This window comes from Parasteatoda tepidariorum, chromosome 4 (assembly GCF_982258835.1).
Source record: "Parasteatoda tepidariorum strain Cologne lab strain chromosome 4, Ptep-v5.0, whole genome shotgun sequence".
Taxonomy (NCBI): Eukaryota; Metazoa; Arthropoda; class Arachnida; order Araneae; family Theridiidae; genus Parasteatoda; species Parasteatoda tepidariorum.
Genome location: NC_141758.1, coordinates 11,544,803 through 11,616,891, shown reverse-complemented (window position 1 = coordinate 11,616,891; position 72,089 = coordinate 11,544,803). Strand labels below are relative to the sequence as shown.

At 29.0% G+C, this 72,089-nt stretch overlaps 3 protein-coding genes across 5 annotated transcripts; 2 read left to right on the top strand and 1 right to left on the bottom strand.

Annotated features, from left to right (window-relative positions):
* Nucleotides 1-13,045: 13,045 nt before the first annotated feature.
* Rab23 (RAS oncogene family member Rab23) lies at nt 13,046-31,186 on the top strand. 2 transcript variants are annotated; one of them, XM_087160670.1, is made up of 10 exons: nt 13,100-13,324; nt 13,515-13,736; nt 16,499-16,590; nt 21,623-21,744; nt 24,953-25,038; nt 26,113-26,189; nt 28,952-29,031; nt 30,059-30,141; nt 30,221-30,307; nt 30,895-31,186. In XM_087160670.1, exons 3-10 carry the CDS (start codon nt 16,549-16,551, stop codon nt 31,035-31,037), a joined length of 720 nt encoding a protein of 239 aa, XP_087016796.1. In that variant the 5' UTR covers nt 13,100-13,324; nt 13,515-13,736; nt 16,499-16,548; the 3' UTR covers nt 31,038-31,186. The 2 variants fall into 2 exon arrangements, with proteins under 2 accessions (XP_042905662.1, XP_087016796.1); XM_043049728.3 differs by having other exon boundaries at nt 13,046-13,736.
* Nucleotides 31,187-39,340: 8,154 nt separating this feature from the next.
* On the bottom strand, nt 39,341-45,841 carry LOC107451787 (BAG family molecular chaperone regulator 2). Of its 2 annotated transcripts, none has more exons than XM_016067995.4 (3): nt 45,569-45,841; nt 44,739-44,933; nt 39,341-40,297 (listed from the first exon to the last, which is right to left on the bottom strand). In XM_016067995.4, exons 2-3 carry the CDS (start codon nt 44,896-44,898, stop codon nt 39,948-39,950), a joined length of 510 nt encoding a protein of 169 aa, XP_015923481.1. In that variant the 5' UTR covers nt 44,899-44,933; nt 45,569-45,841; the 3' UTR covers nt 39,341-39,947. The 2 variants fall into 2 exon arrangements, with proteins under 2 accessions (XP_015923481.1, XP_015923480.1); XM_016067994.4 differs by having other exon boundaries at nt 45,576-45,732.
* Nucleotides 45,842-65,765: 19,924 nt separating this feature from the next.
* LOC147810694 (THAP domain-containing protein 2-like) lies at nt 65,766-67,319 on the top strand. Its single transcript, XM_087160669.1, has 2 exons — nt 65,766-66,209; nt 66,975-67,319. The coding sequence occupies exons 1-2, from the start codon at nt 66,057-66,059 to the stop codon at nt 67,071-67,073; spliced, it is 252 nt and encodes an 83-aa protein (XP_087016795.1). The 5' UTR covers nt 65,766-66,056; the 3' UTR covers nt 67,074-67,319.
* The last annotated feature ends 4,770 nt before the right edge of the window (nt 67,320-72,089 follow it).

Genomic DNA, 72,089 nt, shown 5'->3' with positions numbered 1-72,089 from the left:
TATGTTATATCGCTGGGCTTTGCTTTAAAAGCCAGACATCATAAAGTATGTGAATGTATAATCAAGTATTTTGGAAATGAAGAAAAACTGTGTATTATATTAGGGTATTAAATCTCTGGAAGCAGGTTAAGGTATTATTTCAACCTGGAGCAGGTAATGTTTGTTTTCCCTAAATCCCTTTCATTAATTATTTATTCCCTGTTTTCAAGTTCTCTTTTTCCCTCTCTGACGTACGAGCGAACCACCAATAGGTAGTAGCTATAGCTGTGACGAAATAATGTCGTCATCGAACCTGTGCAGCGTGGACGGTGTGGCGCGCGATCGACGAAGGGAGAGTTTTTTTTTTCCGCTCTCTTAGCTTCCCGAGGTGATGGTCGCGACTGGCGCCTGCAGGGTCCGAATCAAGTTAACGCGGCTGGACGGACGCGTCCCTATCTCCCGATGGACATTACGATAAGTTTTACTATTTCTTTTCATATTGCTTCGTTTAACGCTAAATTTAAATAAACTAATTTATTTTTTTTATTTATTTATTAAATCCGTAGGATCCTATCAAATAAGTAATTCTAATAATTAAACTTAACTTCGTGGTAGCTGTGCCACGTGCTCGCGCTAATTTAACTTAATATGAAATGAAAACTTAATATTTTTTTTTATCTCTCCCTGCTCCAGAGAATCTCTTTTTTATTGTATTAAAATGATTAGTAATGATTTTCATTGTCATGTTTAAATTAGAATGTTAAACCACATGAGTAATGTTATACTTAATTGTTTGAGCTGAACATGATTAATATGATTTTCAATAAATATTGTAATTTTATATAAACTTAACTCTCATTTATTAGCAGTTATTAATTGATTCACTTTAGGCAGTTATTGTGATTTTAGTAGCTTTTAGTTATATATTTGAATATTTTCCTGACAGGCTCGAACCTGATTTTAGATTAGCTTAAGTAATTTATTTGGAGGAAAAATGCTTGAATTACTTCGATTGCATAAAAATAATAAAATGTTAAATCAAGATAAATAATTTTATAAAGAAATCTAAGCCTAGATGCAATTAGATTTAAGTATTAGTGAAGCACGTGTCGATCCACACGTGTTGATTTAGACTTGAACTAGAATAGTAAATTGTTAATTCTAATTTTTTCTTAATTAATTTCATAATTAAATTAATGAAACGGTTCGATAGTGATGAGTAATTATCAAGGAATATTAATCATTTTTCTCCACTAACTAGTTATTCAAATTCACAACGCAATGCAAATTAATGAAAGACACATTTTTAGGTACTGTTATATGTCTCCATAAAGCAAATATAACACTGACAATTTTAGTAAAAAACCTATATGGGTTTAACACACTTTTCGTTCGTGAAAAAAACCCTTATTTCTTCGTTTCTTTGAAAGTTAACATGCCAACGGTGCAAAAAAATTTATTTCTCAGGTAAAAATCTACTTCTTATTTTAATTTGTGATTCAATACTTTTGTTTTGTACAACTTGATAAAAATCTGATAGAAATATTTAATGTTCCTTCAAACATAAAAGAGTCCTATATAAAATTTTTATAAAGTTCATGTAAGTTGGAAGCCCCTCTAAACATATTATATGCAAAGATCTTTAGAAGCCGAAAAGAAACAGGGATTTAGCCATCTCTCCTTGCTTCTTATGGCCTATTTAGTGTTATAAATTTTTAGTGCAGTAATAATAAAGCTAAGCTTTTACCAGACATGCCAACTGCTCCGGACACGCCGAAACAATTAAAAAAACGGTAAATAACTGCGAAGTAAATTTTGAAAATATTGGACTATTTTTGTTTGCTTTTTAAATGGTTTAATATGACTTAAGTTCCATAAAATGGTGAATTATATAAACCTACGAATTATTTAGAAATAGTGGTGGATACAAATCTACTAAATTGAATTAATTAAATCAAAAATCGCAATTAATAAACTACCACTTTAAAATATATATTTGCTGTTTGGAGCAAGTTTGGACTGCTGCCTTATTTATTGTTTAAAAAAAGTGAACAAAAACATAAATTTATTTTTATTTTTTCTAGTGGTGCTCTATAATTCTGTCATTCTACAATAAAAATTTTAAGCATTTTATACATTAATAAATTTTTGCTTTCTTTGAAAATTTTTGTTTAATGCAAGAAAAAAAGAGAGAGAGTAATAAAATAGTATAAGTTTATTTTCCTCTTCGCGATAACCAGCTAAAAATGAAACGGTCTTTCTTCCAGTTTCTCATCTTACTTTCAGCCCTTACTTCAGGGCTACGGCTGTATTTAAACCCATTACATACCTGCCAACTTTTACGCATTTGGCGTAAAATTTTATTTCTATATTTAAAGTGGTAGTAAAATGTATGCTTTCTATATATTACTTGCATTTATAAACTAAGTTTATAATCTTTTAAGTCACCACTATTTAAAAAAAATTAATATATATATTAATGTGAAATACTGCAGAGAAGCCAACAGCTCCGGACACGCCAAAATAATTAAAAAAATGGTAAATAACAAACAAAGTAAATTTTGCAATTAATTGACTATTTTTGCTAGCTTTTTCAAAGGTACAGCATGATATTAGCAATAAAGTGGTGAATAATATAAGCCTACGAATTATTTAGAAATAGTGGTGGATAAAAATCTACTAAATTGAATTCATTAAACCAAGAATCACAATTGATAAACTGCCACTTTAAAATATATATTTGCTGTCCGGAGCAAGTTGGCATCTCTGATACTGCAGAGTTATTCCGAAGAAGCCGCCGGAAATTAAAGCGTATGTTTCTGCCTGAAATTTTATTTGCATTCCATATTCATAGCTGCCAACTCTTCCGGGTTTTCCCGGAAGATTTTATTTTCATGTTTAAAGTGCTAGCGAAATTCATGTTATTTCACTAAACTTTTTGAATTATAATAATAATTTTAAATCAGTTTGGCCACCACTACATATAAATAATTACAACAAATATATAAAAGCATATTATTCCACTAGGAAAATCAATTCTCGGAAAGAGTGAATGTTGGCAGGTATGTATATTACTGCCACAACTTTCACCTTTCAGTTGCGCTTCGGCGATTTATTATTTATTTCCACTCAGATGAATTAGTTGGAGCCCCTGGCGGGGCTGATGCTAAGATAACCAACACATATGAGTATATTACTGCCACTGGGGAAAATGATCCTCGAAAGGCTAAAAAGTTGGCAGGTATGCCATTACATCTTCTCTCCAGAACGTTTGGTGGGTGACAATACTGTAATATATAAGACAACAATTTTATTAATTTTTACTCTTAGATAATAAAAATTTCTCAAATTTTGCTAAATTTTTATTAGATATATTCATTTTTAAATATTTAATGTGGAGGTGAATTTAAGCTAACTAATACATCGCATGCTGACAACTTTTCCAAAAAATGTATTTCAGCTGTTACAGTTTAAAATTTGAAGGAAAGGATAAGTAAGATTTCATAGATGCTGGAGTATCTATGAAATCTTACTTATCCTTCTTAGCTACAACTTCAATTTGAAAAAAAAATTAATTACCCCTAGTGAAATTAGTTCTAATTACATATAAATTTAATCATGGTAATTTTCTTGTTAATGAAATCTTTTATGATCTTGTCGCTTCTCATCTTGAATTTTGCCAACTCTTCTCATATTTTGTAAATAGTTATTCTTCTTGTAAATATTGTTCCCCTACTTGTAAATATGTATTGTATTTTTCTATACATTCCATTATTTGTTTCTTATTACCATGGCAAAGTGCTATTCTTTTTTCTCTACCTTAACATGCGTCATTTAATTGTTGCATTTCATGTAATCAGTCTATAGTTTCTGCTTAAGTTCTCATTATAGGATGAATGGGAAAAGGGCCATTATTGGCCTCAGAAGCCCAGCTAGACTAAACAGAACAGAACAGAATTGTAGTAATCAAGAATGGATAATTTCTTTGAGAGGAGAGAGGTAGCATCCCTCTCTCCTCTCAAAGAAATTATCCATTCTTGATTACTACAATTCTGTTCTGTTCTGTTTAGTCTAGCTCTATTTTGCTGCTACCTCTTAAACTTTTGTAAGGACTGCACAAATTTCAAAAACGTATATATATTTGACCCGCTTGCAGTGGATTAAAATACATCTTAACCCTTTTGAAGGCCGTGGTAAGTATACTTACCACCACGTTTTACCACTTTTAATTTAGGTTTCCATTTTTCAATAACTTCAGCTTTCTTGAAGCGAGTTTGAATAAAATTGGTAACCATTTGTCACTTTTAAAAAACGTATAAAAGTTATTAAATACATAATTCCTTTTGAAGTTTGTAGCATTTAAGGAATTTATTTTATAAATAAAGAAAAATAAAAGTCAGTAAGTTCCTAATAAGTCATGTTAAATACATTTACCACCAAAAAAATGGCATTTTTATAAACTAAATGAGTTTTTTTATTTTTTTTATCAGTTACTGTTCTTAAAACAATTCCAATTCCAAAAATACTTTAATTTACCTTTACTAGAAACAAAAGGCCCATTAAAGGGTTAATTTCTTACTTTTGCTGCAGCTTTAGTGTTTCAAGGACCGTACTAACCTTGCAGAAAAGTCACAGTGGTTTACATTTTTATTTTTACTGGTTCGTAATATTGTTAAAATAAGCAGTCCTAAACTGGGCACACAAATCTACATACATTTGACGTTTCAATTCCTTATAGTTAATTTCTTCTTTATAGTTTTTTTTCTCAAAAAAATTCGTTAGGAAAACAATAAATGAACTCATAAATTAAATTGATTCTTGGCGGTCCTAAATATTAGCAATCCTGAGCGACCACCCAGTATGCCACCCTCTGATCACGACCTTGATTTTTTTCAACATGGGAATTTCATGGTTTACCATAAGTGGCTGTGTTGTAAACTGTCATCGCGAAGTATTAACGACACATGACTTAAATTCTTATAAAGACCATCCTCGTGCCGCAAAGAGGATAAGGTTCATCACTCACTGAGTTAACTGGACATAATTAGGCTGACCTGACACACATTGGAACCTCGAAATACCTGTTCCCTTCCTGCTTCAAGAATCTTTGTGAAGATGAAAAGAGCGGGTCTAGGGATGTTCTGCTTCGAAGATTAAACTTTCTACTTCTTCTTTCACCTTTCGAATAAAAAAAGAAGAAGAAAATATTCAGCCATTAATAGGTAATCGCATCAACGATTTTCCATGCACTTCACCGTTGATGGCAATGAAAGAGATAAACTGGTGGGTTTGATTATCGTCCTGGCGGAACGATATTTGAAAGAATTAACTCTTAAATCGTTTCAGCTTTTCACTAGAAATTTTGGATTTGCGTTACTTCGTAAATTAATCATTAAAAATTTTAATTACATATTTTATGCGACTTTAGTTTTCTCATGGTTGCGCAAAAGCAACGCTTTAAAATATTGTAAAAAATCACCTTTATAATAGAAGTGATAACGCATTTGTGCTTAAACTATGTTAATACGTTCTAATATTGACAATCACTTTAATTCTTTAAAACGAAAAAAAGTTCTGACCTCATAAAGGTTTTTCAAAATATGGTTAATTGAATTGTAAAGCAAAATTTACTTTTTTCTTAATATTCTGGAGGAATATTCAAAGCGGAGGAGCCGTGCTGGAAAGATAGCGCTTGCCTCCCAAGAGACCTGAGAATAACCACTAGCCGCGTGGCGAGTTGATGAAATTAAAATAGGGACTTAAATTAAATAAATAACATGCCACTTTTTCTCATCGTTTTTTCCCATAGAAATTTTTTATTACGCAACGAAATTACTTACACGATGAAATTGAGCCTGCATGTTTAACTAAATTTTTTTATGTTTATGCATTATTTTTATTGTTAAGTAAACTTTTTATGTCCGTAAATTATTTCTAATTATAATTAAGTTGTACGAATTTACAGCCACTGTCAACTAACTGAAAATTTAAAATTTCCGGTCTACCCCTCAATGAGGCTACCCGGGGTCAAATTCCAGCGATAGACGGTAGATACGAATTCCCCACTCGACTCACACCGATCACTGTGCTAATGTAAAATATTCTCGGTGGTAGATGTATCATGGGTTAGAGTCCCTAAGCTGACCGAGAGAGGGTCTCCTAGTTTTCCTCCCCATGTAACCCTAATACGGGTTAGTTCCATCAAAAAGTCTTCCACGAAGGCAAATTACTAACAATACTTGATCCTTCAGTTCCCTTGTGTTCTGAGTAGGGTTCGAAATTGCATGGCTATGGAGTTAAACATTGGTAGTCATAAACTCAAAACTGGGTCAGCTGTTCAACAGCAGTTATAATATGTAATAAAATATTAAAGCGGGGAAAGGAGACTTATACAGGGCTCTCAAAAATCCGCCACATTTTTTGCATTGGTAGTGAAATTTATATCGTAAAATACATCTTTTTTTTTTTAAAATAAAATTGGTCATTTTATTTTCTTGATCACCACTAAGATTCTGAATTTATTGCATACATGGAAGTCTGATGCATGTTAGATGAATATTTGGGGCGTCCTTGGCGAGCGGTATCTCCCGCCAAATGCTCTGTTAAGCGTAGAGGTATTCTTTGTGATGTCCTTCTCTATATTGTGCTATCTGTTCTTCTACTTGACAAAGGTTTATAAGCCTTAATTGAGCACACAAACCTGCAAATGTATGTTGTATATCAATAGATGAATAATTTCCTTTGACCAGGCTATAAAATGCAATACAGTGAACTTCAACTTTGAAAACTACAAAAAAGATATAAAATTCAGATCAATATCTGCTCACTTTACATCCGACGCCTCATTTCACAATCATCAAAATAAATAAAAACAAATTAATCACAAATCCACCATGGCACCAGATTCAACAACAATACTGACAACTCGATCAAGCGTTTCCCCACGTTGACCATCAATCTACATTGAAAGCCACGCATAGTTTAAAGCAAGCCTGCTTCCTTTAATTTTCCTTATTTTCATTTACCCAAGCAAGGTGCTTGAATCCTGTTAGCAGCTACCACATAGACCACTGATCACAAAGAACAAATTCAATATGGAAAAATACAAAATGGATGGGATAGGGGCCACCGCGCGGCCCAGGTTCCAAGCTCTCATATCAAGTCAAGTAGTAGAAACCACCACTAAAAACTGATTAAAAATTGGGAAAAAATCAAAACCTATTACAACTAATATTATAAGGGCAGAAAGACTTCAGAAATTATTTTGTTCTTATACCTTGATATCACAAAACAATAAAAATAATGCGTCTATATCAGGGGTTTCCAACTTAAATGTGGCCGGGGGCCGCAATTAAAAACACCAGTCGGGCCCCAATTTTCTCAAAATTTTATATAGGACCCTTTTATGTTTGAAGGAACATTAAATATTACTGTCAGACTTTTATCAAGTTGTACAAAATAAAAGTATTGAATTACAAATTAAAATAAGAAGTAGATTTTTATCTGAGAAAAAATTTTTTTTTCACCGTTGATATGTTAAATTTCGCAGGTTTTTTTTTTTTTTTTTTTTTTATTAACGAAAGAAAAGTATTTTAAACCGATATAGATATATTTTTACGAAAATTGTCCGCAAAAAAAGGACAACTAGTATATTTTAGTTCGCGGGCCACAAAAAAAGGCTTCGCGGGCAGGATGTGCCCCGCGGGCAGCCAGTCGTGTCTATAAATAGGCAAGAGCATGTCTATAAATAGGCGGTAATACACTAATAATCATATCAAAACTCTAGGATGTTGATAGTTTTCTTAGCTACAATCATACTAGAAAGTATCCTTCATACCCATTTCACTAATTTTTAAATTTGGACGGGCAGCTATTTGTGCAGCCATCTGCTGATAACTTCCAGTAACTACAGACAGGGCCTGATTATCACCTAGGCCCAATAGGCACGGGCCTAGGGCCCACACTTTCTGGAGGGCCTCAAAAATTAGTCAAAAGTCCACAATATTACTTAAAAAATATGTATATATATACTGACTGGCTGCCCGCGCAGTCCCGATCCTTTTTGGGATAAACTGAAAGAAACAGTTTATCCCAAAAAGGGCATTTTTTATTTCAAATTTTCTTTATATTGTGATAAACCAAACTCGTGTAAACATTGCACTAATCAAATTCAAAAGTACAGCTAAATTTTATTCGGTGCAATTTTTACTCCAACGGCTTGCAATGCAAATGCAACGAGAATGCATATTCGCAAAGTCTTTTATAAATGATTATTGTCAACAAGAACTGAAAGCTGATTTGTAACAAATATGTTAAGCTGTAGATGGAAGGCTACAATCTTTAAAATAATTTAGCTAATCAGTGACTTATAGCAAAAATCACTGATTTCAATTGTTTGTGGTCACCAAACTATTTTTATTTTCATACAACACTGTTTTGTTGTTTTATATTTTGCTTTAATATTTAGATGTGTAAACTTTATCTTAGAAAAATAATCTTCAATTGTCTGCTTTCAAAATGTTTAGAATGTTTCTCTTGAATCATGCAGTTCAATAGATTCTTTTTATTGTTAGGTCTACTCTTCAGAAATTTAATTTCAAAGTATTTTGTTAGGGGCCCGGAAAATTTTGTGGACCTTGGGCCTGAATTTGCCTTGATCGGTCCCTGACTACAGAAAAAGCATTGAAGGGCTTTGTTTATATAACTGCGGGTAACTGTTATGTAAACAGGCAAAGGTTTGCGTGGGCTCAAGAAGAGAGCCCAATCCTTGGAAACCATTTTCTCATGTGCTTTCGTAAATTTCAACATTTTTCATTGAGTCAAATTGTAATTATATACAAAGAATTTATGTATTCGGTTATTTAATAAACACCGTAGTTTAAGTTTGTGGCCAATTCTTTTCAGTAGGTCAAATATTAAAGATCTCACCCACCTTTCCAGCAAAAAAAAAAAAAAAAAAAAAAAAAAAATTCTTAGATATTAAAAAAATTAATTTTAAAAAATAATCTAAATGAATTTAATCTTATAAATCTATCTTAAAAATATTTCCACACAGTATTAATCGAATAATAATGGTTCTATAAAGGATTGAAATGACGCTCGTCGTTTCGAATAGACGTTATAAGTACGTTAAATACTTATAAAATAGGGAGATTTCGCATTTTTACGTTATCTTCCGTAGACTCCCATCCGTAACATTGAAGCAATTGCGCATGTTTACTGGTGTTTATTTTAAATGCTACGTATCTTTAGGTTATGTTGGCGTGATTTTCTCTATAAGGACATAGGAACAAGCCCGCTATTTATAGCTATTAAATATTGTTTTGTGTTTAAGCCTACCTTCGAACTAAAAACTTGAACGTGGAAAAGCGAATTCGAAGAAATGTCTTGATGAAATTTAAAACTGAATCGCGTGATCTTACAACCATTGGTCCCCAACCATCTCGCGGCAACCAATGCACTGTTCTGGAACTACGAACAATGATTGAGATAATGGCAATTAACGGTACGACAATGAGATAACATGCACAAAGTCATAAGATATTTCTCAGACGATTCAAATTAAATGATAATAATCACTAAAGTTTTACATTTTCTTTTCGCAGGCCCGCCTATAAAGAATTTGTCGCCAACAATGGGAAAACAAGAGTAGAATTTTAAATGAATTGTCTACATTAAAAGGAAAAAGATATTATTATAATGAATGACAACATTTTCTCAGCTTTCTTGTCTCTAAATTTTAAATTAATTGTCTTTTCGATAAGACTTTATGATTTCGTCTGGAACATATATATACAACAAATTTAAACTTCCTTTTAAGACAATTGAATTTAATTGATAGTCACGCTCCACTTCCAGAATAAGTCAAATTCAATTCTCTTCGTGGTGGCCACTACGTGGGTAAAAAAAAATTGCAGGAAATAAAAACTTTTACATTTTAACAATATGCAAAATTTTATCATTTTATAGAAGACATAGTCTAAATACAACATGAAGAGGAAAATTGTGAAATTTTAATCAATATATCAATCTCTTTCGATTTTGTTCTCAGATTTTCGAACTGGTAACGAATTCTTTGCTTGATATATTTTATTTTTTATCTCGGTTTAGTAATGTTGTTCTTCAGTAATTTTAAACCACCACTTCACATGAGTAATTTAAGAGTAAGTATATAAAAATTCCAACGATATTCTTTTAATATATTTAGTACTAGCTAAATAGCCATTCTTTATACGGGGTGAGGTATTAATCAATAAATCAGTTCTGAATAACAATACAAAATAATGCATAAAACTGTACATATGAATGAAACTTTTATTATATACAGTAAGATCTCGATTATCCGAGTTAATTGGGACCGCTAGCCGCTAGTACTCGGATATCGGAAATCTCGGTTAATAGGAACCATGTATAAAATCCTTCCATGCTTGCGAATTTAACTACTTTTAAAGTAAAAAACAACCGAACGTTTTTTAAAGGATAAAAATAAACATATATGAACTTATGTTTCACAGCTAAAAAGACTTAAAAAGGAAATCAACTCTAGTAATAAATTTTAAAAAGTGAAATGGATTTTTTTTTTAACTATACTTAGTTAAATATCGAAAGACGCACTTTCAAAAATAACACAAATCTCAAGAAAATATTGTATTTTTAAAATTTACATGTTTAAACTTACAAGTCACATGACCATTGTTAACAAAGCATTCGTGGATTTTGTCTTCTCAGGGTGTAATATTTCATGGAAGTTGAGTGCTTTTGTGGGGAATAAGTGCTTGTAACAGGGACAACGAACTAATATGTGTATAATTTCTTCCAAGCTCATTTTGGAGAGGAGAAAAAAAATTTAGACTTCGTTATTGCCTCGGTTAACAGGAACCTCGATTAATCGAAGCTCGGTTAATCGAGGTTCTACTGTATTTTGTAAAATTCAAGTGCTAGACTGCTCGAGTAGTGCGTGAGGAAGTGATACAGTAAATAAAGAAGCATTGGGGTGAGTTATTTTTTTATTTATTGATTTAAAAAAAATAATAATAATTTATCTTTTCTTTTGACAGAGAAGAAAATAATTTTTATACCACTTGCTGCTGCTAACTACTGCATACTTACGGTTTATTTCGGTCCCAGATAGCAAAATAAGGTTTATTTTCACTCAGCAAAAACCTTTTAATGTAAACCTGAAAAGGTTTTTTTGTGTGGTTTACGTGTAAACCTTTTAACTTTAAAACGAGTCCTGTGGCAATCTGCTTTATTCTACGCAAATTACCCTCATCCAAAACATTGGAAAATAACCTTCTGTATAAAAACCTTAAATCGTTGTTGTCTTAGGGTTAAAATAACCTTAAATCTAGGTAATTGTAAGGTTTCTTTTCGCCAAGTCTTGCATGTTCAGCAAAAATCCACCTTCTCATGAAATTTTAATGTACCCATCGCTAGTGTAACGTCAGCTAAAACGCCATTATGGACCTAAATGACCATTTTACCTAAAGGACAAAACTTTTTAAAAAAAGCTTTAAAAACAGTTTTTAATCCTTTTAGGAAGAAAGGTTTAAAGCTGCAATATTTTTGCTCTATTGACAAAAGTTATTAAAAGTTATAAAGATAATTTTGATCAAGCTGGTCGCCAAAGGCGGTGAGTATATATTTAAAACGAAAATATTTCTTGCATTCGCTTTCAAGTGAACTGAAAGAAATGTGCTAGAAGAAGTTGCTAATTATAATCTCTTTTAATAGATAGTTGATTTTTATTTGTATTAGCAGCACGTGGCATTCCTAGACTACTGTTGCGAAAACCGCAATACTTAGTTGTTGTTGTAGTTGTAGTTCATTTACGTCGCACTAGAGCTACATAGTGGGCTATTGGCGACGGTCTTTGAAACATCCCTGAGGATGATCCGAAGACATGCCATCACAATTTTGATCCTCTGCAGAGGGGAGGGCACCCTCGCTTCGGTAACCCGACGACCCGCACGCGAAGTTGAGCACTTTACGGTAGGAGAGTGATCGAAGTGGTCACCCACCCGCACACTGACCACAGCAAGTGATGCTTGACTTCGGTGATTTGCTGGGAACCGTGTCTTAACGACCAGTCCACTGCGGGACGTAATACTTAGTAGTGTTGAGTAAAATGTAAAAAATAAATCATCCCAGCCAACAGCTTGCAGTATCTTTGTGGGAAAAAAAGTGGTTGATGATGCTTCAGACGAAATTAATGTTTTTTTAGATTTGATGACTTCTTTCATTTTTAAATTTAATTTTTTAATTGATTTTCTTTAATGGTCTTTTAATTTTTTTTAATGGTCATAGTGAAAACTTTTCGGATATTAAGAATTTTAAACTCAGACTATGTTGTGTCTTGTATCGTTGCTTCTTAATTGGCGAATTCCACGTTCGAGTTAATAAATGATATAAATACATTAAATCTCAATTAAATAAAATGAAATCAAAATTTCTGAATTTAATTAAGCCTTAGGTCGCTTAAAAACTAAGAGGAATTTCTGAACAATTAAAATAATATTATTAACTCAATTAGAAGGAAGGTTAGAAACGTTATATTTAAAAGAAAATTATATCCTATGTTTCAGAAAAGGTTATATCTTATTAGATATAATTTCTCCTCCATAGCAACTTGTTTTTAATTATTTTTTATCATTGTATTTCGAAGCATAGTCTTTTTATCAAAAGGTTTGTTTGTTATTTTTCTTTCATAAGATTATTAATTACCGTTACTGTTATTTCTTTGTTGTAATGTAATCCATACAACTTTGTTCATTCTTTTTATTTTCTTACGTCGGACAATTATTCGATAAACAATGAGGACAGGCGAGGTTTTAAATTGAGAAGAATTAACAAGTGCGACAAGACAGATTGTACCGTAAAATTTACAACGAAAAGAAATATTGTCCCACTTCTCTTAACTTCCTTTCTAAACGTTTACATATATTTTTTACCCCCCGTCGGACAAAACAACCAAATCATTATTTGAAGTTTATTTCCCATGTCTTTTCGCTCTTTCTGGCGACGCGAAAAGTTTCAAGGTTAAAATTGTTGCGCCAACTTCCACGTTACGCATTTGGCGGCTCTTTCTTTGGCTGAATATCTGCCAAGTGCATATGCATTTCTTGCCGAGGGCGGCAAAAAATTGCTGCCGTCTAAGCCAAGCATGACGAAAAGCCACCGACCTTTCTAGCAGCATAATACGAAAAGTTTCTATCCCACCTTCGCCCTTGGAACGTTTAATCTTTATTTAATCTGTTTTAAAAATTTAGTTTTGCGATGTTACAAGATGTAATCCTATCCAAATCATACTTTGCTATCTTCAGATAAGTTCACTGACATTTAAGAAGTTTGTTGGATGTTTTGTTTTCTGTGCTAGCGGCATCCGAATCTAAATTTTGTCTGTGTATTTATTTTTATGTGCTACATTTGATCAGGATTTTGTATTCTTGTTTTTTAGATTTGTATAGTGCTAATAAATACTCTATTAGATGAGTATAGAAGTTTCTAGTTAATTATACTTCTCTCGTTCTTTGTAGAAAGATCAATAATTGTGATTTTGAAGTGTTAAAAGTCTTTCAAGAATTTTCTCATGAGTTTTTGACAAAGAAAATTGCACCTGTGGATATATTTACCTGTTAGGCAATAGAACCAGTGGATACTTATTTGAAAAGTTTTTTTAACGTGTGGATCTACCGGAAATAATTTAATTGTGCGTTTTCCTTTGTGAATTCATCAATATTTAGCGAAAACAATTGAAGGTAAGTATATTGAAATGGTAGTATAAATTTAACTCACATATATGTTTTTGCTTTATTTTATGAAAAGTTTCTGTAAATTATCTATGGTACTAAGTAACTTAGTGTCGAAATTATTTACGGATTTTACGTATCGCCAAATTTTTGCTTTTTTTTGGATTTATGAGTTTTAACTTTGATGATTTTGATGGCATGCATAAATTGAATGTGTGCTTCATGTACTATAATGTTGTATTTATTCTGTGACAAAATAAATAAATAAAAATACTATCGATAACTCCGCCTAAAATTGTATCTCAACAGTAACTATCCCTCTAAAAAAATTATCATCAGATCTGAAGTAAAAGAAAAAAAAGTTAAAAAGGAAGAATGATGCTGTCAATCATCCTGTATTTATTTTTAGTTAAACAACAATTTGCAATACTTAATAAAAAAAAATTAGGTTTGTCATAATCTAAATTATTTGACTTGATTATTTTCTTATTTATAAAAAACAACGTTTATATAGGTTTATAATATTTTGCCTGAATTAACGAAAAAATGTTAACACAGGTGGGCATTGGAAAAAAAATAATAAGGTTTATAATATTTTAATTTTTAGACTGAAGCAAATTTTGTTGAATGATATATATTTCGTTACTGAATGATATAGAAAAATTTTGATATTTTTTTTACTGCCATTGATTGATATCAGTTTCATTTAAAATGAATGTTTTCAATACATTAAATTATTATTAATGTATATATAATTTGTATATCCTTAAGGTTCAGATTTTTTTAAAGTCTTAATTGATTGATAATGAAGGTTTTATTCTGAGAATTAGGATATTATTTGTAATTTTTCATTGGGTTTTTTAATTATTGATTGATAGTTGTTCCAGTTATAAATAATAAGGAAAGAAAACAAGACTAAATGCAGATATAGATTTTATGAAACTTGAAATGTAATTTTTGTTTATTGATTAAAGAGTACATATGATACTTTTTAAGAATAATATAAGTTTAGTGAACTTGTCTTAAACTTTAAGCTTATTTTACTAAAAAAAAAAGGTGATTTAAATGTTGTGTATAATTGAATGTTTAAATAAAAAATAGATACTAAAAAACATCTGTGCATCCAAAATTTGTCTGGTTCACCTATACCAGTGGTCGGCAAACTTATTAGCCCAAGAGCCAAATATGAACTTTACAACAATGTAATAACAAAGTGGGAGCCAAATTTGCTTGCAATGCAAAGCATCGGCAGAAAGCTTCCAACATTTGGACAAATAGAAGTTATCGAAAAATCGATGAAAAATTTTGTACCGGAACCACAAACATACATAGCATGTGTAATAAAATCGTATAAAAATACCTGTAAGATGACCAGCAGGATTGAAAAATACAACTTTTTAATAAGACAGGACAACGGCAGACACGGTGGATAAGACATAACTGTTCACACTGCAAGTCTGTGATGCCAATTTGTACCCCCACTATTTAAAAAAAAGGCGCGCATGCTTGTGGTACCTTTGTATCACACCGGAGTACGCCGAAAACATACGAACAATTTCAACCGGTAACATGGTTTACTTTTACAAAAACTAATAAAATTAAACTCTATGTTCGTTACGTGTTTTCACAACAATATGAAATTCTAATTACCTATCTATCTATTAACTTAAGCAAAAAATTATGCATGTTCTCGATTTATAGAAGAATTTTAACTTATCAAAATAAGATGTAATTTTTTTCTTACCAAGTTTTTTTTAAATGAAAATATTATTGCGCCTTCCGTGGATATTTGTGCCAGAGCCGCAATTAAGGAGCCAAAGAGCCACATGCGGCTCTGGAGCCGCACTTTGCTGACCACTGACCTATACTAAAAAAAATTTCTGTTTTCGTACCCATGCCAGAATAATTGCTAATTTTTGGCAATTTAAAAAGGGACTAACTCGAAAGATAGTACATAACTCAAAGCGTTGCCACCCAAGTTAACCACAATGTATATTTTAAAACAAATAAAATTTGTTAGTAAGGTAAAAAACCCATTATCGTCTATGAGATTGTAGTTGAGACAAATTGATACCAATCTAGAAATATCTCTTTACATATTACTATGGTTTTTTAAAATGCTTATTGATATTCGAATAAACATGGTTGTCAAGTTGTAGAGATGTTGAGGAAAATTTACTAAGTGCTTGCAATATTTATGTTTTAATGTGTAAATGTTGGTGATACAATACTAACTCATAAATAATGTATTCATGTTTTTATTTTACACATGTTGCCAGATCAATAATTTGAGTTTACATATATGATATTTGTTAAATCTTACCATGTGACTATACAAGCTGGCTAGGGAAGATTTCTGTATCATTGCGTGTACTAAAAAAGTTGACAAAAGTTTGTGATGTCAACTAGAAGAAACATCTTTGAGTGGGACCAACTTGAGTTGAACTATATAACTTGTATCCACCCCCAGACAAAACATTAAAAATTTTTTTCGAATAATTGCAAGTGCCAAAACTCTTAATTTTTTAAATGAATGCTATTCATTTTTTTTTATAAAAGTCTTAAAACTTCTAAGCAATGTCATAAAAAATGAAAAAAAAATGTTTTTTTTTTTCATCATTACTCTTTTAACTTAATTGATTGACTATTTTAATGAATGATTTAAAAAAAAAAATATTGATTTAAATTGTTGGTCTTACATTTTTGTATGTAGATGTTAACTGTCTTCTAGATACTATTTTAATGCTTTCTAATTTTTCATTCTTCTTTAGAGGTATGACTTGTAATTATTCAGCCGTTGTTCTCTTTTGATCATTAGTACATGACTGTCATGAGAGAAGAAGATTTTGAAGTTGCTATTAAAGTAAGATGGATTTGTATTTAATCATATTTTTATAATTTGAATTTGTTTTCAGTTGAATAGTTTGTTGGTGAGCATTTTATTCTGCTCATAGCTTGTAATGATTGTTTAAGTAATTGTATACAGCTGGAAATCAGTGTTTTAGAAAATGGACTCAGTGCAAAGTGTTATGTTTAGAGAATGGATATGTCAATTTTATAAAATAAATTTTCAGAGCTGTGTCCAAAACACACAATCAAGCTGTGTCCGTTTTGTAAAACGCTCATTTCTACCTGTGGTGAGTTTTTTAAATACATATTTAAAGCTAAGGAAAAGTGCAAGCTGCACCAAAAAATATAGAAAGTGGTGACTATTTTAATTGTGAAAACTAAAATTTTAAATAAGCAGTTTAATTTTAAAAATTCAGACATTGAGATATAAAACTGGCAATATATACCTAACTATTATAAATGTGTTTTGGTAGTTATTTAATTCTAAGAGAAATAAAATTGAGTAGTTTTATTACCACTCTCTACATATTTAGGTGCGGCTTTCACCACTGGCTATGTTAAGTTCACAGACAAGTTGTTTTAATAGAAAAAGAGTGTTTTTCATTAGATATAGGTGATTTTTCTCAAAACATTCACTTTTGCTTACGATGATTAGGAAAAATTCATCTCATAATTAAATTAATATTGATAATTTTGAAATTAAAATCATACATTTTAAAATACAAACCGATGACCAGCTATGAAATAAAAATTTAGTGACAGTTTTAATTTGTAATTCAATTGAAAAATGTAATTACTGCCCCTTCATTTAAAAAACACACAAGGAAATATTTAATTTTTTTCTATGGATCAATAATAAGTTAACATTCTTATATAATATCTAATAGAAATTTTAATTAATTTTTTTCAAAAAAATAGATTATATCTAAACTTTTACTAAATATTAAAGAATTTTTACTTTTTCTTTTTAGTCATAAATTTGCTCTTAAGTTTTAAAATTTAGTGTTCATATTGTTAAAAACAGTATTTTTACTGTCAAACAATGTTCTTTTATTGTTGAAATTCTGGCATAAAAAAAACTAAATATGTAATAACATACCTAAGTAAATCAAACACATTATAAGTTTTTCAAATGGTAAAGTAATTATTTTTCCCTTTAAGTGCATGTAACACTTTCATAATATAATAAGTTATTAGGGGGGCCAGAAAGTGAAGTTGTTTCGTTGCATTTGATATTTGTTATCAAGATTTTATTTTTAATCAATAATGTATTCACCCTCGTTAGCATTAACCTTTCGATGCCGGATCGAAAATGAATTGAAAAAAAAAAAACAAATTGGTTTTTAAGACTAACGAATATTTAATGCACTGAAACGACATTACTTTCCGCTCCACCTAATACTTAAAAAGTTCAGAAATGTGTGACAGCAATGTCCCGACACACATTTCTCCCCAATACCTATCATTTTTTTTACCCATTATATTTTATTTTTACCTATATTTTATTATACCTATATTTTGATTTTGGCTAGGGTAAACTAACCAGTAAAGGAACACTTAAGCTTCGCTTGCCTTTTAAAAAGTCATATTAATTTCAAAATTCGTAATTTTAGTTAAATGACAGTGTCAATATATTTGTTACTAATTGCAAATTATGTAAAAAATATTGTAGAGAACTTACATAATATTGTTTTAAAGTTTTGGAGGTTCAAATAACAAGTAGTAAGAAGACCCAGTGAAGGAACAGTTCTTACCAGTGAATGAACACCCAGTAAAGAAACACTTAATTTTGGTTATTTTTTAATGCTCTTTATGAATTTATAAGCCGTACAAATATTTATAAACAAGCCTATTCTTGAAATTATAACATATAAATACTTGGAAAAATGATAACTTTTTTTTGTAATCATGAATTGAAAATTAAAGTGTCAACACATACTGTTCATTCATTGGGAAATCTATGCCCCCAGCAGTCGTTTTTCGTGTTTATAACATACTTTTGATGCGGAACATCACTAAAAGTACAAGAAAATTAAAGTTTATCTTTTATTTTCATTAACTTAGAAAAAAACCACGTAAAGGAACACTTGTTCCTTCACTGGTTTTTCATCATTTGGTGATCAAGTGAATAAACAACCCCTTATCTCAGTACATTATTATGCTATGATGCTTAAAAAAATAAAACTTAACTTCAATAACTATATTTTGAATTCTCTTTTTCACAGTGAGAAAAATAAAACTATTACATGCAATTAATTCCACTTCAAACATATAAATACAAACACTCACCTTATGTTTTTTTCAAAGAAACAAGGTGTTGCAGAGATAATAACAAATTCAAATTTTTTTCCAGAGAAGTCTATTTGACCAGGTAATCCAAAACATTGCTAGATGACTTCCTATTGCTTGGCAGTAAGCTACCATCTACCTAGCTTTAGATTGTTACCAATCAATCTAAAGAAAAACTTTCAAATTCTTGCTTTTAATCAATATATATGAAATGTTCCTTCACTGGTTGGTTTACCCTATATATATATATATATATATATATATATATATATATATATATATATACAATTCAAGTACAAAGTATGTCTAATGCATAATTTTCTATTTTAAGCAAAACATACCATTCAATAATGAAAATAAATATTTTAATGATAAATATTACTTAAGGACTCTAAAGTTAGATTTAGAAAATAACCCATACTTATCTACGATATATTTTGATTTTCATTACACTGTTCTTTTTTATGACTGTGATGTCATATAGAAATTGTATAAATAGTAAATATAATCTGAAAGTATCTGATGTGCTTACTTGATGCTAGTTATAAATAAAAACTATGATTGCTTTTTTGATAAATATTGGTACTGTAAACTTTTGATTAAGTTATTGCTTAAATGAAGTAAATTATCCATATTCTTAAATTTAAAGCTGTTGCTGGTATCTATGATTTGATATGACAAATGCTACTAGTATTCTGTTCTGATAGGTCAGAGTCTGTTTTATGATATTTTGTCACCAAATTCTATCTTGTGATTCCATAAAATTTTGTCTCCTAATAATTTGTCTGTGTAAGACTCTTTTGAGATATTTTTAGCAAAATTTCCATAGTTTTTCTTTTTATATATTTATGTTGATGATATTCTTGGTATACTAGGGCTAAATATTGTGGAAATATGCCTATATAACGGAATAAACATTTTTTAAATACTATGAAATGCTTGAATACAGGTAATTCTACCCAACCTTATTGGGCGTTATTTACATAATTCTTTTGTATCAGATGTTGTCTTACCTTTCAATTCTAATCTAAATGTGGACTTTATACGTTACACTTGCAAGTTTTAAAGAAAGGTGAAATTTTGAAGATTAGTTAATTCTATAAGGCAACTAAATTTCAGTTAAAAGATTACACTGCAAACAACTACGATATAAAAATTTAAGTGACCATTTAGTTGATCCGATGATTTTAAGTTAGTAAATAATAACTTAATGATAATTGGAAGTCTTGAGGAGGAGTGGTTATTTTGTCAGAAATAAAACTTTTTTTTTCCTCTCAATAAAATGGTAAAAACCGAACTGACTGAATTGAATTCCCAAACAAAATGTCTAGTTAAAAATTTATTAATGATGATTATAAAACATGTAAATACATAATTGGCAGTTTCGATTTTCGTTATATTAATATAAGTTTAAAATATTAGAGCTAATTAAAATCAGATGATGTGTAAATTAAGTATTGATCCATCTAGATTGTTTGAGTCTATAATAACCGTTTTTCTAATAGATAATAAACATTATCTATTATACAGCTTTCCTATTCTCTCTCTAGGAAGCGATGGAAGAGGAATTAAAATATTTGTTAATTCTTTATAATTGTTGAGCATAGTTTAAATGTTAAATTTTATTGTATTTTTTCTTTGAATTCCTTTGTGAATAAAAATTATAAAAGCTGTTTAGATAAATTAAATAAAAACACAACCTGCTTGATGAATTCATAAATTATTTTTATTCACTTCTCTATATAAATTACAGTGGTTATAAATTGCAACTAATGTTTCAAAATATTGTTTACTGTGTAATGTATAATTGAGAAAAAGTTTGTGATTATTCTGTAATAGAAAATTTTGTTGAAGTTTAGTAAATTTTTTTTAATAATCATTAAAATTTTCAGGTTGAAAATTAAAATTTTGGAATTTTTTAATTTTATTTTTGAATAACGTATAAATGTGAAGCTTTTATACTTTATCTCTTTAAAACTACTGCATTATGCTAAGTGCTCCGGTCTGAAAAGATTTTAATTTATTGAAATTTGAATATGAATGTTAGTTTATTTCTACATTTAATTAAACATCAGAAAATTGTAAATCATGTTTATTATATTAAATGTTTTGTTTTTGAAAAAGAAATATAAATGTACATTCTTGGTTAAATTTATTTTTGTGTGACAAAAATTTGCGTAAAATTCTGCTTTTGAAAATTCTGCTTTTTCTCTTTTTGATTATTTTTTGATAATCTGTGGAAAAATATCTAAATTAACTCCATGGATTTCTTTTCGGACATAGTTATTGATCTTGCATCATTTATTGTTGTAATTGATTACGAGAATATAATTATGCAACTTCAGTCAGTCCTTTGTCAGTTTTTAAAATATGTTTAGTCTCCTGTTGAATAAGCAAAGGATTTGCACCTAACTTATAGCATAGTCTGAGGAAGGCATTAGCTCACATTGGGCTGTCTGGCCAACTATGATGATGATGATATAGTGTAGTCTGAAAAATAAATAATAATGTCTGTGCAGAATAAAATACTTGGATTTGTATGTATTCTGCAAAATTTAATCTTTATCTAACTTTGACAAATACTAATTTATTGCTGCAAATTGTTTTTGTTGTAGATAATTAAATTTTTTTTTATATAATTACAATGAATTTCAGTCTATATAGCAAACTGATTTTCCTAAACTGCAACATTTTTTGTTTTGTTTCTGAACTGCCCTCTTTTTTAGTTATAAAAAAAATGAATTAATTTGTTTTAGGTTGTGGTAGTTGGCAATGGGGCTGTTGGAAAATCAAGTATGATCCAGAGGTATTGCAAAGGGATTTTCACCCATGCTTACAAGAAAACAATTGGTGTTGATTTCCTAGAAAGACAAATTGAGTAAGTAACAGTCTTCTATTATACCTTTGTAATTAATTGTATTACAATTATTTGTTATATTACTACAAACATGCTATACACATATACAACGACTGACAAAAGTTCTAAAATTTTAGGTGTCAGGTTTAGAATTTTTTTTACCTATTTAAATTTTCTGTAAAATTAATAAGTATTTTTCCATCAACACTCTTGACTATATTTTAGGGTTTTGGGTCATATCTGTGTATTTTATGTTGTCATGAATAGAGGAGTTAATGTTTAAATTAAAAAATCAAATTAAGCTGAAGATTAATGAAAATAAATTGTTAGTGTGGGTCATATTTGTCCCTTCGCAATAAAGGAGTTAAATATTGATTTAAAAATCAAATCAAATTCATCATAAATTTTAATGAAATCTTTGACAATTTAACGGAGTTTTGTTAAATGTACTAACTTTAAATAACTTTAATTTTAAAGCATTTGGGGAGACAAAATACACATTTACATCTTTGAAATATGTGAATTGTTAAGGAACTCTTCTTCTACACGAATCTTTTCATCACAAATTGATAGATTCTAAAAGATCAAAATTTTGAATGAAAACATTGAATATTTTACTGAAAATTCTGTTTTCCACAGACTTTTTGCATCAATGAACTTTTATCATTAAGTGATTTTAAAACAAGGAAAACTATGGGGAAAAGTGACTGATTGTTTATTTGACTTAAATGGCATTTTTTTTGTTGACTCTCCCCATGGAGAGTGGTCTTTTTCAGGTCTATCTTGAATCACTGATGATCCAGATCATCTGATTTAGACTAGTGTATCTGATTGATACTACCGACAATTTTTAATGATTTTATTGGAAATGATTAAGAAAACTTCTTTTCCATAAATTTGTTATAATTATTGGGACCATTAGTGTAAAAGTTTATTAAATTTTGTTGAACATTTAATCAAAAATAGTGGTTGAAATTGGACATTATTGATTTACATTGCAAAGACATTCAGTACAGTGTAATAAGTTACATTTGTGTTGTTCCATTCATAATAAAAAATTACGCTGGAATTTATTTTTTTATTTCAGTAACTGTGAGTGTAATAAGTTGACAAAATTTTAGAAACAATTTATTCTTGTATTTTAGTAAATCTTATTATTAGGAATACTGCAAAATTCAATATATTTTGAGTTCTTTTAAATTCCATGATAACTAATTTTTAACTGTGCAAAAAGCGATGATTTTCTTAGCATTGCCAAAATGAGTTGCGTTATAATTTACAATAGTAAATTTACAATGTTAAATAGTTTTTTTTAATGTAATATTCTACCCATATACAATCTATATTTTGCAAAGTATACTAATAAGAACCATAACATCAAATTGTACTTAAATAATTTATAGCAGCATTCAAAGAGTTACAACAAATCGAAAATAGATTGATGAAATATCTATGGAGTATATGATGTCATAAAATGTTTTGAAGAACTGATGGGAGAAACATCTTAGGAAAAGCACAACCATGTGTGTTTAATAATCTTGCTCACCATCTTACTCTATTTGGGGTCAGAGGTTTTGTCTTCTTCCATGTCTTGCTAATTATCAAATCTTTACAAGCGTCATTTTAAGGAAACATGACTACAAATTTTAATGTGAAATTACGTGATTATGTTATAAATAATGTCTCATTGTTTTTTATTATTTCTGTATCAAGTGATTTTTTTACTGTGTAAATCACTGCAAGCCATTGTTTTAAATATACATGTCATCCAAAAAATATTTTAACTACATTTTCATTCTAACATTAGTAAAATTCTGGCCCTTTATTAGGAAAAAAATATTTTTTTAAAAATTTATTTATTACTAGAAATGCATTCAGATAGCACCAATGCAAGATCTTATTTCTTTGTTAACATGCAGTATATGTTTGTAAAAACTATGTAAGGTCATTTAAGCATTTTTTAATTGCTTTATAAAGTAGGGGTGCACAACCTGCAGCCATGACAACACCTGAACATGAAAAGAAAACTAATGTGATTTTTTTGGAATTTTTTTTTTTTAATTGCCCATTTAAGTTTTTGATGTACACATTATAGATTAATGTAGTTTTTCTATCACTTTTTTGGTGGTGATCGCTATGAATGTCAGAACTTTTAAAAATCCCAATTTTTTTAATGAGATGTAATTACTATGTGTTAATTTCAAATTTTAGAAATAAATTTAGAAACTCTTTATAAGAGAACATTTCATTGTTAAGCCAAGTGACTTTTTGAATGTGTTTTAGCAATTATTGTTGAAGTTCCATGTGTTTTTTTAACATCCGGATATTTTTAATACGATATTATAACAGCCTACGAGTTTTGAATTCCAATAACAATCCTTTTTGATGTGCTTTATTAGTGTTGATGTTATTGTAAATCCAAGCTATTTTTATATGGTTTATTCTGCATTCATTGTTATGCATTTCTACATGCTTTTGAAAATTCCAATGTTTATAATAAGTATTAGTATGACACTTGAATCAAGCATTTAACTCTGCCCTTTCTTTGTGCCAAGGAAATTTTTTTTTACCATTCTTTTAGCAGTTATTGCTGGTGTATTGAAAATTTCGATATTTTTAATCCAATGTTAGAATAACTTGCCATTTTTGACTCCTGCATTTTACTAATCACTTTCTACTTCCTTTAATTGTGGCAATTTCATTATCAATCTAATTTGCAGATTGTTTTTTTTTATCAGTTTAATCTACTCTTCTTTTCTCAGTATTTTTAATATGATCATCACTTTTGATGTGTTTTAGTGAATTTTTTTAATGGAATATGAATAAAAAGGCTGCATTTTTAAATGATGGCGGCTTATTTTTACAAAAAGGGCCAAGAGTGTGCATCAAATAGCAGGCAGGGTCGGCCGCTCTTCTAAAAAAACTTTGATAAAATACTGGTATATATATATATATATATATATATATATATATATATATATATATATATATATATATATATATATATATATATACCATATTAAAAAAAATGGCACAGAGCATGTATTATAATTGATGTTTAAATATTTTTAATTGTTTATTTCACCAAATTTTAATTAAAAAATATGCGAACCAAAATGTATACCTGATAAAAGAATGAGCACTTTTATTTAGTGAGCAAAATAAAGACTAGTATTTTTATTTTAAATTTTATAATTTGTGATAATAAAAATTCTGTTTTTGTCTCTAGTTATAATGGGGAAGATGTCAGATTAATGATCTGGGACACTGCAGGCCAAGAAGAATTTGATGCTATAACAAAAGCTTATTATCGAGGTTCGCATGTCTTTTTTTTATTTTAATGATTTTTTTTTAATGTTTTGGAATACTGAGTTGTAATTAAAGAAAATTAAAAATTAAGTTTCTGTACAATTAGGTTTTTTTTTCTAACTGTAATGTTAATTATGATTTTGAATAGTTTAATTAGTGAAGGTTTTATTAAAGCTGCATGTGTTCAAAACATATTTTTAAGGTATCTTATGTGTCCTTAGGATTTGAAATATTCTTTTTTTTTTTAGATTTGTGAAATTTTTATATCTTAGTGATAATCTGTGATTTAATGATCATTGATTTATATATTGTATTACCTTGAAGTAATATCTTCTCATATTTCTCATTTACATAAATATAGATGCCTCTATAGTCAATAACATAACTGGTTAAATATAACTGATATCTTTCTATTATATTTCTGCTCTTCAGGTCTGTTTTAAGTTAAATTTTTTAATTGTAATTGAACTTTCTTATTTTATTATTATTTGAAGTTGCTTTTTAGTTTACATAATTTTTCAAAGAAAAGCAACTCGATTTTAATATTTATGCTCTAAGCATATTTTAGTGCATTTTATCTGCCTTAGGATTTTAAATATTTTTTTATGTTTGTAAAATTTTCACACCTAATTGATAATTTGCAGTTTAGTAATCATTGTTTTATATATTGTCTTACTAAGAGACAATTATCTTTCTTCTTATATTTCTCATTTAAATAAATTTTTTTGTGCTTTTTGCAGCTTTAAGTTAAAATTGTCTAGTTTTTTATTTTATTATGTTTTAAAAAATTTAATTTTAATTTACTTATTTATTATCTATTATATGTTATGTTTGTATGTTATTATCATAGTTTCAAAAAAGTCTTTCTGTAAGTATTTTCCTAAAAGTATTTTCACTTAGGATTCATTATAAATAAAAGTGTAATAAGATGTAATTTGCATTACATTGTACTTTACATATTTAGATTTTTTTTTGTAATTTTCATAGCTGTATGACATTTTTATGTTTTATTTATATGTAATTTATGTTTCTTTTTCATGTTTTATTTACATGCCTTTTTGAAAAATAATGACATTTTAGGTGCTCAGGCTTGTGTTTTGGTTTTTTCTACAACTGACAGAGATTCTTTTAAAGCCATTGAATCTTGGAAAAGAAAAGTATGTATATTTTTATATTGATTTTCCTGGCATTATGTAGTATTGTAATTCTTTAGCTTTAGTTCTAAGAGTTATCTTTACAAAATTTTTGTGTCACCTCTTTGTTAATATTATGCATATTTTATATTATAATCATTAGAGTTTTCTTATAATTTTTTATTTCCTGCTATTAATCTAAATTAGGTAATATTTAATAATTAGGTGACAATACGCAAATGATATTTGCTTATAATTATTAGTTTTTTTCATTAACTTAATTCTTGTTTTAACTCTTTTTAATAATTGTGTTGGGTGTCAGTTGTTGTTATTAATAGTTTGTAGGATTTTAAGTTGGTGTACCAGGTACTTGATATACCATGACCTGCTACCCCTGGCCAAATATGCGATGTTGGGGGGTTTTAATCAGTAGGCCATAGTTTAGAGATCCGTTGTGTACACTAATACATTGATGCTAACTTGCTCCATACAGCGGATAAATTTTTTCGAGTGGTAGTTTTTTTATGTATGACTTTTGGTTTAATAAATTTGATTTATTAGGTTTTTATCCACCTCTATTTCTAAATAATTCGAAGGCTTATATAATTTACCACTTTGTTATAGTTAAGTCATGTTAAACCTTTTAAAAAGTAAGCATAATTAACCCAACATCTGCAAATTTTAGTTTGTAGTTATTTACTGTTTTCTAAATTATTTTGTCGTGTCCGGAGCAGTTGTCATATCTGCTAATAAAGGAGTGTTTTTTGTTTGAATATTAGAATAATTATTAGCAGTTGCCTGTTTGTTTCTCATCTCTTGCTTCATTTCTTATTTAGCACATTTGCCTACCTTTGTTTTTGATAATATGATTATTTTGCTGAATATAATTAATAGAATTAAAATAATGATAGAAAGTACAATAATATTACCAGTGAAAAAAGTTATTATCTACAGTTTTAAAAATATTTTGAAAAGAATATGCTTAACATCAATTGATAGTTTGAAGAAGCATTTATAGTATTACTTCTGTAGCATTCTGCATTAGTCAATTGATTGAACAAGCTTTGATTATATTGATTTGTATTATATTTTCTAAATAAAATGACCGACAGTTTTGTAAGAAAGTTTCTTAAATTATTTCAATAGGAAATTATGATCATTTTGAGGAAATTATGTCAATATAATAATGATATATTATATAATATATTTTAATATTAATTGGTGATTTAATGTTAGTAAAAACACAGTTTATAAAAGGACTCAAAATTATATGTACAATCCAAATGTTAAAAACAAGAAACCCGATTATCCGAGTTAATGTGGACCCCGACTAACTCGGATAATTGAAAAACTTGGTTGAAAGAAGAGTATAAAACAGAAAAAAAAAGAGTTGGTATAAATGAAATATATTTAACAAATACAAAATTAATATGAGTACGCATACAATTCATATTGTAATTTAGAAGCTTACTTAAAAACACTTAAAGAGACTACTTTACGAGAATTAAGATTATAATAATTGTTTTGTTTTACATTACTTCGGCTCTTTTCTGCAGCAATGTTTAGCCTTTTTTTTTTAAACGGATAACAGGAAGGCTCATGTCGCCTTCTATATATTCAATAGCACTTTCAATAGCTTTTAGTGCATCTGTATGAGAGATTTTTATATGTTGATTTTCATTATTGACGATATTAATGATAATTTCATCCGTAATCTCGTGTTATTCATCAGCTTGTTTTCCTGAGTGTTAGGAAGATAAAATTCAGTATTTTGTTAGGTAGTAGTTTTAAAAATAAAAATTAAACAAGAACAAAAAAATATCCTTAAAATATTTGATAGCTCGGTTAAAGTGGAAACTCGTATAATCGGGATTCTGCTGTATTTACATTGTTTATTAACAACATTAAATGAGAGTAAAGGCAAAAATTTTCCACCAGCTCTTATACTTCAAGGACATGAACTTATTTTGATTTCAGGGGTCTGTCCAGGCCGAATTTACTACCGTTTAGCGGTACCTTCACAAATTCAACTTCATGAAAAACGGTAGTTTCACAAATTCAATTTTAGGAAAAATGGTAGTTACAAAAAATACTTTTTCTTGAAATTTTGTTTTTGTACCCCTTAATAAACGATAAATCCATATTTTTACCATATTTTTGTGTTGATTTTTAAATACAATTTTTAATTTTTCACAAATTATGTCTAAATTTTCACAAGTCTCAGAAAAATGTACCTCTCAGAAAAATCTAGACAGACCCCTGGATTTAGTCGCCAAAGACAATCAAGCTAACAAAAAAAACTTGGATGGTTGTGAAGGATAAATAGCTTGGCTGAACAAAAGTTCATTTTGATAAAGGACAAATACCTGCCATTAATTTGTAAAGTTATGCTCAAGCAATAATTTAGAAGAAATAGTTTATAAAATTTAAACAGGAACATTGGCTGCTCATAATATCTAGTTCTTGTGGAAGAATTGGATGATTATATGTATCATCCAATGTGCCATGGTTTAGACTCCTAATCTATAAAAAAAAATAAAAATAAAAAACTCACTATGCAATGACTCTTCATTTAATAACATCTAGTATAGTATGTGAAGAACCATCCTTGTTAGCTGTTGATCACATCCCAGGGATTAGGATTATTAATAATTTATAAGATCTGAAATTTATGATTTGATTACTTAACTACAATTTGATTTCTCACTATTATTACTATTTTCTTAAATTTGAATTATAATTTTCTAAAACTGTTTAATGATTATTGTTTACATTATCTTTAATAGGTGGAAAATGAATGTGGGGAGATACCTACAGTTCTAGTTCAAAACAAAATTGACTTAATTGACCAAGCTACTGTTGCTAAGTATGTATTTACTTTTCCTTAATTTACTTTGTATGATAAATAAACTAATAATGAATTAAACTAAATTCTTAATAAACCTTTTCTTATTTTGCTCGATATTTTGTTAGCATTATTTATTTTTTACTCCTGTATACCCCACCCTTGATTCAGTTTGAATAGAACTGAATTTTTCCTGTCTTTTTTTCAATCAGAGAACACTGCACTGCAAAGAAATACTTGTACAAACTTACCAAAGTTTCTTTACAGTTAGAGTAGAGCTAGCTAGTTTTGTTTGTTATATATTTGGAGAAATGCTAAAATATTAGACAATTTCACCTTAAGTCTTGCATGTTACGCAGTGTAACACAAATTAATGAATACTATTGTAAAAAAATATTATGTAAAGAAGTATCTATGCATGAAATATCTTTGTATCAAATGTGTAAACATAAAAATGGGTTTAATTCATATTTCTGAAAACCTAAAGCTGTTTACCAAATTATTTTGTATAATGTCTTATTGTTCCATGTCCAATAGAGAATCGTTTAATGCATCATAATAAAGTAGCATTAAAATATTTATTATCTTATCAAATAAAAAAATAACTATCTTGTGATATTTCCACTGGAATTGTTTATTTTTGTTCATGTCAACTAAGATTAATGGTAAAAATCATAATTGATGACAGCAATTTCTATTGTATCATAACAAATTGTCAGTTGTTTTCAGTGTGTTGTGTTGCATTGAAATTTTCAAATAAGCCTGATCTAATTTTAATATAATTGGATAAATTCTATTATTATTATTTTTGTCTTTTCTAAGGACAAAAGAATAATGGTTTTGTGAAATAAAAATCATGTTTATTTATTAAAAATATTTGATAATTAAAGAGTGTCTTAAATTTGACTGCTGATTTTTAATGAAGGCTAAAGTGCATGCCATGTATCTGCAAAATTAGTATTAAATATCTGCATTTGTTTTTCTAAATAGTATTGAAATAATAATACTATTAGAAATAAACCTTATTATTTTTTTTTTTATAATTCAGGGATGAAGCTGAACTTTTAGCAAGAAGACTGAAGTTAGACTTCTTTAGGATATCTGTAAAAGAAGATTATAATGTATCAGAAGGTATGTTTCACATATATTTTTTAACTAATGATGCTCAAAGCTATCATATTCACTAAAATATTTTTCTCCTTTTTTCTAGTGTTTCGTCATTTAGTGAAAAGGTACTTGGAGTTAGCTAATGAACCAATTGAAGAAATAACACCAAACATACATTCTCTTGGACATCGTAAGTTTCCTTTTTTTTTTTTTTTTAATGTGTATGATATTGGAGATAGTATTGTTCATTCAATGCCATGATGAAGAATTAAAATACTACTTTTTAACTTAGAAGTTATATCTTGTTCGGCTAGAGCCATCTGCAATGTTTTAATGGCACATTTTGTACTGGGACAGAAATTACTCAAAACTGGGGGCAGATGCAAAGTGATGTGTAGAACAAAATATACAAGTTATTCAAAGAATATTGATTATAAATATTTAAGTAGACAGTCATACTATATCAGAATATGTACTCATTAATCTCTGTAATATCCATCTTCATTATATAGTAAATAATTCTAAAATTTCAGGAATGTGTATTGGGAACGGAAGACAGTAATGACATTTTGCCTATATTTTTTTTGTTGCTCCTTTTGAGTATTTTAAGCCAAATATACCATTTAGTAATAAAAATAAATATTAAGATAAATATTGCTCAAGGATTTGAAAGTTAATGATATGAGAAAAATTACCCATGTCTATTTAATATTACACATAATTGAATAAGAATTTTTTGAATTACCCTTTATAATCATTTATATTTATTCATTGTAGATGACTATGATGGCTATCCTCCACATAATGTATATATGCGTTCTTCATTTTCAAATCCTACAAATGGAACAATATCTCTGCACAAACCCAAACGAAGCAAAAGTGGGAAGAAACACTTTTTTAGGAGTTGTCGTTTGTTGTAATAGATAGATATTTTGTATTATTGGAATATGATATGTGTTGTATCAAAAAGTTTGTTATTTGAGGAATATAATTCTGGTGTGTAATGTTTGCAAGTATTCTCTTGAATACTGTACTTGTGAGTTTGTTATCTTGTGCCTTTTAGTGTGCTCTGTTAAGGTTGTTCTTCAAATGCTCTGTCATCATGCGAAATATTATTTTATAAGCTATTGTGTGACAGTTTATCATGGCTTAAGTTTTATCAATCTTTAGTCAGTGTTTTCTATACCAATTAGGAAAATTGCACAATAAGGCAAAAGTAAAAAGTGTTTGTTGTAATTTTTTGATTTTGAAAAGTCACTCCAACATTCATAAATATGCAAAAAAGTTAAGAAATATTCATTAATTTTACCAATTTTTTTTAAGGTGAGAAAAATCTTGCCAAATGTTCCATAAATTTTAAAATATTTACAGAGGTACCAACTATTACTCAATCATAGTCAGTCTTGCCGTTTTTAAGAATTTACGTAAAAATCTGTTTAAAATATGTTTTTTTCCCTTTACTACCTAGAGGAAAATTCAATTTTCTTGTTTACAACTGATCTATGATAATTTTTTTCTACTCCATAAAAAATTCCAAAAACAATAATTAAAAAAACAAGCGATTCAATGTAAACAAGAAATTAAGAAAAGCCAAGAAAAAAATTATTCCCTTATCTTTTCAACAAGCTATTCTGAAACTTTACTATCTCTTCTTATGAAAAAGCAAAACAACATAAATTCAAGACTGAAATACTGTGAGCAAAAACTTATAGTGGTCAAAATGTGAGATGATAAAAGACGAGATGGGCTAGTTCTAATTTAATCAAAAGCTAGAACATTGATTCCAAGTAATCAATTTAATTTTATCATTTTATAATGAAGTATAAAATTTAATTTTAATATAATTTTTAATTTAATACCTAATTATATAATTTTAAATTATATAAGTGCAATAACTCAGAAACATATTTAGTGGGCTTTTACAAAATTCAAATTAGATCAATTTGAGGGTATACTTAATCCTATATATGCATATCATATTAATGAAATGTGTGAATTTGCTATTTAATAGCAAATTAATTATATTAACATGCTACTATATGCTTTTACTAATTTAATTTTATTAATATGATATACATATATAGGATTAAGTATACCCTAAAATTGCACTCATTTGAATTTGTAAACAATGTGTGAGTTTGCTATTTAAAAGCAAAAATTTTTTATTAATATGATATACAAAAATGGGATTAAGTATACCCTAAAATTGCACTAATTTGAATTTTCTAAACACCAACTAAATATATTTCTGAGCTACTGTACCGATAATAACTAGGTTAGAAAGTTGGCACTTAGTAGTAGAGAAAACTGCTCAAAAATTTCAATATCGGAAAAAGCATTTATGATGTAATTTTTTTATATTACAAAAGTCACTCTTAAAAGTACATAAAAATTAAGAATTGGTCATTAATTTTAGCAATTTTCTTTTAGTAGGAGGGGGGAAATCTCTCCAAATTTTTTTTTTTTTAATATTTAAGTTAGTTGTCTGTTTTAAAGCCTAGGCAATTTTTTTATTAGTAAGATACTGTAGATAGTTTAAAATTATAGTTTTGCTTTAAGTTTAAGGAGTGTTTTTGTTGGTGACAGAGCTTTGAAGAACCCTTTGCGAGCATTAGAAACCTATTGGCTTGATGAAACAAAGTTTTCCAAATGTTTATTAATATTTGTTGTGATCTGTGATTGAAGCACTTTTAAAACTAGAATGAGGCTTTACATTTAATTGCTATGCATTGTTTGTAGTTTAAAATGAAAGCAATAAATAAACCATAAAAGATCCAAATACTCTTTAATGGAGCATAATTGTTTGTAACTTATAAACATCAATGAAGAAATTTATTAGAAACATATTTTTTCCGTTTTTAATTTTAAAAAATAAAACTGAAATCTACTTATATAATTTTAAAACTATGTGTCAGATATTTAATTTTAAATAAATATTAAATTCAAATGTTCTTGTTAAATATGAAAGGGTTCCATGTTTTTCATAAATTCTGTTGACAAGTGCAGAGTAGCTGATACATTTTTGAGTATGATATGGAATTATTTATAGCATGATATAAATTTTAAACAAATTTGAAGAAAATCATTTAAAGGAAAAGAAACAATTAACAGAAAATCTTCGGTAATCAATTATTATAGGTTTTTAAAAAACTAGAATTTGGTAGAAAGCTAATTAGTTCTTATGAATGACTTGATAAATTAATTCATTAAAAGTTCACATAATTTTATGTCAAGTACATCCAATTTCATTCCCTTAGACTCTTTCTTTTTTGTTTCATTCATAAATTGTGCCATAATGTATTGCTCTTTTATTATGATTAAAATATGGAAACTACTTAACAATTAGTAATTGTAAAATATAATTAGCTTTTAGCATTTATATATATCTCTTAAAAAAAATTTTCTTCAAAATTGTATAATTGAGTAAATTCGTTGAGGCTTAAATTCTCTAAAAAATTATATTCTTTGGCCATTAACTTAAGATATTTTATCTCATAAATAGTCTTGTTGAACATCGTTTAATGATTAAATCATAGCTGCACTTATATATATATATATATATATGTTTTGTAGCATTAGATTCTATCAAAGAGTGATTTGATGTATTTTATAATTTTACAACTAAGTACATTTGATGAAAAAATGTGATTCTGGATCCGTCCATTTTATGATAAGAGTATCAAAGTTTCATATAACAGTTTTTATAATTTTGTGACTTACTATCTAGGTTGTAGCAACTGCTTAAAAATTTTGATCTAATTATCATTCTGGTTATTGTTAAGAATTATGTGCCTATAAGACTATGCTGACATTTTTGGCTTAGTTTGGTTAGAGAAAATATAAATATGTCATTTTGCCAAGAAAATTGTTCTAATTAGTGCAAGCATGTGATATTTTAGCATTTTGACACAGAATTCAGCAGTTTTTATAGAGGAAAAGTTTTTACTTAAAAAAAAAACTGGACTATTTGCAAAGTTATCTTCTTAAAATAAATTTCAATAGTTATTGATAGGGTAACTTGTCTGTAACTATCTTCTGATTCCGTCCTTAACCAACTTGAACAGTTTCAAGTTTGCTGCATAATAAAATTTCGAAATAAAACTTTTATGAAAAAAGTTTGTGCTTAATTATTGCATTACAACTTTATCTCTGAATATGGCATATTTTTTATGCTTTTTATTTCTGTAGAAATAACATAGTATAATGTTTCATGAAAGTTCTTTTATGTCAGATTCTTACATGTTAATATCTCCATTACCAAAATTTCTGATAATGCATGTGCTTGTACCTAGCCTAATTCCCAAAAGAAGAGTGATTTTTAAAACAATTAAGTTTATAATTCTTTGTTTGGAAAATGAATTAATTACTTTATTTATTTAAAAAGTTTTATCTATATCAGACAAATGTACCATTCAACTCTTATAAAATGGTGCATAGCCATGTATTTTAAAAGTTTCTGTGAATATGATTTGGATAATCTGTTTTATATTTATTTTTGAATAAATCATTTAGTGTATTAAGCATCATGTACATTGATCATTGGCAATATTAGTTGCTATTCTACTTAATTTTTAATTTACCGGTGTTTAAGCATCACTTAGTTGTTCATTATTTTTGAGCTAATTAAACATTTTGATGTATTTTTATTACAAACAAAAAGTTTGAGTATTTTTATACAAGTTTCTTACAGATTAAATTGCTACTTTTTACACTTACATATTTATGTATAACTGTTTATACACTTTTGTGTTTATTGTTTTGCCTACTTGTAATGTAGATAAAATAAAATACTTAATACTGATTGTTTTTTTTTAATTGTTAGCATATATAATAAATAAACGATATAATTTTTTTATATTTAATTATCATAACTTTAATATTCAACAGCAACTTGAAAAAAATCAATTTAATAAAGAAAAGCATAATTCAGTTTTTAAAATTTGTAATCTAAGTTGAAATAAAAATCAGAATACAATAACAATTGTAACTTTTATTATAACTTCATAACAGTGAATGATCATTTTCAAATTTTATTACAAACAGCGCGTAAAAGTAATTTCATCTTAATAGGAAACAGGATTCCCATGGGTCTAGAAAACTTTGGTTTTGGCACTAAATATAGGAAAATAGCACTTAAATTCATATGGTATAATCATTCCTACAATTGAATTGTCAGTGCTAATAATCAATTACAGAGATTGAAGTTGATTATTTCAAATACCTAGTACATTATTCTTTGTAAAAATTCCAAATTTAAACAGAATCATTACCCAATATCTTCATTTAATGATATTTTGTCCCACATTAAGTCTAATGTATCAAATTAATAAACTACCGTTTTTCTGATGATAAATTGCAGTTATATATATAATGTAATAAAATAGAGTCTGGAATTATGTTGAAATTTACCAGAAATTCTTGGAAAAATTTATTTGGGAACCCTGGGGAGAGTAGATATAAAAATTCATTTTTCTATGTTTACAATAATTTATTTTAAATAACAATAGATAAAAAGCATAATGACAAGAAAATAAAATAACATAATTTTTTAAAATTATTCATTAGAGTTTAATAAAATTGTTCATGTTAACACAAGTACATCTTTGTGTATATAATATATATTTTTGTGTCTTTCAAACAAATTCTTTTATTGAATAACTCTTATAAGAATATAATTTTTCAAATAGAGCTAGCACCATTTTCTCTGTGATAAAACTCTCATGCTATAATCACAATTTTACAATAATTTGATAGGTAACAAAAATTAAAATTAGATTTTATACTAATTGATATTTTTAAAAAGAAAAAAAAAACAGTACAGCAACTATTGATTAAAGATAACAGATAGTAATATAATACATTAAATTTTTTAACACATACACCTTTCGACATTAAATTTTATGAATAATTACAACCAAAAACAATTTATTTTAGAAATGCAAAGCGAATAAAAACTATCACTCCAACTTATGTTTTTAGTTCACATTGATCCTTAAAATAAGAAGACATACAAAGCATAATAGATTTACAATTTAGACAGAATAAAATATCAAAAATTTACTTAGAATACAAGGCATGATAATATACAGATATAGAAAAAAATTACTAATTTAAGCTCTTATTTAAAATTTCATACTTGGATGAAACTATTTCTAATTTTATTATTTTTTGTACATATTTTATCTCATATATAAATTGGTAAATAATTAGCTGCGAGGTCTGCAGCCATTGAGAAAGCTCATCCCCTTGAGTTAAACATTGAATTAAAATAAATTTTAGTTCATTTAGTAAAAATACAGAAAATTTTTTATTTAGTCGACTACAATAAAACACACAAATTTAGTTATTTTCAAACTAAACATAACAAACATAGTTGGAGAATTAAAAAAGAATATTTTTATATAACTATTTTTCCATAGAAAAATATTAAAAACTTGATATCGCTATACTTTATTAAAGAAAAAATTTTTTAAGGGGTCTTGAGGGTTTTTAATAAAATTTTCAATTTTTTGAAAAATTTTAGAATTTTGATATTTTTTTAATTCAGAGCAATTAAAGTTAACCAAGTGACACCAAATATATGATAATTTTCAAAATACTAGCATAAATATTAAAACCCACACACTGAAAGCAGAAAATAACACACACATTTTCTAAACAGGAATCTTCAGCAAACTGGCAATTTGCTTGAAAGTTTTGTCTATAAATTTTTCTCAATTCATGTTTTTTTCACCTGGCGCACAAGATATCCTGACATCTTATAAAGTTATAAGTTATCTTATAAAGTTAAAACTTGTAAATTGATTGGCTGTATTGTATAATGTTTTAATTCATACTAGCGCTTCAGTATTAGTAAATATTTTATAATTTTTTTTAAATTAAAAAAACACTTTTTTTTTGAGCTTGAATGGTTTTAAAAAAAACATAATTTACTGCACATTAAAACATATTTCAAGTTATTAACATGATTTTTATGATTTATATCCTGCAGGCAAAACACTATAGTATCACTCCCTCTTTTTTTTCCCTTCAAATTTTACTTCTAAAAAAATTAAATTATTAAGTTCTTTGCAGTAATTTACAGAGTTGTTTGAATTTAAATGATATTTGTGTTAATGTTAAACTTGTGTAAAAATTTAGATAATATATAAAAAGCAAAAAAAAAAAAAAAAAATTGTTCAAAGATGCTTTCTTAATGAAATCAATACCACCTAGACCCCTTAAGTTTTTTTTTAGTTGTAAATATATTAAAGGATTTTAAAATTTAGATACAATTAAATAAATCTTATTTAAAATTGTCAGGTAATAAATTCTCCAATGTTTCACTTTTTATGATTTTCTTTATTAATAAGAACAATCAAGTAGTTGAGATCGAAGTATTGTGCTTTTTGAGAGACTAATTATTAACCTTCATAATTTTTAAAATTTTATTTAAATTTTAATAACACATAACTAAATGATGATAATTTACTTTGAATACGATAAAGCTTAATTATAAAATTTAAAACATAACAATACAAAAAATATTGCAATAATGTCTTGTAATTATAATAATAAAGAACAACAATAATACTTATAAAAAAATTATGCATCTAGATAATAATTGACAATGCATATTGATACAATAATAATAAGAAAGAAACTAATGAGCATTCGGTTTAAAATATAACCCAAGTGCTGGATTGTTAAGATTTTAAATAAGTATGAAAAATAAATATTGGGTGCTCCTTTGATATGTATTTTTAGAATCCCTGATAAAATGAAATCACATATTAATATTTACGTGAAGTAATATTAAGAAAACAAAAAACTAGCAAAATCTAATAAATCATTACTGAGGAAGGTAGAACTAAAACCATCAAAACATGTTAAGTTGCTAGAAGAAACAAGGGTAGTTATAAAAATGATTTGTAAAATAATTTCCAAGATAATCAAGCTGATTTTGGAAGTTTTTTACACAGCCTTCTTCACTTGTGGTCCAATAGTGTTTTAGTTTTCTTCCATTTAAGCATAAGTTTTTAACCTTTTAATAAGTAAATTTTAGGTCTTCATTTTTGAAAAGGAATTTAAAAATAAATGTTAAGGGTGTGATTACAAATCATCTTTAATTATTATTTGATAAGTCTGTAGGCATACAACACGTATCTAAAATAACAGCAAAAATATTATTTTGAAATTAAATGTGTACTTACAATCATTTACTTCATACATGATAAAAATGGAACTATTTAAGCAAAATTCAATTAACAGGCATGTTTTAGCTTCATAAGATTAACAGACTTATTTTAGTTTTCTTAGCTTAATTGTTGTATTTAAAAAATAAAAAAAAGGAAGTTTTTTTTCGAAAAACTTTACTCTATAAGTGGAGATAATTGGAAAATGTATAACTCAATATATATGATTGAAAAAGTAAAGTAGGTTATTAGTTCTCCCATTATTTTAATTCCATTTAAAATTTTTATTAAGTAGTAATTTATTTTATCACTATGATTAACAACCAATCTGTTTGGCTCTTTATTGAACAAAGATTTATAATAATTATTTTTTCGTCAATAATTTAAAATTATGCATGAAAATGTTTCTATATTTAACACATGAATTGACTCTAAACTCTAGTTAGTACAGTAAAAATTAAGTTTTACCCGAATGTTAAAAAAATTAATCAGTGAAAATTGTTAACTACCCTCCTCTTAATAAGTAAGTTCTCTAAACAGCATGACCTCACACAACAGATTTTAATGCAAGATTAGGGAAAAAAAGAGAAGCTGAAATATTGCTTTTTAGACAAAAATAGGTATTGATTCAGATGTATTTTTTTTATGATGAATTTATTGAATGTGACAAAACTCGGGACTATAGGTCTAATAGTTTAGAAATTATAATGGTATTATGTACAATCAGAACAATGTTCGACTTTTACCTATTAACCAGATATAGCTATCTAGATAATTGTTTTGTATGTATTTTTTCACCAAAGTTATCTCAAGTAATTAAATTTGGAGGGGGGTGAAAATAAAGCACTAAAAAAAAATAAATAATGTTTCTTCTAGCTAAATATCAGTTTTTAACTTAGCTAAATTTAAGCAAATGATTTTTTGTTAAAATTTACCTGAAATATTAAGGAGAATGGGAAATTTTTAATTATTGAGAGAAGCATATATCTACATTCTCACTTATCAATGAAGCTTATGTTTTTTACTCATCAATGAAGCTTATGTTTATGTTTTTACATGTTTAAATAAAATAGAGCAAAAATCAATAAAGCAAATAGCTAAGACATTTATCTGGGTGAACACAAACGCTAAAAAAAAAATCCTGGTGTTCATGATTGATTTTATCGAATTTCCCTGATTTTTTAACTGATTGCATAAATTTTACTATGCATTTTATATATATTAAAAAAAATATTATAAAACTGATATTTTTTTATTGCTATTTCCAATTGAAAATAAACTAAATAAAGTTGTAAATTTTTTTATTATTATAAGACCAATTAATTTGGAAAAAATATAGGACTTTTTGTTAAATTTATTCATTTAACCTGATTTTTTGGATATTTTATTTAAATTTTTTAAATTGGTAAAACTATGCAATTTTTCCTTGTTCTATAGCCCTTTGTATGTTTTTTTAATTCAACTTTTTACAACTTATTAAGATGTCACAAAATTGTGGAGCCTTATCCTTCATCAGGCTGTTTCCAGAATCTTTCACTTTTTTTAAGAGGAGAGTGTTTAAAAAAAATTACAACTGGGTAGCACCTTTTCTTTTGATGTTATGACGATTTTTGAGCTATCTTTACTGTACTAAATTTTCTTTTAAGAAAACCGAAACTAATCAACATCCATGAGGATACTGCAATTGTACGCATTGTCCATAATAGATTGAAGTCTTCTTCTCACTCGTTTCTGGTCGTCACCAGCACAATCTAAAACAAGTTTCTGAAACTTATAGTCAATGGCTCCAATAGATTCTGAAAAACAGGCATTGTAATAAAGCTCAACCACTTTTTTACTACTTGTTTTGTCCACCCTTATGGAGACTAACAAATCATCTACCATCTTATTTACTTTTGTCAAAGCTTTTTTCTGAACCTCAGTTCGTTGAGTTATAACATTTACCTCTACGGTAAGGATACGATTCATCAACCTGTGAGCAGTAGCTTCGATTTCCTCTCTTTCATCTGTTACAAAATTTAAAACTTTTTAATCAGTATAAAATTAAAAGTATTTTCAAATAAAAAATATAGTACAGTAATAAAAAATAGAACCTTTGTAACCTAATGACCAAATTTTCACGTACTAAGATGTAATTTTGAAGGTTTAAAAGAATAACACTAAATATGCTTAGTAATTTGTGCAAAAAGCATTTCAAGTTATAAATTATTCGTTATTCGATACAAGAAAAGTTCTTGCATTGAATAAACTCGCTTTTTAATGGATTTGGTTACATGATCTTTAAAATGTGAAGAGGGGAAAGCCGCAACCTGGGAATTTTTTTAAATTTCATTTCAAATTTTTAAATTTAAATGACATTTAATTTTTTAATTTAATTAGAGAAAGTAACCAGCCAAATAGTTAGTTACCAAGCAATAAAATTAAAAAAATACTTCATGTTTTCAAAATTTGCATTTCATTTTTAATTGACTTTAAATTTATTAAACTTTGGCTTTTGTCATTTAAAATTACATAGCTTAAAACAACTTTAAATTTTGACTACATAAGAATTCAAATGTTTTTTTACTATTAATTGTAATTAAAAATAATAATATAAATAAATTTGAAAATTATTTCTTAGGTAAAAATAATTTTAAGGGATAAATATTTAGTTACATCAAAAAATTAATTCCAACAAACAAAAGCATTAATAGCTGCTTATTTTTACGTAAAGTTTTATTTTTAGAATGATAACAAAATCTAATCATTAATACTTTGTTTAATGAATTTGATTCAAAGTGATTTTGACCTCCACTACACATTAATAATTTAAATATAGATATAAAAATTCTAATAATGTTCCTTAAAAATATTAAGGTTTCATACAGCTATAAATCTTGCTTATTGTAAAATGAACTGTTATATCAATAGCAATTTAAAAATCTGAAACCAGAAAATGTAAAAAATGGCAGCTACTATAATATTTTCAAAAATTGACGAAAAGGTTATAAATTATTTCCTCATTTGAAGTAGTGCTCGAACTTTGAAGGGTACTTAGTCAGCATTTTTCTTGTAATATAAAACAATTTCTGTTATTCTGTTAACAACGTAGAAACATATATGAGAATAAACATTCACTTACACAATTTTCATTCTATTAAATATTTATCGTTAATGTCTTCTACAAATCATGATCCATGAAAGCTTTCTCAAAATTTTTTGTTTTACATCCCTACAATATTTATCTTTCCTTAGACAGTGTTTTCACTACAGCGCGAGAATCTCGCATATTTTTTTCTTTTCTCGCATTAAAAAATTATTACCGCGAAAAATTCACGCATTCTATAAATCAATTTCAAAATTCGCAAATTTCTCGCATTTTGGAAAAAGCTTAGAATTACGCCATTTAGAATAAAATCCGTTACACTTTTCTTCCTGGATCTTTCATTATTTTCAATATCTGCCCCACTATCTAGCTTCCCTATTTACCAGTATTGTTCATAACCTTTTCGAACAACAGAACACAACCACAGAACCCCTTTCAGAACACATTTCTCGGCAACCACGTGTTTACTGTAGGTTAGGTTTCTCCATGTAAGATGTTCAAATTTTTTATGTGCTAATGTAAGATGGACAAATAACTTGTAAAGGCAAAATCCTCTATGATGATGCCCCAAAAATATTTAATGCTTTAAAAAATAGAAGACGTTAAAAATGTATTATAATTAAAGAAATGATTTTCTTTCCAAGAGTTTTTGTGTTTTTTTAGCTTTTAGAAATCTCACTTAAGTTTTTGAAATCTCACCCTGTTTTTGAGAAAGGGTGAGAAATTCTCACCCATTTTTTTTCTATGATGAAAACACTGTTAGATGTTCCAAGTTTAGCTAACAACAATGCTTAATCTAAGTCTAGTTTTAAACAAAAACTCACTACATTCTTGTTTAAATTCCATATTTATCGTTGTAATATGAATAAAATATTTACAGACACTGCAAAGTTGAAAATCCGGACGCCTGTTTACCGGAAAAGTATTTTTTTCCAGATACTTAATTAACTATCAAAACTCTTTATTGTTTTCATTTTCAAAAAATAAATAAATAAATAAAATAAGAATGAGTGCACAATGTGTTAAAAAAATTTTTTTTTTAATTTATTTTTTTTGCTGATTCTTTTATAGCTAAACACTTATCTAGCCTTAATAGCCACATTAATAGTTATTAAAAGAGACAAGAAGAGTCAAAGGAAACAAACTTTGGGAGGAAACTGAATATTAATGAAGCTGAATAACAATAGTATTTACAAAGCAGCAGAGAATATTTGTTTATTTTAATTTAATTACCGGAAAAGTATTTTTTCCAGATACTTAATTAACCATCAAAACTCTTTATTGTTTTAATTTTCAATAAATAAATAAATAAATAAATAAAATAAAAATGAGTGCACAATGTGCTAAAAAAGATTTTTTTTTTAATTAATTTTTTTGCTGATTCTTTTATAGCTAAACACTTATCTAGCCTTAATAGCCACATTAATAGTTATTAAAAAAGACAAGAAGAGTCAAAGGAAACAAACTTTGGGAGGAAACTGAATATTAATGAAGCTGAATAACAATAGTATTTACAAAGCAGCAGAGAATATTTGTTTATTTTAATTTATAGACGTTTTCATTAAAAAATCTATTCTAATTCTGTTTAATATTGTTTTATCAAGGTTATTTTTAACTGATTATCTGTGCTGTAAATGTTTAACACTATAAATATTAAAAAAGAAAGAAAGGAAGAAAAAAAACTTATATTTATTAATGAGAGAGACAGAATGTTCTGATGCTTGTTTCCCTTGAAGACTTATTATCTCGAAAAATCTATTTTCCAGACTTTTCGAATACCCCATGATTCAGAATATGCAACCTTCCTCTGTATATACAGTGAAACCTCCGTTAAGCGGACATTCATGGGACCAAAAACTTTGTCCGTTTATGAGAGTTGTCCGTTTACGGGAAGGGTACCCTAATAACGAAATTTAACACCGTAAATTGTTTTTAGAATAATCTCAAAGATGTAGAAATAATTAAATAATATCTACAACGATACTGTAAATATCTACAAGAATATTTATTTAAACAATAAGAAAGATAAAAAAGAATATATAAAGAAGTTTGATATAAATACATAATTCTGGATGTAGCTACAGATAAATAAATATAATTTTCCTATTAGCATAGATACTTAAGTCAGACATATGATACCAAATAAGAGCGTACTGTCCTCAGTCTGTTTCAATTATTAGGTTCACATCCCCTTGCACCTACTTATCAATTGATAGGGAACATGGTTAATACCTTCTTGGAAAATAAACCTCCCATGATTCACAGAAAAAAAAAATAATGCATACCTGTAAGTCATGATGACCTATGGAGATGATTATTCGCAATTGATCAGCTATCAAGTGTCTGAATAAATGTTTCATTTATATAAACACCTCAAAGATTATACTTCAGTTCTCTTTCTTTTTACCCCAGTTGTGTTAAATACAGTCTTCAAATTGATAAGAAAATTAAAGAAATTTTCAATGGGGAAAAAGCATTGAGAGAAGTCATTTCAACTTGAGGGGTCTCATAACCTGTGTGGTCCAGATGAAAAGATCAAAAGATGTCGATGTCAGAATTATTTCAGGAGTGCAGTATCATTTTCTCTCCTTTCTTTACAAAGATAAGGCAAGGTGACAGGAGAAAGATTGATTTTTCGGTGGTGAAATAGATTAGCAATATTTTTAGTTATGGATAAGGCAAAAAGTTTTATTTACATGCTTTAAAAATGGTGAAAAGTTGCATTTTTTTAGCTTGCAATTTATTTAGAAAAAGTAGTGTCCGGTTTGTAGAGATAAAAAACAACGTTTCAGGATCAAAATGACTGTCCGCGTCCGGTTACGGGAGTGTCCGCTTTGCGGAGAATGTGTGTAATGGTTTATTCATAGAAGATTCCCGGGGAATTAAAAATATGTCCGTATTAAGAGGCGTCCGTTTTGTAGGAGTGTCCATAACAGGAGGTTTCACTGTATATATATATATATATATATATAATTTTTTTTTTGCATGTTTAAAATTTATTCTACTTGTTTAAGTTTATTCTACTTTGCTTGTTTCAAATTTATTTCTAGATACTACAACTGTACAGTTTCACTTGGCACACTTCCCAATTTTGGTGGAATGAACAAGTACCAATGCAGGAAAGATTTTAATATTAGTACCTTGCAGAAAATTTGAAGGAAATCTAAGGCAAATTTCTATGAAGAACTACTTTTCTAAATAAAAATTTCCAAGTACAGCACTTAGGCAGTTTAGTTGACACAAACAGGTACTGATTTGAAAATATCCCCATAATAAATGGATACATTTTATTTCTATAATGCATTATTGTATATTTGAATATTAAAATTAAATATTATCACAAATAATAGTTAAAAACTTACTTTCTGTAAACCTTTTCAAACCAGGACTAACTTTAAGGCGACCTAAATTTCTTATCAATATTTCTCTTTCACTTTCAATAGATGCAGCTTTTTCTCTCAAAGTTTCAACCTGAAGTTCCATGTCGTCTAACAGTTCAACATACAAATTATGAGCAGACATCTTTGGATGTTAGAAGAAAAAAAATATAGATGTTTCTGTGGAGAGATTTTCAGAAAAAATATTAGAAATATGTATATATGTATATATTAATACTATCTGTGGTGGTGTTGAAGAGGGAAAATTTTTGTATCAATATCTACGCCAAAACAACATAGAAGTTTTACGAAGAAACTAAATAATTAAAAAAATCACATAAGAGGACCAAATCAAAAGGTATAACAACTTGTAGCCATACAGGGGCAAATCTCTAATTTTTTTGTCATTGCAAGTTTATAATACCTTTGACATAATGGCAATAACAGTTGATACGACAGATAATGCTACAAAAATATCAAAAAGATTTCCATATTGTGATCTGTGTTGGAATAATTGCAAAGTCTTGGCAATTTCTGGACAGTGGCCTATAAGAAACCAAAGAAAACACCACAGTAGGGGCTTAAGGTGTGCAATTTTTAGGCCTCCTCTGTGCAAACCTCTACATTTTATTTTATTTTTAAATTGCAAGCTAAAAATCCATTTGGCACCTTGGCGATAGTAGTTGTCTTGACAGATCACCATACGGAAATATGCCTTATATAGGGCACAACATGATTCCTTTTTTATTGTTAACTAATAAACATCAGGGAATTATTTAAGGAAGAAAAAATAAAACTTATGAAACAATATTTACTTCGTACAGTGTAATAAATGAAAATGATCAGTTGAACATAACACAGGTAACATCAGTCGAACATAATGGTGTTGCTTCTTTCTGATGCTAAGTTTAGAAGATACCGAGAAAGTTATAATCAGGAAATAACAGTTTAGTTTCACTTCTGTTTTACATTGTTTTGTAGTGTTTTTTCCCAAATGAGAAAAAATCCATTTTACGCTTTAACCTAAATCTCACTCAAACAAAAATGAAGCGTTGCTTAAGCTGCCACCAACTAATAATTTAAAAGATGGATCTTAGTTGCGGATTTTGGCATCGTTGTCGCATGATTCACGCATGCGCATTTTACGCTTGGATGCATTCTCAATTGAAATTTACACAATGTCTCCGTCCCGCAGTGGACTGATCGTTATGACACGGTTCCCAGCAGATCACCGAAGTCAAGCATCACTGGCTGCGGTCAGTGTGCGGGTGGGTGACCACTTGGATCAGTCTGCGTAGGGACCGAGGGTGTGCGGTATTGGTTCTCGTTAAACTGTGCTACCGTAAAGTGCTCGACTTCGCACGCAGGTCGTCGGGCTACCGAAGCGGGGGTGCCATCCCCTCTGCAGAGGATCAAAATGGTGATGGCATGTCTTCCGGGATGTTTCCCAGACCGTCGCCAATAGCCCATTGTGCAGCTCTAGTGCGACGTAAATTAACAACAACTACACAATGTCTCCGATTTTTTTCATTTTAGTTACACAAGGTGTTAAATTTCATTCAACTCATTGATCTTAACAAAGGGGAGGAATGACTTTATAATGAATTAGTGTAACGAATCATACGATTCCTTCTTTTTTCTATTCAATACAATTTAAGAAAGTAAAATGATTTTTTCACGATATTTTATTTCATTTTAATAATATTTACTATGTCCGTTGATTTAAATATCTATTAATATCTTTCTTTTTATTCTTCCTTTTCTCCTATCGATATCAGTTTTGCCAAAATTATTTTGTTTTCTCGTAATTTTTTTCTTTTTAAGTATCTTTAAAATGAATATAAATCAGTTAAAAGTAGAGAAAATTTTAAAAATTAAGTTTTGAGTCACATTTGTAATTTTAACTCCCACAGCCAGAGAATTAGCAACACCGATATAATGAGAAAAAAATATACAAACAAATGAGCCATATAGAGAATATAGCATAAAAATACGCTATTTTTTTATTTTTATTTACTTCGATCTAAATATTTTTTAGTTTCCTTTATCATCCAATTGGTTGGTGTCGTACCCTCTATTGAATCACATCTCACAGTGTGCTTGAATAGTCTTTGCTATCTCCATGGCATTAAATGAATATAAATCTTCCTCTGTTGGGTAGTTTAAGAAATCCAATTAAATATATCTATTGGTTAAAATGTGTTAACAATGATGTAACTGTGCAAAATAGACGGACACATTAAAAAAAGATATCGCTCTACCTTAATACAAAAATTCTTCTTCACCTATTCAATTTTAAATTATGTGTTAAAGAATTGGGTGAATTTTGTTTCCTTTTTTATTCTAAAAACATAGTGATCTAGATAAAATCAAGCAGTCATACTTTTCTCATTTACACAATAAGAGCTCTTTCCCTGCACACTTCGCTCGTCAACCCCCGTCATAACCACACAATCATTTTCATTTTCCTATAAACAGCTTCCTAATTACAAATTATTGAATTAAAAGTTCCCTATACTTCTTATTGTATTAATACATATTTAGCATCTGATTGTTTTGAAATAAAGTTTAAACCAAAGCATTTTAACATTGCCACTGTATCGAAATTTTTCTTTTTATATTCTTTTCTCCTTTTTGATTATTATATATATATATATATATATATATATATATATATACGGTTCGTGGCTGACAAAGTGTTTATTATAGAAAAATATTTAAAATTAAAAAAAAAAGGAAAAAAAATTTGCCTTCCATCCCTCCGACAGAGGGGTATAAAATTTCTTAGGTAAAATTGGTAAAATAGTCTTGATAAAATCCAATGGGGAGAACTTTCATTCGTTATTTATACAATACTAGAGAACATTAGAATATACTATTGAAAGGGTGGTAAAACATTCTTTTAAATAATTAAGAGTTTTTTTCCAATTTTTTTAAAAATAAAAGTAATTTTTTTATTTACATTTGTTCCGCGAGGCGCTAAAATGTTTAAAAACTTTTATGTTCCAACCCTCAAAGCATCGTAGTAAGAGAAATAGCGATCACAAAGCCAATCGAATACGCCATCTGGGGAGAAGACCGGTTCCATGTCTTGACCCTCCCTCCTTTCCTCTCCTCCACTTCTTAGTTGTAAGTCCCTGGGGCAAACATTTTTGGCGGGGGCCCTTTCAAAAACTTTCAGTACTCCATCTCTAACAGTCATTTTAGCTATTTATGTTAGTGAATATATTTATAAAAACAAGTTATTTGTTCACATATAAATTGGATTACAAAACATTGTAAGTTTTAAACATGACAAAATGCAAAATTTCAGCGAAATCGATTAATCCTGAGAAATTAAATTTTAAAAAAGTCGTACTTATAAAACTCGATTTCACAGGAACTAATGCACTATTCAACCAATTTCGCTCAAATTTGTATTTTCCATGTGGAATTAGATACTTTAAAATGATTTAAAAAAAAAAAAAAAAAAACTATATGCCTTACGATTCAAAAGTTTTCAGAATATTATTGTCCCAAAGGGGACTGATCCTTAAGACACGGTTCCTAGCAGACCACCGAAGTCAAGCCTCACTGGCTGCGGTCAGTGTGCGGATGGGTGACCAATTGGGTCAGTCTGCGTAGGGACCGAGGGTGTGCGGTATTGGTCTTCGTTAAACTTTTCTACGATAAAGTGCTCGACTTCGGGTGCAGGTCACCGGGCTACCGAAGCGGGGGGGGGGGGCATCCCCTCTACAAAGGATCAAACCTCAAGGGATGTCTCCCAGACCGTCGCCAATAGCCTATTGTGCAGCACTAGTGAGACGTAAATGATCAACATCAGACTATTATTAAATAATAAATATTTACTAAAAGTTATTTCTTGCGTGGAATTATCTTTAGATAACATAATTTTATAATCGTGTGCAAAATTTTTTCAATTCCCTTAAAAGGGTCTCGATCTGTAGTGAAATACAAAAAAATAAAATTAACATTTGGGGGTCCAAACTTTGGATAGCTCACCCGACCCTACTATTGGGACCATATTCCCCAGATTACAGCTACTTCCTATATTACGGGGGTTAGAAAATCGAATCTGTTGAACAAAAGTTATGTTTATTCAGAGAAAGTATGTTTCTGCGTCTGATTGCGTAACTTAAAATAAAATATCGTGCACTAATTAATCTGCATATTTGATGTCACACCCTCGAATTATAAAGATGGAGTCCTAGAACGTGAAGATCCGATCATTAAATCAAAAGTTATTTAGTGTGGTACTTTTTTGGTTCACTGTACGTAAATGTTACCAATTTACGACATCTCACTGAGGAAATATGACTAGGGGTAAAATATTCATGCCGTCTACTCCTGTCCCCCATGTCCACAGTAGCCTCCTTTTCCTCTAAATATAATGCTAATCATAAAATACCAATTTCTACTTCAATTTGGAAAATAGCTAGTAAATTGGAAAAAAAGTAGTTTCTTTTTCTAAAATTCTCAATTCTACTTTACTTTATTGTAGCGAATGTCAAATTTTCAGAAGGGGTGGCGCACATTATCTTCCATCTCAATTAAATTTCAGAGGAAAATAAAGTTTTCGATTTGGAAAATAGCTTTAAAGTCGAAAATAAGAGTTAAATATAAATTTTACTTGACTTTATTCCTGCGAATGTCTGAATTTCAGAAGGGGTGAAGTATATTCTTTCTTCGCGTCCTCACTTTAATTTAAGGGGAAAATAAAATTTTCTTTTTAAAAATAGATTCAAAGTTTTTTTTTTTTTTTTTTTTTTTTTTTTTAAAATTAAAAAAAAAATTTACTAGACTTTATTATTTCAAATGTCTAAATTTCAGAAGATACAAAAGACATTTTAGCCCCCCTTACTTTATTTCAGAAGAAAATAAAGTTTCCTATCCCCTTACTATAATTTAAGAGGAAAATATCTTTTGGAAAATATCGTCGAAGTTATGAAACAAAACAATTTTCTTCTTCTAAAATTTCCTACTTTACTTGATTTTATTCTATTAATGTTAATGTCTAAATTTCAGAAGATGCAAACTGAAATTATTAACTAACATTAAGTTATAATTCATGGAAATGTATGATTTTTAAAACAACATTTATATTAAGTGATAAATATAGAATTATTTTACTTCATTTTTGATAAATTGTCTGAAATTAAACAACTTAAACTTAAATCAAGAATTTCAAGAATTAATAACTTAAACTTAAATCAAGAAACTTAAATCAGACATTTTAAGATAATAACTTTCAAAAAAGCACGTGCTTTCCTCTTCTAATCAGCATTATAATCAGCTTGTTATAAATAATTTGCAAATAAGAGGCGATAAAGGATAATCCTCTAGCACCCCTCTCCAAGCTTCATCTTAGTTCTTCACCCCTCCGATTTTCCTTCTCCGATTTTGACAGTTGAAGATTGATTAAGGATTACGCCCACTGAAGAGGGGGAGAATTCGTGTGACGAAGGAGCTCGCACACGGAAAATAAAGTTTTCTATTTGGAAAATAGATTCGAAGATGAAATTTTTTTTAGTTACCTATTTCTATTATTTTTTAGCACTTTGAAATTTCAAAAGGGGCGAAGCACTATGTTCGCCCCCTCATTACTATTTCGGAAGAAAATAGAGTGAAAATTGGAATTAAAATATTTTTTCCACTTTCACTTTACTTTTCCAAAAGTCAAAAAACACATTAATCGCCCATAACAAAATAAAGTTTCCTACTTGATGTATAACTTCAAAGCTGAGAAAGATTAGCTTTTTTTTCTTCTTCTCTAAAATTACCTATTTTAATGGACTTCGTCTTGGAAGAGGCAGAAGAGGCAAAGCACATAAATGTTAGAGGAATATAAAGTTTTCTTATTTCAAAAATAGCTTCAAAATTGAAAAAAAAAATTTTTAATTACCGATTTTACTTTATTTTTGTGAGTGTCTAAATTTCAGGAGGGGCGAAACGCATCGTTTGCCCCATCACTTAAATTTTAGAGGGGCCCTCTGCCTCCCCCTGGTTGGCACGCCACTGGGTCTGACGCTAGATAGTAGAGGAAACAATGTAAACCAGAAGTGCAACGTACAGAAAGTGTTAACAATCAACTACATGCAGCTGTGGTCTTTCCCCTTCTCTGCAAAGTGTGTTTGTTCTTATGAGAAAGGGAAATAATTCGCGAAAAGCTGTTATACCGTTTTTTACCCTTTCCTTTATGTTATAGTAGGTACGTAATTACAAAAAAGAACATTTTCAGCAACTCTATCTTAACACAATTTCTTTCCTACACATATATAATTAGAGTACTGTATTTTGAAAAAACATGATGTGGTCACTTCATATGGGGCCCCCTTGACCGTCGGGGCCCCGGGGCGGTGTCCCGGCTGCCCTGGCGTAGTTACGGCCCTGGAATGCACAATGGTATTTCCCCTTTCTTAGTAATTTTCATAATTACTTGTCTAAAATATTTTTTAAAATTTCCCCTACAGAACCATAAAGTTTCCTAACTTAAAAGTTTTTAATCAACTTGAAAATCAAGGCAGAAACTATCAAACTTCCTTCTCTTATGACTCTCCGCATGCTAATGTGAAAGTATTGTTAAGTAGGTAAAGAGATCTGCTCAACTCATTTCAATAACCAATTATTTACTTCCAAAAAATTTTTTTTTTAATATTTTAAATGGTGATAGACATAATATATCGGTTTACTCACTTTTTGTCGCCAAATTTTTCTTAAAAAAAAAAAATAATAATAACAATACTATTTGAAATCTTAGTGCAATAAAAAAAGTTCAGTTTTTCAGATGAGGGTAAATTAATAACCATTCAATTTTTTCCGCCACTATGACAGCCGCTCTGTCCTTCTTTCCCTTTTAAATGTATTTTATACCAGTTCATTTCTTGCTTGGATTTTTTTAAGGGTTCGTTAAATTAGGGATCTCGCTACCGCTTGGCAACCACCGGTTCAGATCGCTTCTCTATTTGTAATTTATTCTTCTGCCTCGGATTCTCTACCATTGATGACTTCAAGCGTATTACAAAAATTTTAATAATTCACTCTATATTAAATGACTCGGTGCTATAAGAGATTTTCAACTTGGACATCAAATAACTCAAAAAGTACTTAAATTATGTTTAGTGCTACACTCTCTTTTTTTTTTTATCGCTTTTCACAATCTTATCCTAAAATTATTCTAATATCGATCAAAATTTAAAATAAAAAGATGGTTATCATACTTATATTTCGGAAACAAAAATGGAAATAAACATAAAAAGAAGCGCTATTTCAGTTTATTTTTCATTAACTTATTCTTTGAATTTTAATAAATTTTTAAATGTAACATAAAAGAAAAGAAAATTAAAAACTTCATATCGCTGATGACGCTAACAAGTAATTGGTTAGAAAAAAAGGGATCAAAATATTAGCAAATAGGGAGGAGTTAAAAGACGATAATTTGAAACCCCTATAAATTTTAGTAGGCAATCAAATTACTTTTAATATTTCTTCCTCCGCTTTCCTCATTAGTGATTGGACGAATTTCAATCCCATAAATATGTGAATAAGTTCTAATAAGTAGGTAAATAAGATCTACTAACACATGGAAATTTGGAAAAGAAAAACAAATGGAAACTGTTTGCATATATACAAATTGAATAACTGAAATTTGAAGTTTAGGGTACCGCTCTGGTTAATTAAATTGGAAAATCCTTTTGGCCAAAAACTGATTGAAATGCTGGCAGACTTTTTTTTTTTTTAAAATGAATGATTAAAAAAAAATAAAGAAAATAATTCAGAAGAATAAGTTTTCTTCTCAAATTCTATTTCATCCCCAATAGTGTATTAAAAGATAAACAAAATTAAACTCGAACATACTTAGAGTATGACATTAAAAAATATAAAAATTCTAATTATCAAAATGCAAGCAAACTATGAAAAAACTTTCCAACACGTTACCCTCAAATAATTTGTATGTAATTCGATATTTCGATTTGAAAAATAATGTCAGAGCTTGAAATTTAACGGCTTATTTTAGGTATCTCCTGAACTCATTTTTTCTAAAATTAAACTGCCTTACACAGATGAAAGAGAATTCGCCACGAAGTGTTTTTCCCGTGGTATAGCATTCTCTTAACAATTTACAGTATCTTGTACCAAAATTCTGCTACTTTAAATAAAGATATTACTTAAAAATAAAATAAACAATTTTTTTAAATCCATTTTATGTTATATTTATATTATTGTTTGTAATATTTCAATGTCTTTCAGGACATACATTATTTTTATTTATTATTATCTTGTATTTATACTAGCATGAAATTACTTGTGAATTTTGATCCATTTTATCCCTTAAGGCTAACTTGCAATCTTAATTATTATGTAACCAATGTTTCAAACTCAGCTTGGAGTAAAAAATTAAAATTGTTTACTTTCAGCTATTGTGTGACAAAAGTAACGCCACTTTCAATGGATTGCGAACAGTTAAATAATTGTCTTATGCTGTTTCTTCCTATTTCTATGCAAAATTGATTATTACTAGAAATATAATTAGTTCAATTCTCCTTAACTTGATAAAAAAATTTTAATGTATGGGTCGTTAGGCCTTAAAAACATAAATTGTTGACATTAAACTTTCAAAACATGAGAAATAATCTAAAGGGGACGTTAACGCTTTGGGGATCGATGGCCAAGCAACGAGAGAAATCGTTACATCTTTATATATTTAACTCTTGCAAATCAAAGAGTATGTGGCTAAGACATCACCTCCTACATCAGAAAGCCTCCACACGGTGTCTTATAAGTAGTCTGCTCAGATTATTTAAAAAGCGAACCACTTGTGCGCAACGACCCAAATTCTATTTTAAAAGTACTTGAGAGAAATGTATCATATATATTTGAGAATTGAATCTATAGTGGTTGACAAGTAAATAAAACAAAGCAATTATATTCATAAATTAAATGAATGTTTAGACATATATTTGCTACCACTTTCTAATTTTTAATAGATTTCATATTGAATGGTTCTTTCACTAATTGGTTTACCTTCATAGTGGTCTGATCGGACTACTTACAAAAAACCGTGTGGCTGTGGAGGCTTTGGCTAAGATCTTTGAGACTTGCCTTTATTTATGAATACTTCCGTTCTCCTTCTCTGGCTCTTCATCAGCCTGCAGATATTTAACTCTTGGAAATCATGGCTATAACCATTGACTTAGCTTTAATTGCTTTTACTCCTCCTCCACTATCTCAGGCTGTGGAGAAGGATTAATAATAGTGCATACCAAGATGATTTACTCATTAAAGAACGAGAATTAATTTTAATATTGATTACTTTTTTTAAAAAAAATTAGTGGTAGTTAAATTTTTTTTATTTCAAGTATTTTATTGATAGTAGTGCCACATCAGCTAACATTCGAGAATAAATTAAGAGCAGTTGGAAAATTAAATGCCTTCAATACTTGACAACACCGTGTACTATCTGACTCAAACCTTTATTAGGATTGACGAACAACTTACCTCGTTAGTAATCCTCCGTCAAAGGGAGCGTTATATTCTTTAAAATCAACACGATACGTAAGCCCATGTCGATTGTTCTAGTGGTCTACAGTTAGCGGTTATAACATTAGTGTCTTGCGGTATCTGTTGTATCTCTGGGGCTGTTATAAATAAATATACTTCATTTGTTCGAATATGGAAATATATAATTGATTATCTATTTTTAATATGTGCTGAAAAATCGGAAACAGCATTTGGACTAATACCGAGTAACAAGACAAGATCAAATATCTACATGAGAATTTTGTTAAAGTTCGATGTAATATAACTACTAGAAATCTCTCATTTCAATGTTTAGCAAACGGAGAACATTCATTGTAATTTAAGTGCTTAATATTCAATTCACAAGCCCGGAGTGTGTTTAATTTTTATCTCCATAAGCGTTTCAGCGTTGAAAGTAACGCCTACTTTATATTTAGAATGTGTAACACGGGAAGGGCGGGGCGTAATACAGCCTACAATTTCATACAGCCTGCAATAGATTCAGGATGCTAACTGGTGCGCTTTTATGCAAAAATTTATTCAATTGGTAGAGGATTAAACAGTTAAAATTGTAGAATAAGGAATTACTCCTACTCTTTACAAATGTCACTATGAGATGGCAACAATAAAGTTACATTTTTACATGATACATAGAATTTTTAATGCATTGGAAAAATGACTTAAATTGAAGTAGTATTATAACCGTCGTTGAACAGCCGACCCAATTTTTTAAGTTTACCCATAATCCGTCAACCACTGAGACTACTTTACTCCAGCACTGCAGAGATGCCAATTGCTCCGGACACGCCAAAACAATTAAAAATACGGTAAATAATTACAAAGTAATTTAAGCAAATATTTGACTATTTTTGTTTCTTTTTTTAAAGGTATTGATAAAGTGGTGAACAATATAAGCCTACGAATTATTTAGAAATAGTGGTGGATAAAAATCTACCAAATTGATTTTATTAAACCAAGAATCGCAATTGATAAACTACCACTTTAAAATACATATTTGCTGTCCGGAGCAAGTTGGCATCTCTGGCACTGGGGTCGGTGCAAGCCGGATGCTGAATTCGTATCGACCAGCCATCGCTGAGATTCGCTGGGTTCATTTCATTGGAAGGCGAACGCTATATCACCTTAGTCATCACGGCTCAATGAAGTAGTATTGGAAAAATTATTTAAAATGAAAAATATTGAAATAAAAATAACTTATATTTCGCTACCACTAGAAAATATTTTTTTACAAAGTGTAGCAAATTTAGCCTCATTTTAGATATAAGCCCGCCCCACTCGAAAAAGACCACCGACCTGCATCTACAGCTCATCGTTTAGCTTCACTTGTGAAGGAGTTGCAGAAGCTCCTTAAAAACAAAGAAGTAACAAGTTTACTTCAATCTCTACTTAATGGGGCCTCCCCATCTCACTAAGGATCATCTCACCACAACTGAAGCCCTACTTCAACGATGAACTGAGCTTTTTTAGAACTTACTTCAAACTTTTTTGAACATATGATTTCGAAGTAAATGTCTACATAGAATCGACGGATCAGTTGTTGGCCGGTTGGCCCTTCGGGCCAAATACTGAGATTTTCCACATATCCAGCATACAGTAGATATGCGGTAAAAATCCATCATAATGATAGTTCATAATAGCAGATGAAATTACCATTATAAGCAAATAAACATACATATTTAAAGTTTAAACAACAGTTAATAGACTAAAATATGCAATATACATGTTTTCTTTCTTTAATTTGAACAACTATTTTAATTTAAAATGTATAACTTAGAGATTGTTTTTTACTACTTAAATATTTTTCCTCATAACGATTTTTATCGTAGCTCGAAATATAAATAAAAACTGGTTCTTAAACGTCTGAAGAGGTTTTATAGCGATTTTCTACGAAAAGAATTACACCGCCACAAAGTGCTGCTATGGAAACAACAATAGCGCTTTTCAGGGAGGGTAGCTACTCTTCACTCTAGGGTTTATATAATAGACATTCTCACAATAGATTCTCCCAATAGACATCCCCTAACACAATAGACATAGAAAGATTAATCTTACCTCGCAAAGCAGAGACAAAACTTGTCCTAAACTGTGACCCCATACTTCTACTTGAAATAGTTATACCTCGTTACCACAGTCAACGCCACGGGTCCAGATGAATGGCTAGGGGAGTTCTTACTTTAGACAAACTCATGGGTGAAAGCCCTTATATAGCAAGACGGAAAAGAGAAAAACCTGGTAAGCACAAACAGCCTGCCACAGATTACAAATCCTTCTTCAGAACCCTAAAATGGAACTCAGACTTAAACGTTTACTTTACATCTCGATGATCCGTCCCATCCTGACTTATGCATCTCCAGCTTGGTGCAACATCTCTACATCACTCCTTAAAAAACTCAAAATATGCCAGAACAAAATCCTCAGGAAAATAACAAAAGCAAGATGGTTTATCCGCAATAAAAACATACATAGCGACCTCAACATAGATTTTTTAGATCATCACATTGCAAAGCATATATTGTGACACCGCAGGATTCAACGAAATTTTCACTTTCGAAAACTTAAGAGAAGACATAAACCTCAGGCCGATTGCAGCTCATTTTTGTAGTGACATAATTTTAACTAAAATACAAAATATTTGATTTCCTTTTATTCCAATTACCAGAAAGAACCACCTTAAAGATTAAATACAAGATGAATGGGAAAAAGGACGCTAACGGCCCCAGGCGCCCAGTTATATTTCGATGATGATTATGATGAAGAAAAACCTGGTACGTAAAACATTTCATTCCAGCATTTTTTTCGAAAAAAATGAAATATTTGTAGCTATCAAGATTTCTTTTATAATTCTAGCTTATATATAAAACTGCTTCTTTTCCAAGATAAAGTAGATATTGTTGAAAAATTTAAAAAAATAATAAGTAAACTCCTCCCCAAAACTAGCTATAACTGGAAAGGTTTTACTACCAGCCTTTCCTCGTTTCCGTCTCGCTTTCACCCCTGGACAAACTATATCTGTCTGAAACACACAAACTAGAGATGGGTCAAAAGTAACGTAACAGTGACTTGTCACAGTGACTGGAGCAGTCACTGTGACAGCCTGTTCCAACCAAAAAGTTGTCACAGTGACTGCTCCAGTCACTGTGACAAGTCACTGTTACTGTCACTGTGACAAAAATCACTGCTACTGTGACTGCGACAGATTTCACTGCTACTGTCACAGTGACAAATTTCACTGCTACTTTCACTGTGACAAATTTCACTGCTACTGTCACTGTGACGATTGTCACTGTTACTCTAGCTGTTCCAAATGCCACAGGAATTTTCACTGCTCCAAAAAACATACTGAAATACCAGTGAATAATGCCGGTCGATGCTCCAGCTTCATATCGTACCCTGCAAATGGAAGTATTTTCGTTGCTTCTAAATTCAAGCTGCTCCACTCTGAGAAATATTGCTGTTATTTTTGATCAAATATCACAACTCTATTCAGTCTCTATTTCAGTTTGAAAAAAAAAGAAATAAAAAAAAGCCATGATTTCTATTTTTATTTTGATAATTTTTATAATTTACCATTAGATAAATTGTTTGATAAGAATAAAATCTTCAAAATAATCTTAATACAATATTATATATTTAAATAAGGTATAATTCGAATATATTATATATTCGTATATATTCAAATAGTTTATATTCATACTTGAAATTTAAAACAAAATAAAATTTTTCTTGATTTTTCTTCTTTAAATGGAACAGATTTTTTTGTCATAAATATCAATTATGCAGCATACAAAAACGCAAAATTAAGCAAAGTATGTTCGATATATGTTGATATGATATATATTCGAAGAAACTGATATGTTTTAAGACTTGGATTTTTTACATCAGGTTTTCAGACACTGCAAACATTTTTATTTATATCTTAAGGTAAGAAAAGAATCAAAAATTTTATCTCCCCCCGCCCCCTTTAATCGAAAAGTTAGTACAAGTTACTACATATCAGTGATGATTTATGAGTACAGATTTCAAAAAAAAATATCGATTATTATTTATATAGCATGTATTAGCTTTTTAATTTTTTGTAAGCAATTTCTCATTGAGAAATAAAGTGTATAGTGGGTATAATTCCGCGCTTGTGAGTAGGGGGTCTCAGGTTCGATGCCACGCGAACGAATGTGTTAATTTTAAATATTTATTTGCAGATTTATACCTATCATAATTTTGCGGCAAATATTTTCTATTAAATTTATTCAAGCTACATAATACAAGTCGTTATCAGTTGTATATATAAAATTCAAATTTCAATATTTTTTTTATAAATAATTTTATGAATTTTTAAAAATAAATTATAAAATGTCAGGTTTAAGAAATGTCAGGTTCAGTTTTTTATTGGGAAAAAAAGTTTGTTTAAAATTAAATATAACTTCCAAAATTCTGCCAATAGATGTGAAAAGTTAGTAAATTTCTAGGTAATTTTGATCCTAACATATTTTGTTTTCATTTAAATTATTGTAATTCAACTGGGAGAGAAAGACTGATGACATTTTCTTTTTATCTTAATTTTTGTTTAATTTAAGAACTGTAAAAAAATCGTGAAGAGGATAAAGACCGCTATCAATAAATGTCAAATCAAAAAATAAAACTAACCTCTTTGAATACAACTGTTGGGATCTTCCATGTAATTCCACTGGCGCTAGTATCGCGGTTGTGATGTAACTGCAACTGTGTTTTACATTGTATGTTTCAGTTTCGATTTCCAGTATGTTCTATTTGTTGATGTGTTCTATGTACGTATTGTGAATAAAGTTATTGTTATGTTATAAGTTATCAATATGAGTGCTATCATTGTCAATCATCCTAATTACATATACCATGCCTTATAATAAACGGTCACAACAGTTTTGGCGACGAGGAGAAAAATAAGAAGAAATAATCAATAGAATTTCAAGATCGTTCAAAAACGAAACTTCAAAATGGATGAAATTTTAAAACGGAAATGTTTCAAGTAATTGAATCCAGGTACTGTAATTAATTTAAATTTTCAACTATTTTTTCAAACTTTCAATAAATAAATAATGAATGCTGAACAATTCCAAACATTTATTGCTGCATTTAATCAGCAACAACAAGCAATGATAGCACAAATCGAAAAACATTTTTCAAAAGAACAGTCTATTGATTCATCAGTAAATCTTGTTAATGTGCATCCTTTTGAAAATTATGATTCAAAACGTGAAAAATTTTCATGCTATTTAGAACGATTTGAAAATTATTGTTCTATGAAGGGTGTTATTGATGAAGATAAAATTGCTCAACTTCTATGTGTATCTATTGGTTCATCACACTATAATAATTTGGCAGCTTTTCTTGGACCAGAGAAACCAGTCAAACAATTATCACATGATAACCTTGTGAAAGCTTTCAAGCAAATGCTAATTCCTAGAAAAAATGTAGTCGTTTCTCAACATTATTTTTTAAATATATATCAAAAAGAACATGAATCAATTTCAGAATTTGTAGCTGCTTTGCAACGTGATATAGTTGAATGCGAATTTTCTGTGAAATGTGACTGTGATAAATCAGTAACAATTGCAGATGTTTTTCTCCGGGCTCAGTTCATTCGAGGATTGCGTGATGACTGGTTGCGCGAACAGGTACTACAATCAGATTTAATAACTTTCGATGATGTCTTATCAAAGGCGATTGCTCTGGAGGCGTCCAAAATCGAAAGTAAAGAACTCACTCAAAAAGGTTCTCCACGCTCTACTTCTTACGCTTTAAGTGACAATAATAAAGTTTCAAATTTCTCAGCACGTCATAGAAATCGTTCCAGTTCACGATCTAGTTCTCAACGCCAGAAACCAGATTATAGAGCCCTTGGTATTGAAAATCTATGCATCAGATGTGGCAGAAATAATCACCAAGTCAAAGATTGTCGAATTAATAAAACTAAACTAAAATGTGATTCATGCAAAAAAATAGGTCATGTTAGTAAAGTCTGCATTTCAACTTTAATTAAGATGCCACGAAAGTCAATGAATTCCAGTCCCAGACCTTCTCTTCATGCTGTTTCAACTGAAGTACATGATCAAAATATTACATTTGGTGTCAACTCTATTCACAGCTCTTCACCATGCTATAAAGTTATAGATTTATTTGAAGTTTGCCATGACTCTGACAAATATATCGTCTCTGTATACCTCAATGGGAAGCTACAACATTTCGAAGTAGATTCTGGAGCAAAGTTTTCCCTACTTTCAGAAACTGATTTTGAACGTTTAAATTTAAAAGTGCCCTTGGAAAAATCAGACATTGCTTTTCGTACTTATTCTGGAGATATCATTCAACCCAAGGGGAAAGTGCATGTAAATGTTGCATTTCAAAACAAAAACATTACAGGTGAACTTCATATTGTTCCAGCTGGATGTGCAGCTATTCTAGGCCGTCAATGGATTAGAGCCTTAGAAATCGAACTTTTACAAATAGATGCTAATATATCAAACACTTCAATTCATAAATCACCAGTGTATCAAATCAATCCTCTCAATTCACTTTTGGAAAAATTTTCACACCTCTTTGAAGAACGAGTTGGTTGCGTCCCTCATTTTCAAGTATCACTTCAACTTAGGGATGGAGCAAAAGCCATTTTTACTAGGGAGCGTGACGTTCCTTATGCTCTCCGGGACCGCGTCAATAAAGAATTGGACTCTCTTGAGGCAGATGGAATAATATCCTTAGTGCCTGCGAGTGATTGGGGGTCACCATTGGTTGTCATTCCAAAACCAAACGGTGGCATCCGATTATGTGTTGATTACAAATGTGATGTCAATGAACGATTAATTCAATCAAATCATCCAGTAAGAAGGATAGATGATGTGCTTCATAGTCTTCGAAATTCAAGATATTTTTGTAAACTTGATTTATTTAAAGCCTACCTACATTTAAAAGTTGATGAAGATAGTAGCATGATACAGACCATTTCAACGCATCGTGGTACGTATCGCATGCATAGGCTTAGTTTTGGAATCAAGACAGCACCATCAGAATTCAATCGCATTCTTTCTCAAATTCTCAAAGGGTTACCAAAAACAGAATCTTACTTTGACGATATTATTATACATGGTGAAACACTTCAAGAATGTACTGAAAATTTAGAAGCTTGCTTACAAAGACTTTCTGACTATTATCTGCACATAAATAAACAAAAGTGTTCCTTCTTTCAAGAGAAAATCGAATATCTCGGACATGTTATTGAATATAATAAGATAAGTAAATCGCCAACAAAAATTCAAGCTGTTCAAGAAATGTCAAGACCATCAAATATTGAGGAAATCAAACGATTTTTGGGACTTGTAACTTACTACTCCCGTTTTATGCCAAATTTTTCAACTATGTCATACCCACTTCGACGGTTGCTAAGAAAAAACCAGCCTTGGTTATGGACTGCAAGTTGTGAATCTGCATTCCTGAAACTGAAAAATGAACTTACCAGTGATAGAGTTCTTGTTCCTTTTGATCCTAGTTTACCAATTGTTCTGACCACAGATGCCAGCCCTACGGGAATTGCAGCAGTACTGAGTCACTCTAAACAAGGTGTAGAAAGACCTATTGCTTACGCATCTCGTTCACTTACCAACTCCGAACGGAACTATAGCCAATTAGATCGAGAGGCATTAGCTATTATTTTTGGTGTTACACAATTCTTCAATTACTTATTTGGTAAACATTTCAAACTTATTACTGACAATGAGCCACTAACAAGAATTTTTCATTCTCATAAGGCACTACCACGTATGACTTCAGCACGATTACTTCGCTATGCTTCCTACTTATCAAGTTTTGATTACTCAGTGCAATTCAAAAAGGGATCTGAAAATGAAAATGTCGATTGCCTGTCTAGAGCTCCAATTCAAAAACCCGAAAACTCAGTCGATAAATTTATAGGGGAAGAAGCAAATCAAATATGTGCCGAAAACATTTTCCAGATTTCAAGTGAAAAAATAACATCTTTAACAATCCAGTCTGAAACAAAGAAAGATCCAGAACTCAGTGAAATAATTGAAAGGCTGAACAACAACTCTGAAGATTCAGAATTTACATTGTTTGATGGCATACTTTTTCGAAGAGAAAGAGTAGTTATTCCAAAAAGCTTACGTTCAAACATACTAAAGGAACTTCACGAAACTCATCTAGGAATAACTAAAATGAAGCAACTGGCAAGACAGTATGTTTATTGGCCTGCCATTGATCGTGACATTGAAAATTTAGTCAAAGGATGTGAAGGCTGCGCATTGACAAAGTCTAATCCTCCAAAGGTATCTGTCCATCCGTGGGAATCTCCAGCAGATAACTGGGACAGAATTCATATAGATTATGCAGGTCCATTTGAAAATTACTATTTTTTGGTGTGTGTTGATGCTAAGTCCAAATGGGCGGAAGTCGAAGTCATTAAAGATGCCCCAACTAGTTCAAAAACTATCCTTTTGATAGAAAAAATTTGTTCTTTTCATGGCTATCCACAGGTTATTGTATCTGATAATGCTTCAATATTTCAAAGTGAAGAATTCCATTCTTATTGTTCTAATCGAGGAATATTTCAAAAATTCATCGCTCCAGGACATCCTGCCACCAATGGCCTTGCAGAGCGAAACGTCCAAACCTTAAAGCAAAAGTTAAAAGCTTCTTTTCTTGAAAAATCCTCAATCCCAAGTAAAGTTCAAAACATATTATTCCGTTATAGAGCAACACCTCTAGCTTGTGGACAGTCACCTGCTCAATTATACTTACATAGAAAAATCCGCATACGTTTGAACTCAATCTTTCCTTATCATCCAACACCATCAACAGTTTCCAGTACTCCTGTAAAATCTTTTTCAGTGGGGGAGAGAGTCCAGGTGAGGTTGTTCATAAATAACCATAACGTATGGCAGTTTGGCAAAGTCGTGAAAAAGTATCGTACACGTCATTATTTGATTTTACTAGACTCAGGTCGGCAATTAAAGAGACACATAAACCAATTAAGATCAACATTAATTCCAGAGAAAAAAAAGTGTGTCTCTTTTGGCCCAACCCAGTCTTTTGACATTCCTAAACCATCTTAAGATCTCCTCACCTACTCAGCCTAGTATTCCAGAACTTCCAACAAATTCCAAACAGGACGTTGTGACAAAACCAAAAAGAAAGAGACAATTACCTACACGCTTTAGGGACTTCGTAATGTCATAAGCATATTTCAAATCTGTTTTAAGTATTTTCAATTATATATTTAACATATTCAATTTTTAAGTAGCTAATGTTTTCAATTAACTGTTATTTCAATTCTAATTAAGTGGGGGAGACTGTTGGGATCTTCCATGCAATTCCACTGGCGTTAGTATCGCGGTTGTGATGTAACTGCAACTGTGTTTTACATTGTATGTTTCAGTTTCGATTTCCAGTATGTTCTATTTGTTGATGTGTTCTATGTACGTATTGTGAATAAAGTTATTGTTATGTTATAAGTTATCAATATGAGTGCTATCATTGTCAATCATCCTAATTACATATACCATGCCTTATAATAAACGGTCACAACAACAACTAAGTAAATTTAAGGGCATTCCTCTATAATACTCTAGAGTTCAAATATTACTCGTTGATTCTTAATCACACATCTATGCATGCCTGACGAAAATACTGATTAATTGTAATTTACTGAAAGAAATATGAATAATAATTGCATAAAGCAGATAAATTTTTTATATCCATTAAAAAAATTAAAACAAAGTGTTTTTTTCCCTTTCCAAACAGCAAAATTTAAAAGAAAATGTTTAGTGGCGCCATCTGTTGGCTCTTATAACAGATCCTGGTGTACGAAATTAATGCTACCAGCCAAGGATAAAATAAACGCAGAATTATGGAAATATCTAAATTCCTCATCATAACTACAAAACTAAATAAATTTTTGTTTTCATACCATGCATTCTTTTCTATTATAAAGGAGAAAAAAATTTCATAAAATTTTGAAAAGCTATGAAGAATTTCATTAATACGGTGATATTTTTTGTTTGACAACATTACTAAAAATTTACTTGCGATTAAGTTTGCATTTTACTGTACATTTAATGAAGAAATCAGTATTCTATAGTATAAAATATTGTCATCATTCATCGTTTTCAAATGCCAATAACTCAACTACAAAAATTTTGAGATTAGATTTTCACTGTAATATCATAATATTAGTAACGAGAAGAATTATGAGTTTTTATTTAATATCTTATCTGAGATAAAAACTTTGATTTTGTTATTTTAACATTTTACAAAAATTAAATAAGGTCCCATATTAGTTATTAAAAATCATACTACTATATTGCGTAATACGATATACATTGTTTATTCAAAATCATCTCGTTCCATAAAAATGACTACTCAGTATAAAGATTAATTATTTTAATAGACTTCATTAAAAATTGATGATATAGACCAATTTTACTAAAAACTAATTATATCGATTAATTTTACACTAAAAATATTATATCGATTAAATTCATTCAAAATTAATTATATCGATTATTTATTAAAACATGTAATCGATTAATTTATATTAAGTTTTGACAAATTAAAACGATTAATCGATATAAAATATCGATTAGTTCTATATCGAAATAATAACAGTCACTGCTATTTGTCACTGTTACTTTTGGATCCCAGTAGCAGAAGTAACAGTGACTGAAAAGTTGCAGTTTTGCCCATCTCTAACACAAACCAGTTGAACCCACCAGTTGAACCTAGAGTGCCTGTATTGAAAAGAGTGATGACAATATCCAAGAGCGCATGCGCTGCCGTCAGATTTTTGTCCAAGGGGGTTGCCAGATGATACACCGAAATTGGCGCCACTCGCTCATTTGGTGTTATTCTGAAGGTTCTGTTATTCTAAGAGTATATACTAAAGTATCAATAATATAAACTTTAAGATTGGAAAGCACATGATATTACAGATTTTTTAAGAAACATTGTCTAGCATCTGAAATTGTTAAAAAATTAACATCAATGAAAAAAAAAAAAAAAAAGACTAATGAAAAGACTTCAGCTTTTAATAAATGCCTTAAATAAAATATAAAAATTAATAATGATTATGCCATTTATTTCAGAAATAATAATTAATAATGCAAATTATATAATTTATTATTATTTATTACTTTTTCAGGAAAAAATTATCGCATATTCACCTGAAAAGGTATTGTTTATTTCAACAAATTGTAAACAAAAATTTCCATAATTAGTTGAAATTTAAAACAAACTAGCATTTTATACAGTTGGTAACGAAAAGTAAACAAATGCTACTTTGTAACGCGCATTGTAACATTGTAACGCGAACATTGTAACGCGCCAACATGTCAAAGTAATATCGCCAAACTCTGCACTTCTGAAGTTTTGATAAAAAGATGCTCAAATCTTAAAATTTATAAGTAATTTAGATAGAAATTATGTGCATTAAGGCAATACCTCCTAGAATAAGGAAGGCCTCAGCACGGGTTAACATAAATGAAAAATCCGATCCGTTGGTAGTCCAACGAAGTAGACCTGAATGGCTGCCACATTCTTCCATTAGCATTGGCGTCATTCATAGCTTTGATTTTGGCGAAATGGAATTCCGGTGACCATAACAGTCATTCCCTTTGGCGCCGGTTCTTCCCCTTCCACGTGTTTTGTTATTTTTAATTCGTTTTCGTGAAGTTTTAAGTTATGATAGCTACTGTTGGATTACATATTTGCAATATATATTAATGTGTCATGCCTTACCATTGCTGTGCAGTAAACTGCAAAGGAAATTATGCTAACGGTCCAAAAGTTGCCGTATTTAATTTTCCCAAAGATGAAGCTCAACAAAGACGTTGGCTACAAGCACTCTCACGGAAGGATTTTATCATCACTAAGAATTCTCGAGTAAGTTTTCTCACTTATTGTTTATTTCTGTTGAAATCGGGGTTCGTTGATTTAAATCAACACTTTCTTTTTTAAAATAATCATTCAGGTAGTTAAATCAAATTATATTCATTTTTTTATTTTGGAGAAAAATATATATTAAATTTAGAAGGCATTTTAAATGAGATAGTACAAATTTTTCATGATTTTCATAGTTTTAAAATTTGTTTTAATTGCATTTTTGTGTGAGAAAGTTTGACAAAATGTGAAAACATAATGCAGGCTATAAAATTCAAACAATATGAAACCGAAAATTTAAATCATTCAAAAAAAAAAAATCACAAACCTCTATTACAACAGTTCTATAAGTATTTTAATATTGTTTTTCCTAGAGTGATAATTTAAAATTTTACCAGAAATTAAAAGTTTTACTTAAATTTTAATTTGCGTCTCTTACTTCATTGGGTATTGTGCATTAGAAGTCTTGGTTTTGTGAAGAAAAAATAGAAATTGTAATTGAAAATTTAATTTGAATCTCATATTTCATTGAGTAAAATAGACTTTCAACAAATATTTTGATTTTTCTGAAATTTTTTTTTTCGTTGAGTTTAAAAATATGAGAACATTTTAAGAGTGAGAACTAAATGTAAGAACATAATTTTTTTTTTTACATCAAATATGTAAAAAAGCTTATGACATCAAAACTATAAAGTATTTAGTATAATATTTTTTGAAGAAATAGTTAAAAATAAAAACAAAATACTTAAAATGTATACTTGTTTTTAGGTGTGTGAGAAACATTTTTCGTCGGATGTCATAGTTAAAGAAACGGTGAAAACTGACCCAAAGACTGGTGAAATAAAACAAAAATTGTTCATCTTGTGAGAAATCTATCACATTAACGGATATCGAAGAGAAATTTAATGTGATAGATGATGTTGAAAACTCTTACATTCAAACATTAGACAGAGGTTGTTTGGTTTACCCTAAGCAAGAAATTGTTGACATAATCTTGCACGCATATGTGGTAGTTCAAAAATTAGTTTCTGAAGAGTTTGAAAGCTCATTTCTACAAATGCATAATCATAAAGTTTTGGCTATTGAAACTACTATTAATGTTTTGGAAAGAAAGGAAATATTCTTAAATGACAATCAATGCTCTGCTCATGATTCCAGTTTCATTGTTAAATTTTTAGTAACTCGAGCCATTAACACCTTTTTAAGCAATTATTGTAAAAAGCTAAATGATTCAATTTTAACTGAACGACTTAATAAAAAGAAAGCTAACTTAAACTTAAAAGTAACTCAATCTAAAATTGAACCAGAAACTAAGAAAAGAAAACTACAAACATTAAAATGAAGGAGCTGTTTGTTTTTTTCAACATTAAAATATAGAATCAATTTTTGATACAGCTTCTGTTTTTTATTTGTAACTTTTAAGACAAGTAGCATTATAATACTTTTTGAGTTTATTTGAAAAATATTTTGTATGGCTAGACTAATAAATTAATGTTTAAGTGGTCATATTTTTAATAAGCTGAAGAGATTTAAAATGAAATCTTACATTGTTTCTATATTTGTATTTGAAATAAACAGTTTTGTTGCTTGTTTCATCACTTTTCATTTTTGAAAGCTGTGAAAAGCTAGTAACTTGTAAATAATTTTACTATACTACACTAATTTAAAATTGTGTTCAAATTTCAATAAAGTTAAGGATATAACTTTATATCAGCTGTCTTAAAAATGAAAATTTGTTTTCATAAAAAATTTTACTCAATGATAAAATTATTTATTATATATAGCTTGTTTTATGTATATATTTAAATGAAAGAATAATAATAAATGCTTACATAGATAAATTGTCAAATAATATTGTCTCATTCCTTTAAATAAATTACAAAAGGTATATTAGAGTGCAATTTTTTTTTAATATCTTTATTTCAATTGATAATGCAATTAAAATAATTTTTCTCAGAATGTTAGTATATGTTCGATAAATTTCATTCTTTTCAGTAGAGACGAAAAGTGCTTAAAAAATTTTATTTTTTGAAAGGTAAGTTTCTAATTAAAAACAAACTCATATAAAGTATCCGATCGAAGCTTTTCTGAAAAGACGCGGTAAGGATTCTCGTTGGACTACTAAGGATTGAGAGGGGTGTGTCGTGCTGAGGCCTTCATTCTAGGAGGTGTTGATTAAAAGTAAATACATTTATTCTTATCTAACCATTAGTTATTTCATCACCTTGTTCTCTTTACAATGATATAAACATAACTTTATATGCACGCAAGTAAGTGATAATAAGGATAAATTCTAATAACTAACAACTATCCAAATTTTCAGCCATAATTTTAACATTTACTGTAACTGTGAAGTTTCTTATTGAAAAAAAGTAAGTAATGAACTTATTACATGCATTTATTAATACAGAACATAATTTTTTTGAGTCAGATAATTTTCACTCCGTGTAATTCCAATGGCGAATTTTCCACTCTCGCCTCCGGCGGTAAAGTTTTTCTGTCCACCAATCAGGAATCGTTTCTCCCTTGTCCACTCTCTTTTACTCTAGGCTCTCTAGTTGAACCCATAGAGTAAAAAAAGAACAGATGAATGGTCTTCACAAACCCTCATACTCGTCAAAATGACGTCATTTATCGTTCGATGGTTGCGAGTTTAGAGCTCCTGTTCGTAACCTCACTCGTTCGTTGACTCGCCATCTTTATGCCTTCAAAACCCGATACCGTAACATTGTTTTAATTGAAAGCAAGTCTTCGTATTTCGACTTTAGCATTTAGAATTTTTTTGCACTAAATGAAGCACGCATGAAAAATTTTATACATGTCCTTAAGAGTAATTTTCTGTATATGGCAGAAGAGTTAATAACTAGTAAATTGGCCATAATAATAAAAAATTTCCGCGATAGATGACTGATTCTGTAATGCATTCAGAGAACTTGTAAAACCATGGCAAGTCTAAATTTTGATGTTTTATAGTCCTAAATAAAAATGCCGTAGCAAAATTTCTTATTTTGTATTATGGAAAATTTAGTTTTAGATTCTTTTAAAAGGATTTGTTTTTACCTTAAAACGTAAGAAAAAAATTAATTAACTTTTTTATGTTTAAATTTCCGTTTTAAAATTAAATTTACACAGTTGTGAATTCTTTTTTAATCGAACACATACTGCAAAATACTATCAAAAGAATAATGTTTTTCTCCAATTGAATTCTAAAAAATTTAATATTTGCTTCTTTATCTAATATAGAAAAAAAAATCATACAAGATTTTCTTTAAAAAAAAAATTTTTTTCCAATTAAAAAATTTGTTTTATAACTGCATCACCTTTGAAATAAGACATTTATCAGTTGTGAGCCTAATTATTTATGAGCTTAATATAAGCTTAAATAGTAAGCTGTTTTTATTTAAATGTAAATAAAATACTATTATGAAAGATACGAAATACCGGCTTCAATCACTTTTAATTTAACATATAACTATAAATGTTCAGCCCCTTAACCTTGCAATTGAGACCCAATTCAAAAGAAAAAATAACTCCTGGATCAAGTATTGGGAAAAATTGGGAGAATCCTTTCTGTCCCAAAGTCACAGGTGTGCCTCGCTCAAAGTTTTCCCCCCTACTTTTATAATTACAGGTTCGGAGTTGACGCTAATCCATCGCACATGACATTATCTTTCTTTCCATAGGGGTTGATAGTCATGATGCGTTTATCTCTGATTGGCGCCATTTCGTTAATATTTATTATTTACAAAATGTTATGATTTCACAAAACAAGAATAAAATTCATAATTTTTAAAGACTGCTTTCTTTTGCGCGAGGTTATTTTTAAAAAATTATTTTTTGTAATTCGTTTAAAAACTTATTTATTGTTTTCGTTAATATTTATTATTTACAAAATGTTATGATTTCACAAAACAATAATAAAATTCATAATTTTTAAAGACTGCTTTCTTTTGTGCGAGGATATTTTTAAAAATTTATTTTTTGTAATTCGTTTAAAAACTTATTTATTGTTTTCGTTAATATTTATTATTTACAAAATGTTATGATTTCACAAAACAAGAATACAATTCAGAATTTTTAAAGACTGCTTTTTTTCCGCGAGGTTATTTTTAAAAATTTATTAATTGTAATTAAAATATCAGTATTGTAGAGTTATTTCGTAATATTTTTAATCCCCTTTGCTCACAGTATTTTATGAAACATAAAGTAAAATAAATATGAAATTTCTTGAGACATTTTTTTAGAGTGTGTTTATTATTAAAATTTATTTATTGATTATTTACAGCAATATTAGTAAATTAGTGTAATTTAATGCAGCCACACGCTAGGAACTAAACCGGACGAGAAACAGCATTCTTTTTGTCACTAATTTTTTAATATTAATTTATTAGCAATTTAATTCTAAATAGGTTGTCCCATAATTGCGAGATCAATTTTTTTTTTTTTTTTTAGAATTCTTGACTAGGTAGAAAAAGTACACATAGGTAGTCTTGAAGTAACATTTTAAAAAAGAAAATTATTAAAGATTGACGCAATCTATTAATTACAGTAAATGTAGCATAAAAATATTTAAAAGCAATTCCTTTTTAACACATTTTAAAGGTGTTCGCTTTAGTTCCATACCATTTTTCACTTGAAATAATAAAATTGTATATTAATTATTTAATTCTGCTGTGATGAATCAGGATAATCTTTTATGAATCTTAATCAGCTTCTCAAATATTTACCTTTTGTCAAAAATTTTAAAACTAGCGAAGAGTGCAGTTTATGAAAAAAATTATTTTGAATGTTTCTGAAATATAGATAGAACAGTTGTGTTCATCAAGGCACTAACATTTCATAACAAATAAATCAGCTATGAAATAAAACTAAGGAAATTTAAATACACACTACCGTGCAATAATAGATAAGACACTATCAGTTTTTCACCTTTTTTTTTTTGAAATTTCTCACAAAATACCTAGAAGATTATTTTATGAATTTCAAGAGTGTAATAAATTTTAAAAACTTCAGAGGTGGTCTAAGGGGCCGGCAATAAATTATGAGCGAAAGCAAGTATTATAGCATCTTATTTCCGAAAATGTAACAATAAATTTATTAACTCAAGGGACACTTTGTTATTATTTGTAAGAAGTACATAAAATTTCGTAAGCTTATACTATGAAAATATTGACATTTTTGTAGAATAAATAAATAAAAACTTTTATTTGCCATACGATTTTTTCCTAAAACAGGAAAAATACTCAATAAAATAAAAGTTTTAGGAGCAATTTTTCATTAACAAGCATGTTAAAATTAGACCAAGAAAAAAACAAACAATTCCTTTAAAATACGTTTTTAAAGTAGTTCTTTCCCACCTGCGCTGAAACAAATATTTTTTCCTAATTTTGCAGTATAATTTTTTGAAGATATTCAAATCTTTTTTTCCCACGAGTTGCTAACTACAAATCCCGACAAAATTTTGAAAAAAGTTCTTCATACGCTCATATCTTGCGCAATTTTAAACGATTTAATTTCTGTTCAATTTTAAAATTAACTTGTAATTAATTAAAAATTTCTTCAAAACTTTTATTCCATTTCATTCAATATTTTTAAGCTATAGCAAAAAACATCTACAAAGTAATCCTCAAATTAGGACAGTGTATGTTCTACATTTACATAGCTGTAAGAGGACCAATTGTACTCGATCTTGAAAGAGTGAAAAATTCTTTGGATCGGATTGAGGTATTACCTATGATATAAGAAAACTTAAGTTTATATTCAATTCAATGCTACTAACCTCGATTTCCGATAGACAATTCTTCGTGTAGGGGAATTTATTTATATTATGCTGGATATAACCTATATACTATTCAATAAATATATACTATATGCACTAAACAG

Coding starts and splice junctions, on each gene's coding strand:
- LOC147810694 (XM_087160669.1), top strand. CDS start 66,057: ATGCCTTACCATTGCTGTGCAGTAAACTGCAAAGGAAATTATGCTAAC. Junction 66,210..66,974: donor TCATCACTAAGAATTCTCGA/GTAAGTTTTCTC, acceptor ACTTGTTTTTAG/GTGTGTGAGAAACATTTTTC.
- Rab23 (XM_043049728.3), top strand. CDS start 16,549: ATGACTGTCATGAGAGAAGAAGATTTTGAAGTTGCTATTAAA. Junction 16,591..21,622: donor ATTTTGAAGTTGCTATTAAA/GTAAGATGGATT, acceptor AATTTGTTTTAG/GTTGTGGTAGTTGGCAATGG. Junction 25,039..26,112: donor AACAAAAGCTTATTATCGAG/GTTCGCATGTCT, acceptor ATGACATTTTAG/GTGCTCAGGCTTGTGTTTTG.
- LOC107451787 (XM_016067995.4), bottom strand. CDS start 44,898: ATGTCTGCTCATAATTTGTATGTTGAACTGTTAGACGACATGGAACTT. Junction 40,298..44,738: donor TTTGAAAAGGTTTACAGAAA/GTAAGTTTTTAA, acceptor ATTTTGTAACAG/ATGAAAGAGAGGAAATCGAA.